At 69.3% G+C, this 65,675-nt stretch overlaps 2 protein-coding genes across 2 annotated transcripts in view; one reads left to right on the top strand and one right to left on the bottom strand.

The window, feature by feature from the left end:
- The window catches only part of LOC123018728 (collagen alpha-1(I) chain-like), a 14,351-nt gene extending 12,173 nt beyond the window's left edge, over positions 1-2,178 (bottom strand). Inside the window, exons 1-2 of the mRNA XM_044421063.1 lie at positions 1,784-2,178; positions 869-1,569 (exon numbers count right to left, since the gene is read on the bottom strand). Of these exons, the coding sequence (XP_044276998.1) occupies positions 869-1,569; positions 1,784-2,178 (1,096 nt within the window). The remainder of the gene's footprint in view (positions 1-868; positions 1,570-1,783) is intronic.
- Positions 2,179-9,112: 6,934 nt separating this feature from the next.
- Positions 9,113-57,822, top strand: DNMT3A (DNA methyltransferase 3 alpha). The gene is made up of 23 exons (XM_044421111.1): positions 9,113-9,319; positions 15,292-15,396; positions 21,752-22,010; positions 26,007-26,053; positions 26,672-26,818; positions 31,030-31,062; positions 48,618-48,830; positions 49,313-49,471; positions 50,015-50,122; positions 50,521-50,677; positions 50,859-51,008; positions 51,547-51,591; positions 52,024-52,103; positions 53,275-53,387; positions 53,688-53,871; positions 54,082-54,166; positions 54,261-54,406; positions 54,499-54,589; positions 55,201-55,349; positions 55,914-55,999; positions 56,642-56,711; positions 57,015-57,133; positions 57,332-57,822. Exons 1-23 carry the CDS (start codon positions 9,251-9,253, stop codon positions 57,471-57,473), a joined length of 2,757 nt encoding a protein of 918 aa, XP_044277046.1. The 5' UTR covers positions 9,113-9,250; the 3' UTR covers positions 57,474-57,822.
- The last annotated feature ends 7,853 nt before the right edge of the window (positions 57,823-65,675 follow it).

Below are 65,675 nucleotides of genomic sequence, written 5' to 3'. Positions count from 1 at the left end.
CCGTCCCGGCCGCGCCTCCCAAGCGACGCCCGGCAGCCTCGCCGGCCGGCCGGCCGGCCGGCCGGCCAACTGGCTGTCCGGCCCGTGGCCCCGGGACGTGGCGGCCCGGCAGCGGGCAGAGGGCGCTTCAGCCGCCGTGCCAGGCACGTGCCCCCCCGCGGGCCTGCCTTCGCGGCCCGGGAGAGGCCAGGGATGCCCTCTCGCAGGCGCCCTCCCGCTGCTCCCGCAGGCCTCGCGGCTTTGAAAGGCCCTGACAATGAGGGGACGGGGCTGACCTTTTGTGGACCGGGCGTTCAGGGGGGCCGCCTAACCCCTCGCATGCTGGGTCAGCTGGAAACAGCCTGGCGGGAGCCCTTTCTACCTCCAATTAGATGTCTAAAAACACTGGCGGGGATAATGGCCGGGCCGGTCCCTGGCGGCTCCGGGCAGCGCTGGGGGGCTTTCCGGCCCCTTCCCCCCTGCAGCAGGGCTGGATTCCGGGGCGAGGCGGCTGCCCTTGGGCTTGGATAATCTCCGCGCTCAGTGCCTTAGAAGGAGCCAAACTTGATTGTCATGAGAAATGGGGGTGGGGGCGAGGAAGCGACCGAACTGCCAAAGGAATGTTTGCGTTCAGGAAAGCTGGCGGGAGCCCATATTTTGGTTCTGCCTTGCGAAGTTCCTCCGGAGGGGAGTCCTCCCTTTGCCCCCTCCTCCCCGTGCTCGCAGTGCTTGCTGGTAGCGGCCTGAAGCCCCCTCCGTGCGGTCGCCCTGCCCGGCCTCTGCATGGCCGCACACGCAGGGGAGATGCTCCCCGAGACGGGGTGCGGCGGGACCCTTGGCCCCCCTCCTGCTGGCCGGCCGGTGTGGGGCAGTGCGCTGGCCTCCTCACCTGTGCAGAGGGTGGCCCCTCGCACCCGTGCGGCGGGCCGCCTGTGGTCATTCTGGCCCTGGTCAGGGTGGCCCGACGCCTCGCTGGGGGAGCTCCCGCCACCGAGCCGGGGGATTCGGGCAGGAGGCAGAGGCCGTGCCACGGCTCCGAGAGCGGGGAGTGGGCTGCACCCGGGCAGTGTGTGCGCAAGCGTGCCGGCGGCGGGCGCTGGAAAAGCCGTGTCACGCCGGCGCGGGGGCCCCTTCGCGCTCTGCCCTGCCCTGCCCCGCGAGGGAGTCCTGCTCAGTCGCGGCAACCGCGATGCGACGCTGCCTGCGGCTGTGGCCACGCGGAGGTGGCTGCGGCAGTGGACTTGGTGAGGAGGCTTTGACTTCCTTCCCGGTGAGGTCGGCGTGAGCGGCGGAGGGTGTTGGTCTGTGCCGCCTCTGGCGAATGGCCGCTGCGTTTGGGGAGGGGCGCCTCCGCTGCCGCCGGTGCCCAGCCCGGCTAGGCAGCCGCGTTGGGTGCCCCACAGGGCATCCCGCTGCGCAGCGCCCCCTCCCGCCTGGCACGGCTCCTCGCCCCGCTTGCCTCTCCAGACCTCGTGGTTCCTGGGATTTTCCTCCAAAGTTTTCTCGCCGCACGGCTGACAGTGCTCCACGTGTTTGGTGGCACAAATCGTGAGCCGGGGGCAAGCCGCGTGCTTGCTCTCCGGTGCGCTCCTGCAGTGGAGACGGCGCTCATGTCCCGCAGGAGGGCGGAACGGGCTGCGGCCCGTGTGAGCCTCAGCTGAGGGTGGCCGCGGGGCTGGCCAGTGGGGCGACCCGTCAGTCCGGCTCCCGGCCTGGCCGCTGGTCCCCACCCCGCTGCATGTGCGAGCGGGGATTCCCGGCTGGAGGAAGCAGCTCCCTGGCGTGGCGCCCCCAGCAGACGGGCCGGTGGAGAGCCAGCGTGGGCGGTGCTGGGGCGCGAGCTGGCCCGTTGCTCTGGAGGGGCCTGGCCCGCGCAGAGGCCTCAAGGCCCAAGCTTTCCTTTCTGGGGGCTGCTGTGCGGAAGCCCCTTTTTGTGCATGTGGTGAAGATGGTGAAGTGAGCTCCCGGAGTCACGTGACGGGGCAGCGGGTCCCCTTCCTGTGGGTGCTTGGGAGATGCCTCGTCGGCCTTCTGATGCTCCCAGGGGTGCTGCTGTCGGCTTGGCACCGGCGCCCAGGAGAATTTGGAGGGGGGCCTGGCGGGAGCAGCTCGGCCTGGAGAGTGGCGTGTGGGGCAGAGGTGGCTGCTGAGCTGAGCGCCTCGTGCGTCTCCTGCGGCCCCCTTCGTGTGCGGCGCCATCTCCTGTGCCCGGCCTGTGGAGCGGCCCCCCGTGTGAGCAGAGGCGGCCGGTGCCACCCACCACGTGCCCCGGTGGGAGCAGAGTGGACGCCTCCCCCCCCCCAGGATCCGTGCCTCTTTGGCGGCTTGGCTGGGGGATGACCGCAGGGGCCGTAATTGGCAGCTCCGTCTCAGGATGGAGCCAGTGTTGTTGTGGCTCATGGGTCAGAATTACAACAGCCGCGGATCAGGAGGGGTGGCACCTGAGTCCAGCCCTGCCCGGGAGCGCTGCCACGGACCACCTCCCCCCCGCCGCAGGTGGCCCTGCTTGGGCGAGCCTCATGTTCGCTTTGAAAGGGTGGCCTTGGGAAGCCTCCGGAGAGGAGGCCGGGCACAGAGGGCTCAGCTGGGGGCCACGCGGCTCAGCTTCCAGGGGGCCGGCCCAGCACCAGCCCTCTGCCTGCTGGAGGGGGAGGGCGCCTGGGGGAGGAGCCTCACTGCCGAGTGCTAGTCCCGGGGTGGGTGTGTGGCGGGGCTGCGTCTGTAGCTGCCTCTGGATCTCAGTCCCGAGGGGCAGGAGGCGGGAGTGGCTCTCGAGGGACCCTCCGTGGTCTGTGCAGGGTGCTGCACGAGCTGCATCACACGTGGCACACCACATGTGGCCTTGGAGTGTTCGGCAGCAGCGGCCCTGGCAGCCCTCCCCAGCCTGGTCCCCTTTGGAGACATTGGACTACAGTCCCCAGCATCCTGCCAGCCTCACAGACCGCAAGCAATGAATGGGGGCCGTGTTCTTTTTCCGAAGGCTTGCTGACGTCAGAATGGGTACTTGCTGGGTTCAGTCTGGCCTTTAGGAGCCCTGTGCTCCTGGCCCAGTTTCTCGGGCTTGCTTCCTCTCCCTCCTGTCCCGGAGCAGCCCTGTGAGGAGGCTGCCACGGGGCCGGAGTTGCTCCGGGGAGCTCCGTGCTGAGCCTTCAGTGCCGAGGGCCAAGTCTTGCGCTTGGGGCACAGGAATGGGTGTCGTAAGCACAGGTTAGGGGACAGGTGGCTGGAGAGCAGCCCTTGTGGAGGGGACCTCGGGGTGCTGGTTGACTGCAGGCCAAGCATGAGCCAGCCGTGTGGTGCGGCGGCCAAGAGGGCAAACGCCACCCGCGGACGCCTGGCCAGGAGCGTGGCTTCCAGGTCAAGGGGGTGTCAGGACTGCTCTGGGTGGCACTGGCGCACCCTCCCCTGGGGTACCATGGCCAGTGCTGGGCTCCCCGTCGTGGGAGAGACACTGCCAGGTCGGGGTCGGCCCAGCGCAGGGCACAGGAATGGGAGCCGGGCTGGGAGGGCTGGCCTGGGAGGAGAGTGGGGGGAGCGGGGTCTCTCCAGCTGGAGGAGGGGAGACCCCAAGGGGGCCTGTTAGCGGCTTCTGGGGGTGCGAGGGGGTGTCCTGTGGGGGAGGGCCCTGAGCTGTTCTCCCCTGCAGCAGAGGATGGGATGTATTCTGATGGGGCAAAGCCTGAGGAACCGGGCTTCAGCTTGGATGCCAGGAAGGACTTGCTGGCGGCTGGGACCCCTATGGTGAGGGTATTTAAGGACAGGCTGGACATGCACAGGTAGGAATGTCATGAGTGGAGCCGGCTGGAGCCGGGGGTCAGACTAGATGGCCCAGGTGGCTTCTGACTCGCCCTGTTTCTGTGATTCTACGTAAGATCTTGGCTCTTCTGAGAGCCCCAGGCCAGCGCTCCCACCACCGGCCTGCCAGCTGTCACGAGTGGTCCTGTCTTCTCGGCTTCTTTTGCCGCTCGACCCAGAAGGCCTGCCGGCCGGAGGCTAAGGCTGGTCTGCTCCCCCGACAGGCCGGCTTTACTGGCCTGGATAGTCCCCCCCGCGGGGGTGGGGCAGTGAAGGGCGCAACAGGCTGCGTTTCTTGGCCAAAGTCCTCTCCCTGGCCGGGTTCGTGGGGCTGTGGGGGGCGGGGGGCGCCGTGCCGGGGCGGATGCTGCTTCTGTTGCCAGTCCTCAGCCCTGCGGAGTTGCCGGCAGCCTCCCCCTCGATACCTCTCGGCTAGTCCGGCCGAGACTTGGGGGGCACTGGTGTGACTGAGTTGGGGCAGCGCCCCCCACAGGCAGGGCTTTGCTGTGTAAGCGGGCCCAGGTTGGCCTCGCCGGGCCAGGTTGGCCCTCCGCCTCTCCTTGACTTGCCCCGCCGCAGCTGCTGGGCACCCGTACCCCCAGGCCTCCCAGGAGGGCATCTGTCGCCCCCCACAGATTTTTCATGCATTTCCGTCTGGAGGGAGAGGCGCCAGAGCCTTCCTCGCTGACCAGGCCAGAGGGCTCCAAGCAGCCTCAGAGCGCCGTTGGGGAGGGGGTGTTCCCTCGTCCCACCCCGGAAACGCCCGCTTTGCTCCAGAACCCAAGCTGTCCCAGGCTGAGGGTGGCTCTCGACCCACACCTGGAGACAAGGCTGTGCAAGGCAGTGGGAAGGAAGAAAGCCCCCATTCCCTGCCCATCTGAGACCTGCCAGACAAGGGGGGCTTTTGCACCTGCGGTCCCAATCCCTGCTGCAGGATCCTGTCAGCCGCTTGGAGCTGGAGAAGCCCCCCCACACACCCACCCTGGGCCTGGCCTTGTGAGGTCCGGGGATGGGCCAGGTTGGGGCTGCGGACCCCAGGGGGTCCTTGCGGCCGTCTTGGGGGGGCTGCCATGACATGCGGGCAGGACAAGCGCCTGTCTTAGCGGCAAAGGCTCATATCTGGCCTTCCCCAGCCCGGTGCCCCCAGATGGCACTGGAGTGGGGAAGGGCCCCTTGGCCAGGCCCCCTACGGAGGCGCCCCCCCACCTCGGGGCTCAGAAGGCCCACTGCCATTCTCAGGCGGGGGCTCCCCTCCCTGCTGCCCGGGGCAGCCTGCCGTGGGCCGGTGTGGTCCGCCCTGCGGGGTGTGTGGGGGCAGCCGGGGAGGCAGCATCGCCCTCCCTCTGGTGCTGCCACCTGGTTGGTGCCGGGCTTGTTTTAACTGGGAGCCGCTTCACGTTCGCCTCGCGTTCTGCCGCTCCTGCTGCCCCACCTTCACTCCGCCTTCTGCTTCGTAGTTCTGCAGCGCTGTGGCTGTTTCTGTGCCAACAGACCCAGAATCCCAGTGAATAAATTTCTTGAAGGATGAATCAGTTTGGCCACTGCCAGGACAGGTGGGAAGTTGAAAGCTGGGCTGGGCGCCTAGGAAGACACACCCGTGGCTCGCTCGCTGTCCCTGGCACGGGCTCCCCGCCACCACACCACTGCCTCACGTGGGTTCTGCATGTGGGGAGGGTGGGCGCAGCCGGACGCGCTGGCCTTGCTGGGGTCTTGGGAGGCTGTGTGGCGCTGCAGGCCAGCGGCCGGAAGGAGGCCACCAAAGCAGGTCCGGCCGGACATGCTTCCCCCGCACTGGCTGCACCGCCCGGCCAGGGAGGCCCCTGCAGGGCTGGCGGTCGGTCCAGGCAGCGGCAGGGCAGGGGCTGTGCAGGCACAAACCTCCACCTCGGGGCGCATCCCTGCCGGAAAGTGGTTGCTTTCGTGGAATCGCGTAAGAGTCAGTCTGGAAGGGCCAGCCCCCTGCTAGTGCAGGACACCAGTTCACACCACCCCACTCAGGGCTGCCCAGTTTCCCCTTGAATGCCCCCAATGTGGGAGAGCCCCCCACCTCTCCAGGCAGCTGGTCCCACTGTCGTATTGCTCTGACCGTGAGGAAGCTCTGCCTGATGTCCAGCCTGAACCTGGATTGTCGCAACTTGAACTGGTTATTCTGTGTCCTGCACTCCGGCACCAGCAGGAAGAGATCTTGGCCTTCCTCTTTGAGGCAGCCTTGGAGGTCCTCCTAGAGGGAGGTCATGTCCCCGTCAGCCTTCTCTTCTCAAGGCTGGACATGCCCAGTTCTCCTAGTCACTCCTCACAGGGCAGTTTCCAAACCCTGGATCAGTTTTGTTGCCCTTCGCTGGACCCTCTAATCTGCCTGCATCTTTCTTCAGTCTTGGTGCCCAGAACTGGACACAGCCTTCCATGGATGCCCCTTCAATGCTGGTTGAGGATGGTTCTTGGATCCCGCTGGGTCACAGCCAGGCTGCCTCAGGGTCCCTGGCCCAGGGCCTGATGAGAGGGGCTGGCCCCCACTCTTGGGCTAGTCCAACTCAGCTGGGGCCATTACAGCCCCCCCCCCGCCATCTCCTTCCAGCTGGCACTCCAGAAGTGGCTGCATCCCCCCTGCGTCCTTCGCTGCCCCCGCGTTTCAGTGCTGCGAGAAGTGTGGGAGTCCCCCGCCACGGAGTGTGTAGCAGGACCACCACCCCTTTATCAGGGCCAGCAAGACACTTTCCAAGGCCCGCCTACCCTGGATCAGTGCCGTCTTCTTGCTGTCGAGGATCTGCTGATAAAACCACGCCGGGCTTGAAGGAAGGGCTTGAAAGTTCTCCAGGCAGCTGAAAGGCAATCTTTTGCTTCTGATTAAAAATGCAAATGCGCTGGCCGCGCGCCAGCGGAAGGTGGGGCTGAAGAAGAGGCAGAAAGCAGAACCCAGCCCGGCGCAGCTCCCGGAGTTTGCTGCCAGGAGTTCAGGTGTGGCCTTTTAGGAAAGGGGGCCCGCAGGAGAGGAGCACGAGTGAGCGGCAGCGGGGAGCGCACCGCCCGGAGGCCGCCGGCGGGCTGCGCCGGTCCCCGGCCGAGGCTTGCGGCGGAAAGGGGGCGCCCCGTCGCAGCGGGGGGCGCCCGGCCGCTGCCCGCCCCTTGCGCCGCACCGGTCGGCGCCTCGCGCTCTCGCGGGGGAAGGAAGGGCGCCAGCGCCCAGGTGCTGCCGCCCGGGCCCGGGCCGCGGATTCCGCCGGAGGGCAGCGCGGAGGGCCCGCGGGGCCCCCTGCCACGTCCCTCGCCGCGCCCGGAGCCCGCGAGGCGGCGGGGGCCCCTCCCGTCCCGCCGCCCGCGGGTCGTGCGCCCGAAGCGCCCCTTCTCCGCGCCCGGCAGCCCCACCAGGCCGAGCTGCTGGGGGGGGCGGCCCCTCGCCCCGCTCGCCTCTGGACGGGCCCCGGGAGCGAGCAGCCTGGGGGGGTGCGGGTGCCGAGCCGAGCCCTGGAGACTCGGCCCGGAGCCGGAGAGGAGCGGAGGACGGGGGGGCTCCCGCGGCTCCGGGCTCGGGCGGGCGCTGGCAGAGGCAGAGGCGGCAGCTGCGCGGGGAGAGCTTCGTGGGCGGAGGGACTCCTGCCGCCCCCCCCCCGCCCGGGCGATCCCCGGCCCGGCTATTTTTAGTGCCTGCTTCTGGAAGGGAGTCAGCTCGGGCCGCGCTGCTCTTTCCTGGGATGGGGGCGGGGGCGGCCGCCCCGCTGCTGCGGGGGGTGAGCCCGGCGCCCCGCCCTCCGCCCCGCCCTCTCCAGGCTCCCCTCCCCTCCCCGCGCAGCGGGCCAGGCGTGCCCGTGCGTGCGGGGGCTGCGGGGGAGCCAGTGGGACCTCGCCTCGTGCGGGGTTTGTTACGGGGGGCGGGCCCCCCCCCCCCCCCGCGGCGGGCCACTTGCTCGGCCAGGGCCAGACAGCTGGGAGGGCGCTTGCACATGGGGGGGGGGGCGGAGAGACCCGCCAGCCCGCGCCCCCTCGTGAGCCAGGCGCGGCTGCCTTCGGGCTGCCCTGAGGGCCAATTCCCGGCACCAGCTAGAAGTGGTGCAGGTGTCGGTGGTGGCCCAGGGCCCCCCCCTTCCTGCTGTCGCCGCAGAGAGGGCAAGTTCGACCCGGCCAGCCCCTCCTGGCCAGCCCCCCCCCACTTTCTCTCTCATTTGCGGTCTGGCGGGGGCCACACAGGTGGCTTGCAGGCCGCCTCGAGCAGCCTCGGGGTCCCCTGCCCGCCAGCCCCGGCCTGGCTCTCCGCCGGGACCCCCGTCTCCTCGCAGGCTGGTGTCAGGCCCACGTCTCCCCTCGGAAGCGTTTGCCCGCTCGAGGCCCGTGGCCCGTGGCGTGTGCCTCCCCGTTCTTCCCTGCGCTCGCAGTGCCCTTGGATCTTGGTGATGGCGGTGGCAGGAGGGGGCCTGGCGGCAGGTTTCGGCCCACCCGGCAGCGCTTCTGCCTGGTTCGCGTGTCGCTCGCACTCCGTTCCTGTTTGAGAGGACGTCCTGGGTTCAGTCGGTGGCAAGCGGCAGCGCGAACTGACCGCTCCAGACGGGGCTGTTGCTCGGGCGGGCCGGGCCGCGGCAGGCCTGGGGACACCCCGCCGGCCAGCGGTGGGAGCCCAGAGCCGATGCAGCGGCTCCTGTCCCCGGGGGCTGATGGGGGCCGGAGCCACTGCCCCGGCGCAGCCCGGCAGCCCAGAATCGCCAGCCAGAATCCTTGGGCTGCAGTGCCTGTGAGCTGGGCCTCCGGGCCCGGGGAAGCCGGGGGCTGGACTCCCAGGCGCAGTATCTTGTGCGGGCTTCGGAAGGGGTCGGGCAGGGCTCTGTCTGTGCAGTTGGCCAGGAAGGAGGCGGGGCCGGCAGAGCCCCGTGGCACCGGCGTGGGTCCTTCTCTGCTGGCGCCGTGGCTGGTGGCCGGCAGAGGTCAGCCCTTCCCCCCAGGCCCCTTCAGCCGGTGGAGCAGCAGCCCCGACATGCCTGGGGGGCTGTGCGTCGCAGGGGCGGGCCAGGTGGGGCCCCCTGGGGGTCCCATCTTCTCAGCCCCCCTGTGGCTGCAGCATGGGCCGGGAGCCTCGGGAGGGCCGATGCTTTGGGGGGCGCTGCGTGCTGGGTGCCCCCTTGGGTCTGGGTGGCTGCCTCCAGGAGGGGAGAGAGGGGCGGGGGGGTCTCCGGCTGCCGCTGGGCTCAGGCACGGCCGGCACGGCCCAGTCAAGGCTGCCGCTCGTTAATGATTGCCTGCCGCGGGTGGGGAAAGGCCTCGGAGGCCCCGGGCGTGGCAGTGGCGTGGGCCTCGCCCGCCTCCATCTCTCTCTCCTCCCGTTGCAGGTGGCGGGGGGGCCAGGACGGCGCCATCGGCAGAGAGGCCCGGATTGCCAGCCCAGGCGGCTCCCCGCGTCCGCCTATGTGCTGCGGGTGCCGGTCGGAGCCTCGCGTGACTTAAGCCGCGGAGGCCACGCTTAGCAGCCGCTGCCCGCCCTGCTTTTGCCGCGATGCCGTCCAACAGGCCCGTGGACGCCGGCAGCCCCGCCGCAGACCGGGAGGCAGCCGACGGTCGCAAGGTAAGGAGGCTCGCTGGGCCGGCCTCTCCGTCAGGCGGCAGCGGTGCTGCGGCGAGCGCATGCGGTTGTCCCACCTGCGCGAGGCGTGCCGTGTGTCCGTCCGGTGCCCCTGCGGCGTCCATCGGGCCAGGTTTGGCGGGCGGCCCTCTGCCGCGATCCATGGCCATGCCCGGGACCGAGCCGGGGGTCTGCAAGGCACAGCGGGCGGGAGGGGCTCTGGGTGCCGGGGACCGGCCGGCCCACGGTGGGCACTTCCCATGTGCTCTGGCTCCCCTGCCTGAAGCGGGCTTGGCCCAGGCGCGTCCAGCCCGCTTGCCTGCTCCGCAGGGGGGAGTGTCACCCGCCACCCTGGCGTTCGCCGCGGCACCGGGCGCGAGGCTGTCCCGCCCTTGCCGGAGCTCCCGGGAGGGTGCCAGTCGGCCAGGTTGGCTGCTGCCCCCCCCCCCCCCGGCAGAGGTGCTCCACTGGAGGGGCTGGAGGGCTGCTTTGCTGCCGCTGCAGAGACGGGCGTGGGGCGCAGGCTGCTTGTGCAAGTTGTGGGTGTGGTGTGTATGCGCGGACCTTGGGTGTGGGCCGCTGGGCCCGGCCGAGGCAAGAGCAGTGGCTGGGGGGGAGCAGGAGTGGCGGCTCGGAGACAGGCCGCTGCCCTGGCGTGGGAGCCGCGCCAGGCGCAGCGATCTCCAAGCCCCCCCCCCCCCCCCCCCCCCCGGATGGGGCTGAAGCAGAGAAAAGGGGTCTGGAGAAACCGCGACTCTTGGCCCAGAAGTGGCAACCGCATGGCGGGTCGACGTATCGGATGTGGATAAAACGTGGCTTCAACTTGCGAAGTAGAAACTGCAGTTTATAAAACAGTATAAACCGTCTATACAGAGCTATGCAGCAGCAAAGAGGTGCAGTTACAACCCAGTTCGCCTCCAAAGAATTTCAGGAGCCACCAAAGGGCTTCCACCAACATGCGAATAGCAAGCGGAAGGGGAGACAGGCAGTGGGGCCGCTGAATAAGGAGGAAGGGGATCCCGTGACTGACATGAGGGAACAGGCACAGGTGCTAAGTGACTATTTTGCCCCTGTGTTCTCCCCAAAGCAGGATGGGGGAGATCCGCATAGGAGATTGGATGAGGCCGGGGACTTAGGGGCACAGATTAGAGTCACCCCCCTTTAAGTCGAGGGGCTCCTCAGGGCATTGGACATTACAAAGGCGCCAGGCCCTGACGGGTTGCACCCGAGAGGACTTGGAGAGTTGGCAGGGGTTCTCTCACGCCCGCTGGCCTCCATTTTTGAGGCCTCATGGAGAATGGGTGAAGTTCCAGAGGACTGGAGGGTGGCATCAGTGGTCCCAATTTTCAAAAAGGGTAGTAGAAGGGACATGGGGAATTATAGACCAGTTAGCCTTGCGTCAATTGTAGGAAAAACAATGGAAAGGCTCATAAATAGAGAGAGATCTAGTGATGCTAGATAGGGAAGGGAGGCTGGCAGCCACACAACACGGCTTCCGCAAAAACAGGTCCTGCCAGACAAACCTTGTGGAATTCTATGACAAGGTTTCAAGGTGGCTAGAGGGCGGGGATGCAGTGGATGATGGTTTACCTGGATTTCAGCAAAGCCTTTGACAAAGTGCCCCATGATATCCTGGTGGAGAAACTGAGGAGTTTTGGGATACGCCAAAGCACTGTCCGGTGGATTAGGGCATGGTTGACTGACCGAAAGCAGAAGGTAGCCATTAGCGGGGAATCGTCGGGATGGCAGCCAGTGACAAGCGGGGTCCCCCAGGGCTCTGTCCTGGGGCCGATCCTGTTTAATCTTTTCATTAACGACACGGAAGAAGGGGTGAACATTCTGCTGATCAAATTCGCAGACGACACTAAAACTGGAGCAGTGGCCACGACTGAGGAGCAGGTACTCCAGATCCAAAAGGATCTGGACAGACTGTGGAAGTGGGCAGGAGACAACAGGATGGCGTTCAGTGTGGGTAAGTGCAAGGTCTCACACTTGGGGCACAGGAATAGCTGTCATAAGTACAGGATAGGGGAGAAGTGGCTGAGGAGTTTCCTGCAGCGCCGTCGTGGAAACTGCTCCCAAGACCCGAGACGGGCAGCAGAGGCAGAACTCCCGGCTTTGGATACTGTGCCATTTATTCACTCAATTTATTTACTACCCTCACGGCCGCACCCCTGAGCCAAAAGGCTCCCCGGGCAGCTTCCGTGGTATGATGAGGTTGCCCACCCTGGCTCCATTTTCATGCTAGCCTGATCTGAGAGAGTGGCATGCGATTTGCTCCTTGGCTCCTTGTACCCCCGTGATACATTTCGCCGTGCGCCTGGTGTGGAGGGGACAGTCTGTATCGTCGTGCAGTAAGCAGTGGGTTAGCCAGGCCGGGTCCTCCAGCCCCTGCCAGGCCTTCCGGCTCCGTCCCGCACGGCTCCTCGGCCCCGGCTGTGTCCTTCCCCTGCATCGCCCGGCGTTCCCCACAGTCACGTGTGTGGTTCTGTTCCGCCGCGGCTCTCGCTGGGCCGTCGATGCGCCTCCCAAGAAGAGTCCGGCGGCTGGCTGGCGTGTGCAGCCACCGGGCTGTGCCGGTCAAGCGGCTCTGTGGCCGGGAATCCCGCTCGTGGCCAGCGCCTCCTGTGCCGGGAGCCTCCGGCCGGCGTTCCAAGCGCCTGGGGAAAGGCGCAGCACGGCGGGCCGGTCTGAGCCCCTGGCGGCCCTGGGGCAAGCATGGTGCTGGCTGCTGGGGGGGTCTTTGCCGGGCTCCCCGACAGGCTGACTGGTCTCGGCGCTTCACCAGAACCTGCTGTGGGTCACGCAGCGGAAGCCCAGGTGGCGAGGGGCTGCGCGGGGCCTGGGCGAGGGGGGGCCTCCCGGGGGCATCGGCGGCACAGACCCGGGCTTGCGTTGGGCAGCCAGGCCCGGCCCCGGGCAGAGCGGGGGGCTGCCCTCCCTGAGAGGCGGGAGGGAGGGCCGTGGCCAGCGCTTCAGCGCTTGGTGGACGGGGTGCCGGCCCCTCCTGGTCTTCCGCCTCGGTGCTCAAAGCTTTGCCTAAACAAGACACTGAAACGCCTCATCCAGAAAGACGGAATCGTGCGGTGCGTGTTGGTGGCGGCAGTCTGCCTGGGGAGCTGCCTTGCGTGAAGGAAAGTGGGCCGGGGAGGGCCCTTCGCCCTCCCTGGGCATCGTGCGCCCTCGCATTGGTGCCCCCACTGCTCCCCACGCGCCTGTGTCGGCCTCCCGCCGCGCAGCTGCGTCGGCCCGCGGACGGATCTTGCGAGTGCCGCGCCACACGGCCCTTCTGAGCGCCTCTCGGGTGAAAAAGACGGCCACGCCGAAACTGGTTGCAGACCTTGGGCCGGGCAGGGCTGGGTTTGGGGCAGCCTGTCGGCCTTCCGCTTCGCTGGGAGGCCGGCCGTGATCGGACGGGCTCCTCTTGCTGCGTCCCCGCTCGACCCGGCTCTCCCGCAGCCCCTCTGAACGCAAGGAGCCGCCTCGCAGCAGCGTGTTCCTCCCGGTCCTTCCGTCCCTGCTCCTTCCCGGCCAGCGTCTCCCACCCTGGCACGAAATGGGCGGCCACGGATGCGTGGGACTGTTCCCGCCTCCCGCCAGCCTGCCCTGCTGTCAGCGTATGCGCCATGCACAAGCGATGCAAGGGACGTGCGTGCGGAGTCTCTCCTGACCTGGGCAGCCCCGGGCCAGAGGCTCTGAAAGCAATGGGGAGGGGGGGCGAGCGAGCTACGAGAGAAAGGGGGGTTGTGCCGCCAGTGTCTCCCACCCACCATCAGAGGGCCCCCTTCCCCCTCTGAGGCCCCCTTTCCCGACGTCTCCTGGCACAGGGCTTCCTTCCTTCTCCAGCAGAGCGGGGAGGGGGGTTCGGGCCCGGGTCCCAAGCCCGCCGTCGTGAGCAGAGCGCAGTCCACGGCCCTGTGTTTGGGGTGCGGACGGCCCGTTGCCCTCGTGGGCTGCACCCGGACACTCACTGTCCCACAGCGGAGTGGTCGTGCTGCGCAGGGGCCGGACCTTGGCCCGTCCTGGCGTGCGAGGCGCGTGGCGTGGCTGAAAGGCCCCCCGACCTGGGCCGAAAGTCCTGGCTAGGCGTGTGGGACGGGGGCTCTCGTGGCTGCTCTTGGGAAGGGCTGCCGCAGGCTGGCTGGCTCCCGCTGTGGGGACCCTGGAGCGGCTCCCGCGCCACCAGCCCCTTCCAAGCAGAGGTAGCTAGCGGCTTCCCGGCTTCTGTGCAGTTTGCCTCGCCTTCCGCCAAGGATCCAGAGGCGGGCACGTGAGCCCGTGTTTTGCCTCACAACGGGCTCAGCCGAGAGCCAGCCCCCGGCAGGTGCCACGGGGGCCCCAGCCCTGGCTCCCCTGCCCCAGCTCCCCTGCACGCCCCACTGCACGCCCCACCCAACGGGCTGAGCATCTGGGGGGGGTGTCGGGCGGCCCCGGACGAGTGGTGTGGGCAGGCTGGGTGGCTGTTGGGAGCAGCCGCCCTGCCTTCCCTGCAGGGCTGGCCCGCTGCCCGTCTGTGGTCGGAGAGCCCAGCGCGGCACTGAAGGACGTGAGCGCCTGCCATGCTGCGGCCACCGTGTGGCACTGCTTGCCCCCGTCTGGCGTCCCTGCTGGGAAGGGCGATGCCGCCTGCCTGGCCGGGTGGCCTTGCTAGCGAGGGCCTCTGTTCCAGCCGCCGGTTCCTCGGGGCTCCTCTTTGCCGAACCGTTCGCTCAGGTGTGTGGCTCCTGGCCAGCCAGGCCTCACTCCTCGTGCGCCAAGCAAACCGGCACGTGCAGGGATCCGAGTGCAAGTTCTCGGGAGAGCCTGGCAGGCAATTTCGCCGGCTGCTGGCAGCTGATTTTTGTACTAGCGTGACCGAGCAGCCCACTTCGCTCCGTGGCCGCGTTGCCTCCTGTCAGCGGAGAGGCTGCCCTCTTTCCTCGAGCGAGCTGGCACATTTCGCAGCCCCTTGCTTGAAAATCATGTGCCGCAGCCCCTGGAATGCAATTCACCCGAAGGGGAGTTTTCCCAAACACCCGCAGCACATCTTCTGTGCCTCCGCTGGATCCTCACAGCTCCGCTCAAGGGCTTCCGGGGGGGGGGGGGGGGACCCACACGGAAGGGCACCGGCCATCAAGCGCAGCAAAATGCTTTGGCAGAATGATCCACGGCCGCTCCGAGAGGCCCCAGTAAGTTCTCCCAAGGGCCAAAGAAGGAGCAGGGCCAAAGAAACCCATTTTTTACTGCTGCCTGTAAGTTCAGCGAGTGGGTGCCATTGCCAGGGCGGGTGGCCATGGAGGGTCCGGGTGGCCCTCTGTCAGCACCTGTGTAAGCTCAGGATGACCTGCCCGAGTGGCTTCAAGCTAGGCCTCCCTGAGCTGGGCCTTCTGGATGGGTCGGACTGCCACTCCCATCATCCCCAAGCCAGCAGAAGGCCCAGGTTGGGGGCACTGCCCGGGCAGTGGCCAGGGTGCCCCGGGCAGGCTGCTCGGCATCTGCTCTGAAGCCACCCGAGGCTTGGTGACCCCCACCGCTGTTCTGAAGGGCACCCGTGGCCCCCAGGGACGGGGGCTGCAGCCGATGACGGCTCCCCCAGGAGACCCCTGCCAGGAGTCCTCCGGCCGGCTTCCAAGGTGGCCCACAGCAGAGGGGTGACGGGAGGCGGCCACCGCAACGGCCGTGAGCCAGGGAAAGGAGGGTCTGGAGGGCGCTGCTTGGGGGTGCGGCAGGGGCATCAGGCCCCCTGCTGGTCCCTGCAGCGGGGGCTAGTGAGGCCCTCGCCTCTGCAGCAAGGCATTCGGTGTGCTCTCCCACGGACAGCAGAGCGGGCCCCTTGCAGGCCCCTCGCAGCGGGCGGCCCCGTGAGGGCCAGGGGGGCTCGTGCGCCTCCCAGAGGCCCCCTGCCCCGCCGGGGCTGGTGTGGGGGGTCTCTGCGCATGCCTAGCCCCTCACGTGCACGCGCAGCTGACCTGGGCCGCTCTTTCCCCGCACGGCAGGGCGAAGACGACCTCGATGAGAATCGCAACAAGGACGACAAGCCAGATCCAGGGATACCCACGCGGAAAGCCGGGCGGCCCGGCCGGAAGCGCAAGCAGCTTGCGGTGAGTGGGTGCCGGCGGAGCAGCCGTGGGCAGCAGGGGGTGGGCGGCAGCGCCTGGCTCTGGGGCAGGAACGGGGGAGGGCGGCTGGTTCCCCTGCGGGGTTCCTTGGGACGCTGTGCTGCACAGACCAAAGCAAACGGGTGTTTGGCGGGTGATGCAGCAATCTGGAACTCTGGGCTTCCCGTCTTTGCATATGTGCGGGGGCTGAAACCAAGGTGCTAGTCCCTTTGGCCAGCTAGAGCAGCTTGAGAACAGCTGGAGAAGGTTTGGCGGAGAAGTGACTCCCGGTGACTGGGACTTGGAGTGTCACGGGGGGGGGGGGGCTGGCCACCCCCAGTTTGTGCTTTGCCCTGCTTTTCCCTCTCGGTTCCTCCTCCAGATCTGCCCTGCTTTGAAAACTCTGCCTTGGAGCCAGAACAAATAGTGCAAAGTCGAACCCCAGCGCCCCCTGCTCCGTCCGCACAACCGTCCGGCTGGCAGGGCTCCTGCCCGTACTTGTGGCGAGCGAGGCGCTTGGCTGTTGGTGTGCAGACGTGCCCCCTCCCCGCCCCCTCCCCTAAATCTTCATCAGGGTGGCAGGAATTGCTGCAGGCGGAATTGGATGGGGGCCTCCTTGGGGGGGGTGCGGGAGGGGACTCTGCAGTGCATGTGGACAGGTCTGCCCCCCCCCCCGAGGAGGCGCCGTGCAGACCCCGCTGGAGGGGCCGGCTGCCGCGAGGCGGTGCCCGCTGTGTCCGGCCGCGGGGCAGCCCTGCCTTCCCCCTTCTCCGGGCCCTCGGCAACCCCACCCGTGGGGAAGCCGAGGCGGGGCGAGGCACCGAGCGAGCCCGCGGCCGCGTCTGGACCCGGGACGGCTGTGGCCAGGCCAGCAGAGGCCAGGCCCGGGCCCCCACAGCAGCTAGTGAGGCGGGGAGGGGGGGCACTGCTCCATTCTGCCCTGGGGCAACGGGGAGATGAGCTCGGCGGCCCACTCGGCACGTTCCCCCCACGAGTGGGGCGGCCAGGCCACAGGGGAGCAAAGGGCCCCCGTGACTCGCACGTGGATCGCCAGGGGCGGTGAACGGTGTTCCTGCCAGAGCAGAGGAGGGAACGCTCCCCGACTTCCCAGCTGGACCCTCTGCATGCCGCCGAACCCCTCCGCCGCGCTCCGAGGGCCCTTTCGCCCCGGTGGGGCTGCTCTCTGGGGCGCCCTTCCGGAGGCGAAGGCCCTCCGAGCTGTGGAAGGCTTGGCCGCCGGTGCCACGCACCCTGATCCCGCCAGGAACGGCACGGGCTTCTTTCCCGGCAGCTGCTTGGCCCTGTGGGCCGTGGGAACGGCGCGCCCTCCAGCCGGGGCTCCGGGTGGCTGCCACCTCGCGGCCGCTCTGCTCTGCCCCGCCACGCCACGCACAGCTGCAGCCGGGCCTCTGGCACCACGGCCCGGCCCGGCCCAGGCAGGGAGGGAGGCAGGCTGGCCGGCCGGCGGCCACAGCCCAGGTGCCTGGGGAGGGGCGGCGGCTGCATGCGGCCGGCTGCCCCTGTGGCCGGACTGTGCCGGGCCGGCAGACTGCGGTGCCCGCGGCAGGGAGGGGAGGGAGCTGCGTGGAAGCCCGCCGTCCTGTGGCCTCTCCAGGGTCCCGAGGGGCCAGGCACGGGCAGGCAGCCCTTGCTTCAGGCCCCCTGGGGCAGCCGGGGTGGGCCTTCCCTGCCCCGGGAAGGCGGGCGACCGCAAAGGGGTGCCTCGCTCAGGCGCTGGGGCCGAGCACTCGGCCCCCTGCAGCTCCTGCATCGAAAGAGAGGCGCTTGGGTGCGGGAGCCCCTCTCCTTGCATGAGGCCCGGTGGGGAGGGGACGAGCGTCAGTGCTGCGTCAAGGCCCGGAGGGTCCGGCCCTGCCGCCTCCGTGCGGGGCGAGGACTCGGGCGGCCCTTGCCGCCGGGCCGGCTCTGCCACCGGGCGATCGGGGGCCGCGAGGGGCTGCTCACGTCCGCTGCCACCCAAGCATCTCCTGCCCGGCCTCAGCAGGCGGGCAGATGGCCGGTCGCGGGACGAAAGCGCCCGTGGACGGGCACGTCGGAAGGCTTCGTCCCTCCCGGTGGTGCTGCCAGTGCCCCGAAGGGGGGCAGGAACCCGCGGGGGGGGCGAGGCGAGAGGTGGCTGTGGGTGGGAGAGGAATTAAATAAACCAGTGAAAGGAAGGCATCACTAGAATTCATCGGCCATGTCGGCAGCGGCTGGGATCGGGATTTACATCGTGCGGCATATGCTGGCGGCTTCCCCGTGAACGTGTGTTTGCCGTCCTCCCTCGCACAGCTGCTGTGGAAAGGCAGGCGCCACGCCAGGCATAATTAGGCGAGGCGCTGAAAACACGCCCCCCTCACACCCTGTTGGCCCCCCCGCACGGAGAGTCTCGCGGGCCGGGCCGAGCCGAGCCGAGCCGTGCCGAGCCGTGCACCTGGGAAAGGGCGCTGGGGGCCCGGGAAAGCGCAGTGCAGAGGGGGGCGCTGGAAGTGGCGGCGGGGCCAGAGCAGCTTCCCCAGAGGGGCAGCCGGCACTGTTTGGCTTAGAGAAAGGGCGAGGACGGGGAGCCGTGATGGAGGCGAACGGAATGGCGCCCAGGGTGGAGAAAGCGGGGAGCGGGCATTTTCTGCCTCTCTTGGGAGCAGAGCCTGGGGGGCAGCCCTGGAGCTGACGGGCGGGAGACTCAGGAGAGGCCCCCCCCCAGGGGAGGGCCTGGGGAGGGGGAGGGGGCCCGGCCCCCCTGGCGTGGAGGCAGCGCCCATCTGCTTGGCACGGCCCGTCCTCCCTCTGGGCCTCTGCCCCCTCCCCCCACGTGGCAGGCTGAGCGTGGCCAGGCCCCCTGTGCCTTTGGGGGGGCTGTCAGCAGGCAGCCCCAGCTCTGCCACGGGAGTCCGGCACAGCTGGGGTGTGAGGCCGGCGCAGCCGCCTGCGAGCGTGAGGGCTCCCCCCGCCTGGCACGGGTGCTCCTCCCGCTCGGCCTGGCGTGGCTTCTCCCCCTCCTCCTCCTCGGCCGGCACGGCCAGGCGGGCAGCCTGCGTGGCGCTCGATCCGGGGGCCACGCGAGCCCCCGTGCCCTCCGTCCGCCACCGTGCCCCGAGTGGGGCAGGCCCGGCTGGGGCCGCCCGTGCCCCCGAGGCCGCTCCCCGCCCCGCCCCGCCTTCGGAGCCGCCCGCGAGGGGCTAGCGTGGCACCGGCCCCACGTGGGCTCCCGGGGAGGAGGGGCCGGGGCCGTGGGGCGGCGAGGTGCGCGGCACACGTGTGTCGCTTTCGCTTTTGGAGGAAGTCCCTCCGCGGGGGGGCCGCTTCTCCACAGAGCCGGCAGGAAACCCCCTTCGCTCGGAGCCGGCGCGGAGGCCGGGACGGAGGGAGGCGCTTGGCCGCAGCAGGGTGAGACGGGGGGCCGGGGAGGCCTGCCGCCGGGGGGCTCGGCAGCGGAGTGTGCGAGGGGCCCCCGGAAGCGCTGTGGGATGCGGCGTCACACCGGCCTGCGGCACACGCGGCCCCTTCCCTGCCCCGTGTGGCCGGACGGGCCGGGGGGCCGCCCCAGGGCTGTGGGTGCGCGGGGGGGGGGGCGCAGGGAGGGCTGCGTGCTGCTCGAGGCGGTTGGGTCAGCAGAGGCCCCTCCAGCGCTGCTTGCCCGGCCTTCATGTCTGCAGCTGCCCCCGGGCCTGACCTCTGCCCCCACCCCCGGGGCAGGTGGCTCTGTGCTCCTAAAAGCTTGAGGGCACCGGGCGGGCGGGGGCTGCGCAAGCACGTGCCCTCCCCTCGCCAGTCCGGCAGACCTGAGGCGTGTTGCCCGCCCTGGGGGGGGCAGCTCTCGGGGGGGGTGCCTACGCCATCTGGGCCACCTGAGCTCCTCAGAGCTGGCCCAGGTGCCACGGGAGCTTCTGCCCCTGCCAGGCCCCATCGCCCACCTGCGTGCTTTCCGGGGATTCCCGCAGAGGGCAGCCGGGGCAGTTGCTGTGCCCCCCGGCCAGGCGGGTCCAGGGGCCGAGGGGGAGGCCGTCTTCCAGGCCCCCCCCCCGCTGCAGAGGGAGGGGCTCCTCTGGCCCGCCCAGCACGGGGCTGTGTGGTCCGCCCGAGCCCCTTTCCCCCTGCCCTGCCCTGCCCTGCCCTGCCCTGCCCTGCCCTGCCCTGCCCACGAATCGCGGGGCACAAAGCTGCTCCACTGGCTGGCCTGGAGGGGCGGCTCTTGCCAGCCGCCTGGCACCCTCCTGCCCCAGAGCCCCTGGCCCCGTTTGGGCGCCCCGGCGTCCCTCCGCCTCCTTCCCGCTGCTCCGGGCCGGCCTCTCCCCGCGCCTGGCCTTGGCCTTGGCTGCCCGGCAACGGAGGGTCCACGCTCCCCCCGCCTCTTCTACCCCCCCCCGCACTGCCCCAGGCAGGAAGATGAGGCAACCACCGGGCTGGCCCTGGAGCACTGGAAGGGGAGGCGAGGTGCCCAGCCGCCCGGAGGAGCTTACAGCTGGGGCTGATGGGAGTGGGGATGCTGCCAAAGCCACTCTGGCGGGGCTCCATGGTATTGCGCTGCGGGGGGGCGGCTGCCCAGTCGCCAGGTGGCCCAATTTGGGGCCCGTCTGCGGGCTGCCCCACACAGGTGCTCGGGGGATGGCTTGCCCCGCTGCCGGCATCGGGCAGGAGGCCCTGTCCCGGGTTCCCAGTGGCTGAGAGCCCCGAGGAGCAGCCCCCAGGGGAGCCCCAAGGCTCGCCGGTGCAGCCCCCCTTTTGCCCAGACACGGGGGCAGGGGCCCCCCTCCCCACCCCTTCTGCCGATCCCTGGCCTCCCAAGGCTGCCCCGGCCCATTCTCCAATCTTTCCAGCCGCCTGGCAGGGCAGGCCAGAGGGCACGTGGCTGGGCCCGCATCGCCCGAGGCTTTTGGCCGGCCGCACGGGGGCTCGGGCTCAGCTCCCCTCTCGTCTGCTCACAAGGAGAGCCTCTTGTGGGGCCTGAGCGGTGCTGGGCGCGGTGTGGAGCGTGGCCCCGAGCATGGCTGGCCCCCTGCCCAAGCCGGTTCTGTCGCCCGCTGCTTCTGCCCCTTTCCCAGGCGGCCTGCTGGCCCCGAGTGGGACCGGAGTGGCCCCGGCAGCTCGCTCACTCGCTCGCTCTCCACGGCCCCGGCTTCAAACAGGCCTGTTTTCCCGGGCACTGCTGGGAGGTCCCTCCGGTGGTGTGTTCGGCGGCTGCGGGGGGGTCTGCTTCACCTCAGGGTGATGGCTGGATGCTGCGATAGGGCTTGCTTACGGTCCCTGGGGCCAGCTAGGCGGGCGAGGGGCAGCCCAGAGGATGCTGAAGCCAAGAACCCCCCGCTGGTGGCAGGAGAGCCCCGCTGTCTCTCTCACACTCACACTCACCCCCCCCACACACACACACACGTGTGGGCCAGCCACCGCCTTCCACGCACAGCTCTGGGCCTGGCCGGGGCCGCCCCTGCAGGGCACCCTTGGCCGGCACGCTAGGCCCGGGCGCTCCCAGAGAGGCCGGCCGGCCGGTGTGGGCCGCGTGCGCAGCCCCCATGGGTGCCGGGGCGCCGAATGGGCCTGTCCTCAGCAGGACGTGGCCACAGTTCAAAGGGAAGCCGATTTAGGAACAGGATGCAAACCCTCCGCTGGAGGAGGCGCCCCAAGGACAGTGCTCGGCCTCACGTCCTTTTCCTGTCTCGCTCCGGCAGTGCCCAGCTGGGGGGGCAGCGTGGCCCCCAGGGCCGGTGAGGCATTGCTGTGCTTCCCCTCCTCTGCCCCACAGCCTCTCCCCTGCCCCACTGGCCCAGCAGCGCCACGCTCCAGCTTGATTCTCCTTCCGGTACAGATTCTGGGCTCTGTTTCCCGGAAAGGGGCTTAAAAGGGAGATACGCATTCATCCAGTTGTTCATTATGTTTCTATCCTGCCGTTTTCCCCAGAGCAGCCTTCCTTGCGCGCCACATCTTACCCTCACAACAACCTCCCTGGGAGGTAGGCAGGGTGGGGAGCCTGTGACGGGCCCAGTGCCGCCCGGCGTGCTCCGTGGCTGCGTGGGGCCTGGGCTCCCCCCCGGCTGCAGGGTCTCTCCCCGCGCACTTGCCCTGTCGCTGTGCCGGCACCCAAACCCGGGCAGCCGTGCCAGAGGATCAGGCAGCCCCCCAAGCCTTCAGACGAGCCGGGCGGCCTGCATCCGCACAGCTGGCAAGCTGCAACCGGCCGGCCGGCTCTGGCCCCTCTGGAAGGTGGCCGGCACAGCTGCCCAGTGCCTCTGGCTCCCTTCCGGCCTGCCTGCCCCCCACGCCCCTCGGCCCGTGCCTCTGCCTCGCCCGGATGACTTTCCCCGTCTCTGGGGCTGCCTGGATCCGTCGACGGGCTCTCACCCCCCCTCTGGCCCCTCTGCAGGTGGAGAGCGGCGAGGCCCCCAAAGACACCGCCTCAGCACCGAAGTGCCCCCAGCCCGCCCACAGCGCCAGCCCCGCCGAGCCGGTGCCCAACGGCGACGCGGACATGGGCAGCCCCGAGAACAGCAGCACAGCGGACGGGAAGGGCCGGCAGCGTGGCGAGAGCGAGCCCGGCGGCCTCCTGGAGGGGGCAAGGGGGCGGGCCCTGGAGAACGGGCGCTGCCCCCCCAAGGACAGCCCGGACCCCCCTGCGAGCGAAGGTGAGCTCCGTGGCAGGGCCGGTCGGGCCGGGGGAGCTGGCGCGGCTGAGGCCGGGTGCCCCGGCGAGTCCCAGGCGTGCCGCGTGGGGGGCCCCAAGGGTGCTGGGTCAGGGTGCGGGGGGTCGGGCGCCGGAGGGACGAGATCCGCTTCGGCGCTGCAGCATGGCAGGTGCCGGGCCGGGCCGGGCCGGGCTGGCGGGCGTCCCTGGGCCTCCGACGGCCCCCGCCTCTCTCGATCCAGCCGTCCCATCACTAGGCCTCCCGGCAGCCGGAGCGACTCTCAGAGCTGGGGCTCGGGGCGGACACCACGCCGCACGCTCCTCCCAGACGGGGCGCTGGGGGACGCAGAGCCTGGTCCGCTGGCTCTGAGCAGCGCAGGGGGGCAGCACGGGGCCCGGGGCCTGAGGAGCCGCTGCCGTGCCCCGGGGTGGCGCCCGTGTGTGGCAGTGGCTGACCGGCTCTGGCTCTCGGGGCACCCGGAGGTTCGGGGGTTCAGCCACGGCTGCTCCCGCTGGATCCTGCAGCCATCTCTGGGCCTCCCCCTGAAAGGGCTGCGGGAGTGTTCTGCCCGGCCCCACATGTCTCCCGGGGCGGCCTGCCTGGGGCAGAGCTCTGTGGGCTGAGGGACCCGTGCGGGTCCTGGCCTGCCGCGTGGACTGGGCCGCCACGGGTCCTCCGGGGCTGCTCGAGAGTGGGCGACACTGGGAAGCGTGTGCGGAGACCTCTGCTGGCACCGTGCCCCCCGCCTCGCCAGGGTGGGGGTCCTGTCCGTGCCGGCGCTGGCGGAGGTCGTCCATGAGAGCTTCAGGTGCCCCAGGGGGCTTGCAGTGGGCGGAGGTGTTTAGGGGCCAGCCCACTCCTCACTTGGGGGCCTGGAGGCTGGGGCCACACGCAGGCACCTTGCCCCAGGCCCCGTGGCTCTGGCGCTGCCCCTGCCAGCTCCCTTTTGGCGAGGGCCAGGCCCGGGACCCGGGGGAGAGAAGTCACAAGCTGGCCCGCACGAGACCCCGGTGGCTGGGCGAGGGGGGCTGCCCCAGCCAGCGAGCGGCTGGCCGGGGAGGCGGGGGCTGGCTTCGTCCACGGGGGCCTTCCTGGGCCCCGTGCCGGCCGGCTGGGGGCGCTGCCCGCTGCTGAGTGGGGCCGGTGCGGGAGGAAGGCCCGTGGGTCGATGCTCCCTGCTCCCCGCCACGGCCTCCAGCGCAAGCACGTGGGCAAGAAGCCGCAGCACCTGCCCCGGGGCGGGGGGGCTCTTCCCATGGGGAGGCAGGAGCGCCCTGTGGCCGGCCGGTCCCGGCGCCTTGCCAAGCGGCTGGGCCCTCCCCCCGCCGGGCGCCCCCTCCCCTGCTCCTCCTGGGTGGGGCTTGGAGGAATCCTGCCCTGCCCAGGAATCCGGGGGGGGGGGAGGCGAGGAGAGGGGAGGGAAAGGCCGGCCCGGCCCTGTTCCCAGGGAGCTTCGGTTTCCTGTTGGCAGGGCGCCCGCGAGGGGAGGGTCCGTCTCGGGGGCTGCTGCCGTGCTGGGGCCGGTCCTTGGGAAGGGGCCAAGGCTCTGCCAGAAGGAAATTCCGAAAGCCGGAGGGGGGCGGGCGGCCGGCCGGGCGGGCGGCATGGCCCCGGGGAGCCTGGCTCCGGGAGAGGAGGCTCAGCAGCAGGGGAAGGGGCCTGTTCGGGGGGGGGCGCCTGCCGGAGAGGGAGGGGGAGGCACGTGGGTGCTTTCCAGGGATCCGACCGTGTGGGGCGGAGGGCAGCAGGGCCGGTGGGCCCACAGAAAGGGGGCGAGCAGCTGCCCCACGGGGAAGTTGAGGCGCGCGGAGGGAGCAGGGGGCAGTGTGCGGGGTCGTCTTTGGTGGCGCTTCGTGAAGGAGATGGGGCAGCATCCCGCGGCCTTGGGCCTCTCGCCCCCTTACCTGCAGCTGTGGGCTGCCTTGCCGTGGCCCTGCTCGGTCTGGGCGCCTGGGCTGTCCTGCGGGGGCCGCCAGTGGCCGGGGGCGGGCAAGGCGCTTCCGTGGCAGCGTCCAAGGGCCGGGGGCCAAGAATGGCTCTGGCCAGCAGGCGGGGTCTGCAGCCCCCCCACAGCCTCTCCCACTGATTTCGATGGGCTCTTGCCCCATGCGAGCGGCCGGGACCCGAGGCGTCCACACCGGCTTCCCGGCCGGCTTCTCCCCCCCTCGCCTCCTTCACGGAGCCGCAGCCGTGGGCAGGGCCGGGCTCTGTCTGTGCGGGGGGCCGGCACGGGGGGCGTCAGCTGGTCTCTGCCGCCCCTGCCACACCTGTCCGGGCAGCCTGCACATCCTCTCCCGTGGCAAGCCCCCTCCAGCTCCGGGGCCCCCGGGGGGCGCTCCCGGGCTCCGCTGCCCTGCCCTGCCCAAAGATGGTGCGTCATGCTCTTTTGTGCCGAGATGCGCGCTCTGTGGACCTGTGGGGGGCACGGGGGGGAGCAGGGGCGCCTGAGTCGGCTTGCCGCTTGTGCTTGGAGGTGCGGAGTGGCCGCCCCCCCCCCGCTCCCCAGCCTCCCTGGCGTGTCCCCTCTCTGGCACTGTGCAGGGGGTGGGCCTGGAATGGGGCCTGGCGCACAGGTGGAAGTGCAGCGGGGGGGGGGGGAGCGAGGCAGGGCAGCCCCTGGCCCTCCCGCCAGCCCTGCCCCGGTCAGCTCCAGCCCCGATTTGCATCATGTGCGACCCCCGTGGTCAGTCACACCATCGCCGCTGCCGAGCCCCTTCTCTGGCTGCTGGGACCTGTCCAGGCACGATCGGGGGGGGGGGGGCAGTGGCTTTGTGGGCTCCCTGTCCAGTTTGGCTCTGGAGTCCCCGATGGAGCATGTGCTTCCACCCCCGCTTGGGAGCTGATGGAGGTCTGGCGCGGCTGGGGAGGGGCCCTTGCAGCTGTCATGGGGGTGCTCCCCTCGGAGGTGTGGGGACCTCCCTGCTGCCTCCGTGAGGACCGCCAGGCACGCCGGTCCAGGCCTCAGGGCACCGGGCAGAGGCCCCTCCTCTCCCCTCCTGGAAGGGCGGCTGAGTTGGGCGGGGGCGGAGGGCTCGGCGGCCCCCGCTGTGTGCCTGCCCCGCTGTGGGCGCCCTCCGAGTCCGTCGTGCGTGCCGTCGGAGCGTCCCGCTTGTCCGCGCTCCTGCGAGCGGCCCCGGAAGCTGCTGCTGGCGGGGGGGGGGCAGACAGTTAGACAAGGAGCTCAACTACCCCTCCCACGGGGCGGGGGCAGGAACAGGTCCTGTGCAAGCGGCCAGAGGGAGAGCCACCGACCCGCCTTGCAGGCCCTGCCCCAGGGGAGCCGGTGGAGGCCCCTCCCGGCCTGCAGCTCTCCTCGGCCCTCCTGGCTTGCAGGGCAGTCCCTGCGGGGGAAGGGGGTGCCTGGGACCCAGGCCGGCCCGAAGCGAGTGGCCACCCCAGGGGCTCCTGCCGTGCCCGGGCTGGAGGAGGAAGGGGCGGTTCGGCGATGCGGAGGCTGCTCACCCCCCCCCCCCCGGGGCGCAGGCTGGACCCGGAGCAGGCAGCCCTCCTGTTCCCCTGCCTGGGAGCCTCGCCGCACGGACCTGGGCAGGATATGTGCTCTGGGCGCCACCGGGTCCTCCTGCCTCCACCGTGCGGTTCGGAACCCGGCTGCCCCAGAGCCTTCGAAAGGCAGATTCGGCTCAGCTCGGCCCGCTGGACGCCCGGTCTTGCTGCTGCCGGGCGTGTGGGACAGGCGGCCGGCGGAGGCCAGTGAGCGGCTTGCCTCCCCCGCCGTTCCAGAATACCCTTGGCCATGGGGAATGGCGGCGCATGGCGGCGCAGCACTCCCTGAGGGGGCTAGGAAGGCCCCCGCTTCGCTTTCTCTGTTGAAGAAATGGAAAGGCTGCTTCTGTGCGGTGCCCACGGGCCGCTCGGGTGGGAAAGCCCCGCTGGCTGGATGCCTCTTCCAGCTGCTGGCGCTGCGCTGGGCGGGCGGGACGCGGCCTGGCCGAAGACGCCTTGGCCCCCAGCACTCACCCTCCCCCCTCTCCCCAGGCAAAGAAGAGAAGGAGGAGAACCACTTCGGATCCCTGAACTTGGAGGCAAGTGCCTGGCAGATCTGCAGGGGGTGGGTTGGGGGAGCCGCAAAAGCCCCCGGAGCCCCCCGGGCCGCCCTCAGCTTCGACCGCGGGGACCGGGAGCCTTCGCCGCTTGTTGCCACCCGCTGCCTGGCCGATCGGAGCAGGGTGGGTGGGCCGGCCCCACAGCCCCACGTGCCCGGCCGGCCAGTGCCCCCCCCCGCCATCCTGGAGGGAGTTGGGGCACGAACGGCCGTCCTCGTGGGCCGGGCCCGGGCCGAGCGTCGGGTCGAGGCATCTGTGGCCGGGTCCCTGCGGGCGGCTCGCTCTCCCGAGGCCTCGGCCACCCGCCCCCCAGGGCGGCGCCTGGAGCCGGACGGGAGCTGCGCGCCCAGCGCCGGTGGGAGGGGACCGGGCTTCCCTGTCTGCGAAGCCGAAGCCGCTGGGCAGCGGCCAGAGCCCCATGAGCTGCGCCGGTTCCTCAGGCGTGCCGCCGCCCCGGCCCCCGGGGGCGAGTGGGTGTGGGCAGCCCGGCGGCTCGGGCCGTGCCGCTGCTCCCCGCGTGGCTGCGGGGCAGCGCGCCCCCGCTGGCTCCTCCGCAGCCCCTCACGCCCCTCTCTCTCCCATGCTCTGCCCACACAGGGGTCGCGGGGCCGCCTGCGCGGGGGCCGAGGCTGCGAGCCGAGCCTGCGTCCCCGGCCGATGCCACGGCTGACGTTCCAGGCCGGGGACCCGTACTACATCAGCAAGAGGAAGCGCGACGAGTGGCTGGCCCGATGGAAGAGGGAGGTGAGGCAGCGCCCGGCCCCGCGGGAGGGGGGGACGTGGCCAGCGAGTCCCCGGAGCCAGCGCCTGCCCAGCCCTCCCTGGCCTCCCCTCGGGAGAGGGCTGCCATCGCTGTCACTGCCCTCCGCTGGGGCGCGCGTGCATGCGCCAGTCGCCGTGGCGTGCCACCGAGAGGGGCCCTGCCCTGCCCACGCCCTGGCGCCCAGGGGACCGGGTGCTGGCCCTCTGTGGCCGCGACCTGCCGAGGGTCCTCTCCGAGCCCCGGGCCTCCCGTGGCAGGCAGTGGGGACTCCGGACCAAACTGGGGGGAGAACCCCCACAGCCGGGCCTCCCGAAAGGAGGGCCCGGGACTCTCCCCAGGGCCAGCGCTGGCTGCCCATCGGTCATGCCGAAGGTCCCTTCGCTGCCCTGGCGGTGCCTCCTGTGGCGCAGCCTGGAAGCCCGGCCTGGCACCGCTTTCCAGCCCGGAAGGGCCTCTGCTGCGTTGGCTCTGCCCAGGGGCCTGCCAGGAGGTGAGTGTGTGGCGGAGGGTTGCGCACTGGGGGTACCGAGGGGTGGAGAGGTGGTCTGGGGGTCCTGACCCACCCCAGCCAGGCCTGCTCTGGAGCGTAAGAGGGGAGCAGTCCAGCCCTCAAAATGAGGCCCCTGCCCAGGCCACGAGAGGAAGCCAGAGAGCCGGAGAGCGCTCTCTGTGCCCCGGGCCTTTGCCAGAGACGCTGTGCGAGAGCAGAACCGGACATGAGTGTAGAAGCACTGCCGCCGACTAGCGTCCACTTCCGTTACATCTGGAGGCAAGTTTCTAGCCCTTGAGGTGGCAGGGACTGACTTGTGGGCGCATGGATCCAGGCCTGCCAAAATCTCAGGAGGATTTCTGGTGCTTGGTGAGGCATCCGGCACAATAGCAGAAGGAATCGCGGAACGGGAGTGAATACGTGCAGATTGTCATCGCGGTGCGGCGCTTGCAAGGACCTGTTTCTTGCCGCGGAACTGGGCCGCTGTCGACGTCCCCCGCCAGCCGCGCTTCGGCGGGCTGGGGTGGGCACCGCAAAGTGGGCATCTGTATCGCTGCATTACTTGGGCTGCTCGGAGCGGGAGCAGCGTGCGCAGGGTTTTCGGCCCTGGGTGTCCCGCTCGCTGGCGCTCATCCTGGGGTCCTGCCTTTTCCCCACAAGGACCTGCAGTGTCCCCCACCCACCCGTCACACACCTGTCAGGCCGCCGGCTCGCGCGCTCGCTGGCAATGAGAGTCCTTCTCCCCGGCAGCCTGAGGAGGGCATCCCTCCATCCCCCTGTCGCACCCCAGCTCTGCGCCCTCTCTCTTGGGTACCCCCTTTCTCCCACCCGCCCGGAATCCCCTTCCCCACGGCAGCCCCAGAAGCGAAGGAAAGCCTTCCCAAGCAAGTGCTGCCGAGGGTGACCCGGGGGGGTCTGCCATGCCCCCGCCAGGAGGCCGTGGCTTACCGCTGCGCTGCGTGTGCTCTCTTGCTCCCTCGCAGACGGGGGACGGGGTCTTTCCACACCCCAGGGTGCTGCTTGGCCTTGGAAGTGGCTGGGGGACCTTGGCTCAGGCAGGAGCCCCCACACCCCAGAGGAGTGGCGCGACCCAAGGGGCTTGTGTGGCGCCCTGGCTGCAGCTGCTCGAGCTGCGGGGAGGATGCGGCAGGAAGTGTGTGCTTCTGAGAGAGGAAGTGCTCGGGTGGTGGCGGAGCCCCTGCAGCCCCGGCTGCCCCGCGTCCCTCTGAGCCCCCCCCCCAAAGTATGCTGCTGTTTCGGAAACTGCTCCTGCGGGAGGTTCGCCCTGAGGGGTTTGTGGTTCCCTACTGAAGCCCCTGAGCGCGGCTTCTACCCCGTGGGCTGGACCTGGGCTAAGATGCCTTCCGCCACAGTTTGCGTCCGAGTGTGGACCCGTGGGCCCTCCCTGTGAGCCAAGCTCCCCTTCGCTTCCTTCCCGGGCATCACCCACCGTCCCTCGCTCTTCTCGGGCTTGGTTCTGGCAAAGTCTGCTGTTCGCCGTTGTCTGGGCAGGAGCCGCACCCTTGCGGCGCTGAGACCGGGGCTTCCCGGACGAGGCCCCTCCTGGCAGCACGGGGCTCCCTTTGGGCCACTGTCGCAGACCTCCTGTCCGCCCCCTGCGGCGCCGGCATTCTGCCCTGCCTTCCTCTGGCCGTGTGCCTTTCTCCGTACTCACCGCCGGCACGAGCGCATCCCCGGACATGTGTGGCACGCGCACCATCCGCTGGTGCCGGGTCAAAGCAGGGCGCCCAGAGCGAGTGCCGGTGCGGGGAGGTGGGATGGACACGCACGGTTCGGGAGGCGCAGAGCCCGGGAGTGATGGGCGTCCCGGCCAGGCCTGTACTGCCGCGTGAGCCTCCGGATCCCGCCTGCCGGCCCCTTCCCGCGCAACACACTTGGGCTCCCCAAGAGCTCCGCTGGAGCTGCCACTCGCTCGCCAAAGCGACCGCGGCATTTCTGGCATGAAGCTGCGAGGAGGTGGGGGGCCTGGCCAGCCTCTCGCCTCACAGCGGAGTCCGTCACATGCCCCCCCTCCTCCCAGCATGCCCTGGGGTGCCCCAAAGCGGCTGCAGGGCATGCCGGGGCCGGAGGGCATTCCGCAGGCTGTTGGCGATTGCTGGACCAGACTGTGGGGCGAATTCCGGCCTGGAGCTGGCAGCCGCGTCCCGAGCTCACCTGCGGCAGGTGCCCATGGCTACCTCTGCCGGGCGGACGGCGGTGAGCGATCGCGTCCATCCTGCCCCGCAGGGCTTCTGCGCTCGGGTTTAGCGTGGAGCTGCCCCGCTTGCTAGACGGGGCTTCCGTGATGTGGCCGTCCGGTCCGTGCCAGCCTGCTTTCCCGGAGGTGCTTCCGCCTTTTCCTCGCCTCAGGGAGTCCGGCATCCTCCGTCCGGACGAGGGGGGAGCGCAGGTGCCCCTCTTCCGCCTGTGCTGGGCGGGGGACAGGCTGTAATCTAACAGGAACGGACTCTCTTCCAACCCGCGGCGCACGTCTCTGGGAACCCTTGACTCGGGCTTAAAAACGTGATCTTTAACCCTCACTAAAACTCTTGCCAGCCGCGTTGCCCCTTCCTGCAGCTCGGTCCGTCTGCGATGGAGGTGGGCCGTGGGGCTGGGACTGTGCTGCGCCTGCAGATGACGCTGCGACCTCTGAAGCGACCTCTGAGTCATGGCCAACAAGTCTAAAGTGGCTTAACCTCATTTGCGATCACTCCTTTATTTCTTATTGTGGATACTATGGTAACACCATTAACACAAAAACACCAGTATAACTTGTAGGATTATACCCATATTTTCGGGAAAGAAGGGAGGTTAAGGGAATGCTGTCAGGCTCCGATGCCAATTGTTGCGCGAGGACAATGACGTGCGTTTTGGTCACCAGTATTGTGCAGGCCAAAGAGAAGAGGCCGGTGAACTCCGGGAAGGCCACCTGCAGATCACGACGGCTGGTGTGTCGGCCACGCCTGTTCCTGGCACGGGCGCTTGGCCACGCTGGTCCGTGTGCCGGCCGCTGCGAGGGTCGGCCAGCCTGGAGCCCGGTGCATGGCCCGGGAGGCCCTCACCGGCTCCGGGCCCCCAGCCGTGCCGGCTCCGGGCCAGGCGACGCAGGAACAGCTGCCCGCAAGACCCTCCCCGCGTGGGCCCGCTGGGCCGGCGATCTCCGGGGAGGCCTGGCTGTGGGTGCCGCTTCTGCAGAGGCCACCTGGCAGCCACAGCACGGGGCCTTCCCCGTGGGGCCCAGGAACAACCCGCTCCTGCGCCCGGCACCGACCTCCTTGCGTGTTGCCCTCGCTTCAGCAGCTCTGTCTGAGTCACTGTTCCCCACTGGCACTGGACCCGGAGGCCGTGGCGCTCGCGGCGCTGCACCGTCCCGCAATGTGTGGTGGACCCTTTGGGGGTTCGGAAATGGAAAGCGGCACGTAAATACCCTAAAACGAGTGGAAGTGGCCCCCCGCGGAGCGTCGCCGGAGCGCCTTTCCGTGCCCCCCGGACCCACCAGAAAGGCACGGCCGCCCTGGGAGGGTCCCCGCTGCCCCGGCGGAGCCTGCAGCCTGCACGGGCCTGCTGGCGGCGATGCCCGGGGGAGGCCGTGCCACCCGCCCCGCCCCGCCGCGCCCGGGACCGGCGGCGGACGGCGCCTGCGGAGCGCGTCCCCGGCTCACGTGTGCTAACTGCCTCCTCTCCTTTGCCTCTCTCCCACAGGCCGATAACCCAGCGGCCGCTCGGCTGGACAAGGTTCGTGGCGCACCTTTGGGGTTTTCGGGGGGCGGCTTGTCTCTCATGTGGCCTTCATGCCAGGCTTTGCGCTGGGCGTGTGGATGCTCGCGCACGCGACACACATCCACACCCTCCCATGTTTGTGCTGCTGCCGTGGGGTCGTGCCCGCTCTCACACCCCCCAGGCACGTGGGCGGGCGAGGCCATCGCTGTGCTTTGCTGCTATGATGTGGGCTTGGAGCCGTGGGGCGACCGTCGCTGCCGGCCCCCGACTGGGCGTGCATGACCCTTCCGGGACTAGCCCCCTCCCCCTCTGTGTCACGCACACACGCACGCACGCACGCGCCCTCCCCGGCCCCCCCTGCCCCTCCCCCAAGGCGGTGTTCTGGCGCCCATCGGGTGCCCTTCCCGCTCTGCCAGTGCCGGCAATTTGGGGGTGGGGGCAAACGGTTTCCCATATTTTGCAGGATGACGTGGGAAAAGGGCGGAGGGTGCGCCGTCATGTAGTGGATTTCAAAGCTGCTTCTCAGGCTTCAGCACATCAAAACGTGCCCCGCAGTAGCCCAAATAGGTGGAACTCTGAGGGGGCCGTGCAGGGAGCCACGGAGGGGGCACTCGTGGACTGGCCCTCCAGCCTGGAAGGGGAGGTCCAGCTCCGGTGACTTCACAAACCTATGCCCGCTTGCATCAGGGAGAATTATCTAGGCCATCCTGAGGACTAGAAGCTTCATTGTATTCATTTTTAGAGGTATTTTAATCAGAAGAGGCAATGTTGCAGCCGTTTGGCCTAGATTCAGCCGGGCTCTTCTCCCCGTAACTGTTACCCGGAGCCCAGAATGGGCGAGCTGGCGTGCCTGAGCAGCTGATGCATTTGCCGCGAGGTCCCTTCCGTCCCGGGAATCCCCGCGTCGGGCAGCCAGCAGGGAGGTGACCACGTTCTTCTGGGGGGCACGAGCCCCAGCACGCTTTGCGCCCCGGCCTGGTGGGAGGGAGAGGAATCTTGGCAGCAACTCCCCATTTGCATGCTCCGCCAGCCGAGGGGAGCGTGGTGCCCGGGGGGGAGAGCCCCCGGCCGCTGGGCCACACGGCGCTAAGCGCAGCCCCGCAGTGCCCAGTAGTGACCTGACCGGTTGCAGCCGCCAGATGGAAAACGAGATCCCCGTGAAAAGAGTGAAAGGGTTGGGCTGGACGCCGTTCAGCGCATGGCAGGGCGAGGGGTCGGTCAGTGGACGCGCCTGCGCTCCCGGGGAAACGGCCTGCCGGGCAGCGGGGCTCCGGGGGGCTGGACGGACCCCCGTGAGTGCACAGCCGGGCCCCTCGGGTGTCAGGGAACCGTCCCCTGGCCGCGAGGGAAGCAGAACCCGAGAAGGGTAGCGCTGGAAGGGGCCGGGAGGCCGCTGGGTCCAACGGCCTGCGTTGCAGGGCAGCAAGCGGCTCCGGGCCATGCGGGGGCTGCCCGGTCCTTCCGGAACGTCTCCGGTGGGGGGGGGCAGTGCATGCAGGCCCGCCTTGGGAGCGCTTCAGGCCCGCCTTGGGAGCAGACCGGGCTGCTGGCTGAGCGGAACGTCACCCAGAGGCCCCTTGTGGCCCAGCTCTGCGGGGGGGGGGGGGAGCACACGGGGGACTGTGGCCCCCTCGCCAAATCCCAGACTTTATTTGATTCTGGGATCCGGAGGGAGGGAATATTCCGTATTTCAGAATTGGAAGACAGCAGCCCTGTTGCCGTGTGTGAGGCCCTCGGAAATGCTCCTTCACAGAGGCCTCCTAATTTCTGAATGCTTTTGAATGGATTGATGAATCAATTAAATTGGACTGATAAATCGGTAGAAGTCAGAAAGTCTATCGATTGGTTACGAAATGGAATAGCACAGAAATCCATGAATAGTTGGTAGCCAGGCCTCCCCAAACGCCTCTGTAGTTTGAGTTCGGTAAACTCAGCAAGAAAAGGCGCAGGGGCTGCCGCCTAGCATGTGCTTTAGAAACATGGAAACGGGGTGAGCCAGAAGGGGCCTCCTGGGCCATCTAGTCTGACCCCAGTTCCAGCCGGCTCCGCTCACGACACGCCGGCCACGTGCACCCCCTGCCTTGCTCTGGCGCTTGGTGTGGCGCTTCGGTGGCTTCACCGCCGTCCGGCCTGGGCGGCTGCTGCAGCAAGACCCACACGGCGAGTGGGGCCGCTTCCCTGCCTGTGCCCCCCCGTGCAGAAGTGGCCACCGGAGCCCACGCCTTGGCGTCGTGCGCCACTCGCCTGCAGCCCAGATGCGCCTCGTCGCAACAGGCCCCGTCTGGAAGGGAGCAGGGCGTGCCGGGGCCGCATGGCGCAGAGGGGGCTGCGGCGTCCCAGCGGGAGAAGGGAGCCCAGGGGGATGCCGGCGTGGCAGAGGGGTGGGGCGCGAGGCGGAGGCAGGGGCCGGGAGCCGCCGGATGGAGTGGCGAGCCTTCCTGGGCGGGCGGTGGGGTGCCTCGGGCCCGCAGTTCTGGGGCTCTGCACCGCCCCCTGCCCCCCGGCAGCCTGTGCTCCTTGAACCGGTGGAGGCGCAGGCTGGGGTGGGGCGGAGTGAGCAGAGGAGCTGCTTGGGCCGGCCTGGGGGGGCAGGCTGCGTCAGACCCTCGAGGGGCCAGTGCTGCGGGGTGGCAGGAAGATCTAGTTGCCCAGTGGTGCTTTGTCTAGCTGCCCCCCCACCCCCGCCCACCCCCTTCTCTTTTACTCCCCAAGGCCAGTGCCCCCCTTGCCAGGTCGCTGACCCAGCCGGTAGAGCCAGGGGGAGGCCGGTGCCAGAGGGGCAGCAAGCAAGCAGCATGCTGGGCACCTATGGGCAGGCCTCCCTTGCCCCCCGTGCTCAGGGTGCCGCCTGGCTGGCTCGCCCTCTGGAGCCCGGGGCCAGGTGCGGTGGGGCCCCAGCGTGGTGGCCCCGGCAGGGCAGGGCAGGGGCAGGCAGCCGCTCCCCCCCGCAGCGGCCGTGGGGGCAGCCAAGCCTGCGGGGCGAGGAGCCGCCGGCAGCAATGGCTCTCCCCCTCCACGCACTGCCCCTTCCGTGGCATCTCGCTGACTCGCGTTCCGCCCCCATGCATGATTCCATGTGCCCACCCCGCTTCCAGGCTGAAGTGCCTCCGGCCTGGCCTCCTTTCCTCCAAACTCCTAGGTCGTGCAGTTGCCCCTTTTCGCGCTTTTCTCAGCTGAGGCCCTGCCGTCCAGCGCGCACTCAGGCGGCCACAACTGCGCTCAGCGTGGCGACCGAGTTGGCGCTGCAGCCTTGCACAGAGGCAAGGGGGTCTTGGAGGCGTCGTTTTCTGTCCCCCCCCCCCCCGGTTCGGTTCAGCGTGCGCTTGCTGCTCCCCCGCAGTCGAGTGCCGGGGTGCCCCCACCGTCCAGCCGCCCACCGCAACCCCCAGCTCCCCTCCTTGCTCAGCCGGCACTGGCTCAGGCGCCCTCTGCATGGACGCGAGGTTGGGACCCCGGCCTGGGCGTGCATCACTCGGCACTCGCTTCCACGAAGGCCATGTGCCGGTTTGCCTGTCCCCCACCTTGGCGAGATCCATCTGGCGCGCCAGGCAGTCAGCGCTGCCGTGCTGAACACCAGCGCCCCCATCCCCGGTCCAGAGAATCCCTTCCTGCGCACGTCGGCCGCATCTCTGAGCGGCTCCCGGTGGCCCCGGTCGCTGTTCTGGCTGCAGAGGGGCAGGGCGGGTGCCGGGCAGCGGGGCTTGGGCGCGCCCGTGCGCAGACGCCGGCCAGCCCGGCCGCCCCCTGCGCAGGCTTCCTCCGCCCCACTTGGCCCGGCCGTCTCGCCACGGTGTCTCCCTAGCAACAGGTCCCCCCTTGCTCAGCCTGGCCTATTTATAGCTGCGCCTGGCAGCCTCCTGCCACTGGCACGGATGAGCCGTCCCTCGGCTCCAGACGCGACCAGGCCTGCTCCCGTGCGTGCAGCGGGGGGGCTTGTGTGTGCCACAGGCCCTGTCCCGAGGCAGGGAGGGGGCCCGTCTGCCCCAGGACTGAGTGTGGTGCTGCAGGCTCCGAGGGCCGGAGGCGGTTGGGAGAGGTCTGGCTGCCTGTGGGCAAGCAGGGGGTGACCTCGTGCCCCCCACATGGCCAGGGTGGCAGTGACAGAGCTGGGGCTGCCCCCTAGCCAGAGCCGGCCTTCGGGCCCAGAAATGTCCCCTTCCCAGCCCAGCAGGGACCGAACCCGAGTTTTCGGGATGCCAAGCAAGCCGTCACCCGGCCGGGCCTAAGCACGGGTGACCAGGCGTTAGTGCCAGGCGCGGCCCTCGCGGGGAGGGCCCCAACGGGCCCCGCGGCAGCTGCTGCACGCGGCCTTCCGGCTGGAGCGCCCACAGATGAAGCAGCAGCCAGGAGTGAACGGCAGGCTTGGGGAATGGGGACCCGGGAGCTCGGCGTGGGCGACCGCGGCGCGTTATGCAATTGCTCTGCATCTTGCGCTGCTTCAGGCTGACCCGGCGGAAACCGTGCAGGTGCTTGCTACCCTGCACTGGACGACTCCAGTGGGGACCCCCCCCCCCAGTGGCTGGCCTGCAGAGCCAGTCCCCGTGCACGGGGAGGCGCCCGGTGGGGGCTGCCCGAGCCCGAGCCCGAGCCCACGCCTGCCTGGCCCGGCAGAGGCCGGCGGGGCTGCGGCACGTGGCAGCGTTCTCTCGTGGCCTGTGTTGGCTTCCAGCTGTCACTGAGCGGTAAGATGGCTCCGCTTACAGGCAGGGCCTGAATGGAGAGGGAGCGGAAGTTTGGAGGGGGTGGCAGGTTTAGGAGGGTGGGTGGGATTCCGCCCGGGCCTCGCCAGAGGAACGAGGCGCCAAACCTGCTGGATTTGCTCTGCGGTGCGGCCTGCGGAGGCTCGGCTTTGCTGTGGCGCGTGCGCCGGCCTCAGAGGGGATGCGGCCCTTGGAGCAGGGGCCCGGGGCTGCACCAGTCGGACTTGTGGGTGGAGGCAGGGGCCAGAGCGAGCGGCCCTTTCCCTGCAGGTGGGGGCCACACTGGCCTGAGGAATTGGAGCTTCGGGGGGGGGGGGCTGGCTCTCCGGGTCCGGTCCTGCGGGCTTCAGTAGGAGCCAGAGGGGGCTGGAGGAGGAGAGGAGGGGGTGGCTCTGCGTGGGCCAGTCCTGCAGCCACAGGGCTCTGGCGCCAGGCTTCCACCTTGCGCTGGAGCCAGGTGGCATCCCCGGAAGGGGAAGGGGGGCTCAGAGCCCCCTTTCCTGCCGCCGACTGGGCAACGCCTCCGAGGCCAGCGCCCAGTGGAGCAGACGACATGGGGGCCAGTGGCGGCTGGGGGGGCCCGGCAGTCCCGTCACTGGAACAGGGGCGGCTTTTCGGCGCTCCCGGACTGGCCACCGGCCTTGGCCGGCGCGGGGGGGCTGCTACGGAGGCGCTTCCCCCGCCTCCCGGGGGACGGTGTGAGGATCGCGCGCGGGCTGCCGGTGGTCGCATGGTGGCGCCCGCGCCGAGGACCGGGGCGCCTTCCCAGGGCAGAGGGGGCGGCGAGGGGGCGGCCGCGCCTGAAGCAGCTTCCCGGCCCAGACGCAGGAGGGACGCGCTGGCCGGCGCCGCGCAGGCACACCGGGGGCTGCGCCCCCTCCGAGGCCGGCGGGGGGGCGTGGGCGACCCCTGCGCCGAGGCCACGCGGCCGGAGCAAGGCGGGCGGCCCTGTCCGCGTCCTGGGGGAGAGGCGGCGCCGCGTGGCCTCCGGGAGCGCCCGAGCCCGGGCGTCCCGGGGGATGCGTGCTCTCCACCCGACCACGGGCCGGCCCGGGATGCCCCGCGCTGCGGGGCTCGAGGTTCCGCGGGTGCGGAGCGGGGCCCCTGAAGCCGCTGCGGCGCTGAGCCCCGGTTCCGGCCGCCCTTCGGGTCCGCGGGCTGCTGCGCCGCCGGTGCAGCCGGGCGGCCCCCGCGCAAGGGCCGCGCGCCCCGGGCCCGGCGTCGGTGGGAACGTGACGGCCCGCGGTCCGGCTGTGGGCGCGGGGGCGGCCAGGCGGGCTCCTCGCGGCGCCGGGGAGCAGGGGGCGCGGAGCAGCCTCGCGGGCTCTCTCGCCCCCCGCAGTCACCTTTCCCTCGCCCCCCCCCGCTCCGTCCCCAGCCAACCAGGAGAGCTGTCCGGTGTCACGTGCCCCGGAGTTTCCCAGACAAAGAACATTGGCGGCGCGGCCCCCCTCCCCGCCCCCTCCGGCCCCCTCCCTCCCTCCCTCCCTGCAGCCCCCTCGGCGCGGCCGCGGCAGCAGCAGCAGCGGCGGCGGCGGCGGCAGCAGCGCCGGACCATGCGCGCAGGTACGGGGGGCGCGGGCCGCGCGGGGCCGGGGTGCTCCGGACGCCCCGGCTCCCGGTGCGGGTCGCGTACGGTACGTGCCGGAGCTCGGGACCCCCTGGAAGTGCGTCCCCGGCCGCGCGGGGGGCGGGCGGGGGCGCCGAGCGTGCGGGGGCTCCGGCCCGGCGTCCTGCGCCCGGATGGGCGGCGGGGGCGCCCCGTTCTTGCGCGCGGGCTGCCCGCTCCGGAGGGCGTTGCGGGCGGCGGCGGCACTGGGTCCCGCCGCAAAGTTTGATTCCTTGCGCTCGTGCGGAGGAAGGAGGAAGCGGAGGGGCGGGAAGTCTCCTGCCCCCGCCCCCTCCCTCTCCCTCTCCCTCTCCCTCCGCTGCGCGCTGCCCGGCCGTGCGCGGCTCTGCCCCGAGCAGAAGTTCTCCGGGGCGGGGCGCCCCTCCAGCCCCGCTTGCCCCGGCGGGGGGCGCGGGCCGGGGGCTGTCCGGGGCCCGCCCCCGAAGCGGTCAGCCCGCCTCCATTTTGTCGGGGGCGGGGAGAGCTCCCCCCGCCTCCTTCGGGTCCGGCCCGGCGGGGCTTGCGCGCTCGCTGCCCGAGTCCCGGCGGGGAGGCGGAGGGCCCCCGAAGCGGGGAACAAAGCCCCCTCCGGGGCCGCAGGAGAGGGAAAAGGGGGCAGCCGCTGCCCCCTCTTTCCTGGGCTTTTCTCAGGCCGCCGAAGGAAGTTTGGCTGCCGCGTTTCCGTGCAGGCCTGGACGGGGCGGGGGCCGCAGCAGGCCTGGGCCGAAGGTGGGCCCGGTGCGACCTTTCCGCCATCCCCGGAAGCGCGCCTTCGCCCTCCGTGTTCGGGCAGCTGTGCCCCCCCGCCCGAGAGGTGGCCGGGGTGCAGGGGGCCTGGAGCAAGGGAGCCGGGTGTGGGCTCGCCGGTCCCGCCGGCCGGGGTCAGAGGGGGTCAGAGGCGAGGGCAGCGGAACGCCCCCCAGCGCTGCCGCTCGGCCAGAGCGGTGGTCTGCGCACAGGGCAGGGGGCTCCTCGGCGCCGCCCCCCGGCGCTCGACCTCTCCTCTCCTCGCCTGCAGCACCTCTTGGGTTGGCGTGGTGGGCCAGCCTAGGACTGGGACCGCCGGGCGGGGGGGCATGACCGCGCCGGCCGGCCGGCCGCCTCTTGCCCGCGTCCCTGCGCCGGGGGCCGGCTCCTCCGGGCGGGTGTTCGCTTGTCCCGGCTGTGGAGCAGGGCCTGGGCTTGGCCGCCCCTTGGAGCCTGCCGGACCCTCCGGGCCGGCGCCGCGCGGCTCCCTTGCTCGGCAGGGGGTTCCCGGCTGCCTGCGTGAGGCGAGCAGGTGCGGCCCCGGGGCGAGGCAGGTGTGCTGCTGGGCCGGGCTGCGCGGCCTCCCTCGCCCGGAGCAGCTCCCGCACGGGGTGGTCCTGCCCCGTCCCCCAGCCTCTGGGGCTCCCAGCCGCACGCAGTCCGTGGATACAGTGGTGTGGAAGTTTCGGTGTCTGTATTTTGGAGGAAGCCGTGCGCAGTTGGAGAGGCTCTGGACAGAAATAGCGAGCTCTGAAGACCAGGCTGGGAGAGCTGCATGTGCTGAGCTCGTGGAGCAGCGCGTGGCCGCGACCCAGATCCCAAAGCCCGCCACCCCGCGCTGTCCCTTGGGCATCCTCCACGCTGGGCCAAACCCACAGCGGCTTTCTGCGGATTAGTCAGTAATGTGGGTTGGCGGCCGCTTGGCCAGCTCAGGCAGCCAGCGAGTGGTGCCTGCGCGAGCCGGTGAGTCAGTGCTCGTGCGAAACCCGTCCAGATCGCTGAGCCACAAGCTGGTGGGGAGGGAAGCCACCCACGTGCAAACCGCTGCAGCTGTCCGGGGCACTCCGTTCGAACCCCCAGAGTGACAATCACGCATGCCGTGGGAGTGAAGCCCCTCCACGCAGTCCTCCCACGAAGGGGAAGTCTCTGGGGCCCTTTCCAGCTGCTTAGGATATTTATGTGGAAAGTGTTGCCCCTGCCGGGGGCCATTGCTCTGCCCCCAGACAATGGCTGCTTTTTGTGGAATTGGAGGGGAAGCCGCAGGTGGGAGAGCAGGAACTTGGCGTCTATGGCCCCACAGTCCCCCGGGCTGCCTGCCTTGGCACCAGGCATACAGTCGGTTGCAGGAGGGCGGCTTTTTCGGAGCACTGCAGCTGGCCTCGCAAAGGGCCGCCACCGCTTGTGGCATGAGCTTTCCGCCCGTGCCATCTCCTGCCAGAGGCTGTGAGGGCTTGTGGTGGGAAGGCAGCAGGGCAGGCATGTCTCCTCGCTCCGGGTGCAACTCCAGCATGCCCAGGAAGCCCCCAAGCTCCCAGCATCCCCCAGCCAGAACTCCGGGCTGCCCGGATGTGTGCAGGACTGCATCTTGGGGGCTGTTCTCCGGGTCTGCCCCGGGGGGCCCATCCGTGCGTCCCCCCTCGCTTGGCCTGCTGGGCTCCCCCGCCCTCTTCAGCAGTGCCGGGCCACCCTTGGGCTTGCAGGACCGCCCCGGCACGAGCCGCTATGGCCCCCCGGGCAGGCGCAGATGGGTGGCATGGAGCTGGCACCTGGGGAGGATGGGGCGGGCTCGTGGGCACGGGCGCCTGGCCGGAATGCTGAGACGGACAGGTGGCCCGGCTCGTGCCGCAGCCCAGCCACCTAATTCACCCTGGACGTGCATTTGAGCCGGCACCGCTGCTCGGCTAAGGGGGCGGTGGCTGCTGGGCCGCAGAGCCCACGGAGGGCTGCCGGCTGCTGGGCTGGACGGGAGGGCTCACTGGCTCGGCACTGGCCAGGAGTGCGGCCGCCTGTGCTTCCGCCTCTGCCTGCCCGAGTGGGCCTTGCATGCCGCCCCCATTTGCTCGCAGAATCCTCGGTGCCAGTGCTTGCGGGGGGGGGGGGGCCCCCTCTGGGGGTGCTTCTTTCCCCCCCCCCCGGAGGCTCCCCGGTGGCATGTGCCGGGGGTTGCAGCTGTGTCGGGGGCTCCGAAGACGGTTTCAGTACTGCCCAGTTCCTGCTGGAGGCCTTCCGCAGGGCAGGGGCGGCCCTCCTCTGGCGGGCTCAGCAGAGCCCCCCCCCCCCGCCTTTCAGTGCGCTTTTCATCGGTCGTGTCAGGGAGCCGTGGGACTTGTGGTGGGACCGTGCCACGCGAGCCGCGGCTGCAGAGCTTGCAAGCGCGGGCTGCCCGGTCGCGTTCTTGAATGGGCTCCCAAGGGGCTGTTCGCGTCCTGCCTCCAAGAGGAGCAGCAGCGTCTGAACCTCTCCTGCGCCCGCCCTCCCCGTGAAGGGGGCTGGGGGAGGGGCACCAGCGTTTGAACCGGGGCATCCGCCTTCCGAGTCCGGTGCCCTGGCCTCCGTTCCAGCCTGTCCTGGCAAGACCAAGACTCGTCGCCACAACCAGAAGAGGCTTCCCGCGTGCCGCGGTTAACCGGGCCTTTTAGCCGGATGGCAGAATCTAGCTGTGAGCAGGAAAGATGTGGTCCATGAAAAGAAGGCAGGAAAAGTCGCGCCTCTTTATTTAAGGGATTTGCCCTCCAGCCATAAGAACATAGAAGAACCCACAGGCCACAAGCCCGTCCAGTCCAGCATTCCTTTCCCACAGTGGCTGACCAGTGACTGAGCCACCCATGCTCCCCAGCAACAGGCACACTGTCCTGATGCTGGAGGAGGCCTGGGAGCGATCGCTACATCCCACGAATCTGAATGCCACCGTTTCACTCTGTACTGTGTGAGGGGCATGCTTTTACCTACCCTGAACTCCCCCCCAGTGAGCTCTGTGCGATGGCTCCTTTGGGTTGTGGGCGAAGGAGAAAGGCGCCTCCCTTTCCGTGCTCCCCATGCCATGCACTCCTCCCCGTCTCCTCTTCCTCTTTGCAAGGCTTCGCGATCACGGTTGCCGGAACCTTTCCTTGCATCAGGTGCCCTTCCTTGGCCTTCTTCCCGCTCTACCGTGCAGCAGCCGGAACCATACGCAGCATGGTTTTAAGGGTGGCTGCACCGGAAACATGTACAACGGCAGCACTTTTGCTTTCGGATCCTTTTCTTTCTAGTAAACGCAACAAGGAGCTTGCCTTTTTCAGAGCAGCTCATGCTGGGTTGACGTCTCCTTCGCGTTGCCCACCACGAACCCAGGATCCCTTTCTTGATCGGTCGCTGCGAGCTCAGCTCCCCTCAGCGTCGCTTTGAAGTTGGGATTTCTTTGCCCCAACATACATGGCTTTGCACTTGCTTGCCCTGAGCTCAGGAGTCTTTGCTGAGGGACTTCCAAAGGGTCAAAAGCCTTTTGGAAGTCTAAATAAACCTTGTCTGCTGGGTCACCCAGTAGTTTGCTGACTCTCTCAAAGAACTCTAGAAGGTTAAAGAGATAAGACTTACCGTTGTAAAAGCCATGCTGATTCCTGCTCAGCAGGGCTTCTCCTTCCATGTGTTGATAAATTTAATCTTTAATCAAGCTTTCAGCTAATTTTCCCAGACCAGTTACATATTTCTGTAGGAAAGTCAGCAAGTTCATATTTGAGTTCTTTCAGAATTCTGGAATGACTAGATCGTGGTCTGGTGATTAATTTTCATCTTCTCAGAACGTTCTCTTAGGGACAAATGCCAAGTTCTGCACCTGGGAAAAAGAAACCAAATGCACCCCTACCAGATGGGGAACACTTGGCTCCCCAATACTGCAGATGAGCAGGACCCTGGGGTCATTGTGGGTCATCCGCTAAATATGAGCCAACAATGTGATGCAGCGGCAAAAAGGGCAAATGCTCGTTTGGGCTGCATGACAGAAGCGTCACCACCAAAACATGTGAAATGCAAGTTGCTCAGCACTCGTCAGGCCTCACCTGGAGTCCCGCGTCCAGTTCTGGGCACCTAAGTTTGAAACAGGTGCAGAAAAGCGAGAAAGGGCCCAGAGGAGGGCGGCAAGGGAGATCCGGGGCCTGGAGAAAGAGCTCCGGGAGGAGAGGCTGAGGGAACGGGGCATGTTCGGCCTCGAGAAGAGAAGGCGGAGGGGGGACAGGGTGGCAAGTACCTGAAGGGCTCACAAAGCAGGGAGCGGGGGGCACAATCTCATCCATTCCAGAGCGCAGGACACGGAATCATGGGCTTAAGGGAAAGGAACCAGATTTAGACTGGACACCAGGAGGAGCGTCCTGAGTGTCAGAGCGGCACGACAGAGGAACCTCCTACCCGGGCAGTTGGGGGCTCTCGCTGGAGACATTCAAAACGTCTGGGCAGCCCCCCGAGTGGGAGGGTGCAGCGTGGTGTCCTGCAACAGCAGGGCTTGGACCCGAGGGCCTTCGGGCCCCTTCCAGCTCTGCTATCCTGCGATTCTTTTGCTGTCCTTCCCCACACGCTGTTCCTGAATACATTCTCTCGCGGACCCTCCTCTGCAGTGTCGGCAGATGAGAGGCATTCATTCCGCTTCTCTGCGGTCCCCTTGCCCGCCCTTAGGACGCCTTGATCTCTGTCACCGTCTGATGGTCCCGCTGCCTGGTCCCCGGCTTCTGTTGCGCTTGCGGTGTTCTGGTTATGCCTTTTATTTTTCTTACTGTCTGCCTGCCCTTTCCTTGTGCTCCCTTTTGTTGTCCTGGTTTGGGCATTTCTGAACAGCCTTCTTTTCACTGATGGTTCCTTGGCCTTGCTGGTGATTCCCTTCCCTTGACTCGCAGAAGACATTTGAGCAAAACTTCTAGTTTGCTTCTAGTTTGGTTGACGTACAAGCGCCGTGAGGGGGTGTCATCCACCTGGTTCCCTCTGTCAGCTTCCTCTGACCAATTCCTTATCGATGGCTCTTCTTCTGACATCAGACGTGACTGTGATTGACCTCTTTCGTGCCGTTTAACTATACATCATTGGAATGGTGTGGTGGTCACTGTTTCCAATATGGTCAACAGCAGCCCCTTTTCCAGTTGGCCCTGGGCAACCCCCCCCCCCTTTCTGGCCTGTCCCACGACCAGCTTTTCCAGGGCAGCTGGAAACCAAGGAATTGTTCTTCTTTGTCCGATTTGGACTGTGCGTTGTCCAGCCAGGGTGGAGGATGCGGCCAGGGTGGCTTGCAAAGACTGCAAGGGGGAAAATGAAAAGAAAAACCATTCGAAGCGAGGGGCGGTCCGCACGGGTGAAGCGGGTTGGATTCACGGACTTGGCTGGGTGAGAGCCCTTCTCAGCGTTGCTTCAGCGTAGGGGCAGCCCATCCCTGGCCTTTGTGGAGGCTCTCGGAGGGTGGGAAGGTCCTGCGGAGGCGGCAGCCCTTGCATTTCCCGGCCTGACGCCTGCGGGGCCGGGAAGCTTGGCTCGTGTGCACTGAGCCCAGACACTGTCCCGGAGGACGGGATGGTGGAAGGAGCCCGAGACCGACGGCGACCGCGGAAGGCACCGTGGCTGCAAAGGCCGTGGTTGCTGGTGAGAGATCGCCGAGTGCCCAGCCGGGTCCCGCGTCGCACCTCTTGCCCGCTGGGGAGTGGCCCCCGGCGTCCGGCTGGGTCCTCGGCCGGGTCTCCGTGCTTCCTGGCCTCCTGTCAGCGAGGGGGTGGGAGCGGACGTGCTCCGGCTTGCCCCAGCCCCGAGAGCTGTAGACAGCGGGCAGGGCACCCCAGGCGCGCTGTGCGTCGCTCGCCGAGGGGCCGCAAGCCCAGCGTGAGCGACCCACCTCCCGCCGCTCAGCGCCCGGGGCACACGGCAGAGCGGGAAGGCCCGGCATGCCGTGAGGAGCCTCCCGTGCCCCCTTCCGGCTTGCCCCTGCCATCTTGGCTGCTTCCCCCGGAAGCGGGAGAAGCGGCCTGCACCGGCGGTCGAGCGCAGTGGCTTCTGTCCTCGGGGCCCATTGTGGTCCTTTGCTGGGGGGGCTGCCTGCCTGATGAGCACCCCCGAGCCTGTGCCATGCGAGGAGCGGGCAGCTGCCTGGGGGCTGCCCGGTCCCCCGGGGTCTGCAGGCTCCCGCTCCCCTAGCACTGTGGCCTTTGTGGCCGCCTCAGCCGAGCTGACCCGGCACGTGGCCATCTCCCCGTGGCCGAGATCTGCGTGCCGCGGCAGTGGGACGTGGCGCTGCTTTCCCACTGACGTGCCTCTGCCCCGGGGACAGGGCGCCTGCCGAGCGCCGCGGGCCACGGGGCGGGCAGGGCGCAGCGCCCCCGGGAGGAGGCGCCACTCAGGCCCACTGGTGGGACACCCGGTGTGGATTTGCGGGCTCCCCCCTGTGGCCTGCCCCGACACGCATGTTGGGGGTGAAGAGGGAGCCCCGGGGCCGAATCCCGAAGCGCTGCAGGCAGGGCGCGCACGGCAGTGGCTCTGCTTTGCTGCGGGTTTTGGTGCCGTCAACAGAAGGGCTGCCGAGGGGTCCCGTCTCTCGTGGAGATGTCGATCCAGGGCTCCGCAGCTGCAGTGCAATCCATAGGGGATTTCTGCACCGGGCAGTAGGCTGGCATTTTGGGGCCTCTCCCCCCGGTTGCCCCAAGTTGGCGGGTTGTCTGGGGTGCCCACTGTGGCAGTCGTAGGATTGGGGCCCCCATTCATATCCGGCTTCAAGGTAGTTCCCAGTGCAAAGAGGGTGAAGCTCATCTCTGGGCACCCGCCCACGTGCCCACTCTATGCACCCCTCGGCCCAGGTCAGGACCCTCCCCCAACCCCATTTCTCTCAGCTGGGGCTCCCTCCTGCGGGATCGTGGTCCTTCTGGGTTGTGTTGGCCAGTGTGCTTCCCAGGAGCCTCGGTCCAAAAGGGAACCCTGCCCCCGCCTCCCTCAAGGGCCGGCTGCTGGCTGGCGACGGAGGTGTGTCCAGGGGTCTGCCTTCCCCAGGCCCCACACTCCTCAGAGGCTCCTGGAGGGGGAACTGCCTGGCCCCAGGCCAGGCTGGACCAGGGGGGCTCCGGCAGGCTGCCGGCCAGGTGTGCCTTGGGCGCTTGTGAGCCAGGCACACTGCCCGGGAGGCCGATGGGCTGCCCCTCAGGCATCGAAATAGAAGCAGAGGGGTCCTCCCAGGCCATCTAGCCTGACCCCCGGTTCTGCGCAGGGCATGCCTGCCCGGTGCATGTCCAGCCTGCCTTCAAACAGCGGACCGCCGCTCCGGAGCGGTGCTTCCCCGGAACCCATCCCGGCTGCTGCAGAAGGTCCAGCCTCACGTTCGGCGTCCTGCCGGGAGCTGCAGAAGTGGTTGTGCCGGTCGTGTTGGGAGTGTTTGTCCCGTGTGCCGCTCTTCCCGGCCCTCCGATCCGCGCAGCATATTGAAATGCAAGGAGGAAAAGGCGCAGTGAAGTGCGGCACGTCCGCCTGTGCAGGAACAAACCGGCGGCGCTGGAGGAGCCGCGGCAGCAGGGCGCGTTACCGTGCTACGAGGCAGGGCAGGCGGGGCAGGGAAGGGTGGGCAGGCAGGGGGGGGCAGGTGGGGGAGGGCAGGGCAGGGCAGGGCAGGCGGGGCAGGGAAGGGTGGGCAGGCGGGGTGGGGCAGGTGGGGTAGGGCAGGGCAGGGCAGGCGGGGCAGGGCAGGGCGGGGCAGGCAGGCGAGCGCCCACGGAGCCTTCAGAGGAAGGCAGTGGGAGGGAGCAGCCCGCCAGGGGCCCGCGGGGGAGCGCCTGGGGAGGCATGTGGGCGCTGTGGCCCAGAGGGCAACCAGCGGGGCGCAGGCAGGGCTTCCTGAGCGGGGAAAGCCCTGGCTAGGCACGGCTGCTGGAAGGGCACCCCCTTCCTCTTCCGGGGGGGCAAGGGTGTTCCTGGAGTGCTGGCGGTCTGGGCCGGCCTGAGCGGAAGCCGCTGCCCCGTCTCGCCCTCCCCGCCTTTGCTCCAGGCTGAGCAGCCCCTGCCCTGGCCACACCTCCTGGGGCGGCTGCTGCAGCCCCTGGCCGTTCTTGCGCTCCTCCGCGCCTTTTCCAGCTCAACCAGTCACCTTTTCCAGGTGAGGTGACCAGAACATGAGTGCGCACGTGGGGATTGATGGAACCCCAGCTTCAGGAATAGGCGGATGGGATCCGCGGTAGGGCGCCTGATCGGGAAAGGGTTCTGGGTGCTGGTGGGCGAGCGGACGGGAGCGCCCGCCCGCCCGCCCAGTGCTCGGCTGCCGCGGACGGGCAGGGCCCCGCGGGGAGAATGGAAGGCCCTGTGCGCCGCGGCCGTGCTCCGCCGGGGGGCAGCCGGCGGCTCAGCCCCCGTGCCCTGGCGGCCCTGCCTGCGCTGCGTCATGCTGGGGCGGCTGCCGCATCCCCTTCCGGCCCGGGGCGGCTGGGCGGCAGCATCGGGGGCTTGCTTTGGCACCTGAGAGCTCGGCAAGCGGCACGTGGCTGGGCTCGCGCTCCAGCTGTTTCGTCAGTGAGCGAGGCCGCTCTGCAGCGCCGGCGGGGCAGGCGGCTATGCGTGAGGAGCTGCCCGTGCGGGTCCCGTGCCTCACGTTGGCGGGAGGAAGGGCCGTACCAAGAGGGCAGGAGGCGCGGGCCTCTCGGCGGGGCGGGGGTCCCCCGCGCCCTCTGGCAGCCTCGCCGCTCACGGACGCGTGTGCCTGCAGGGGGGCGGGCGTTCACGGCACGTCCATGGCTGGACGTCGTGCCGGATCCTGCGCCCCTGTGGAACGCCGCTCGCATACACACATGCTCCTTGCTGTCGCAGAGCTTGGCGCGCGGCTCCCGTCTCGGAGCTGAAGCCGGTTTGCCTGCGGGCCCACCCGGGGCATCAAGCGCTGCTGCAGCCCCACGGGAGCAGGGGCAGCTGGGCTGAAGCCGGGCGGGGGAGCACTCGGAGGGGCCCCTCGGGCTCGGCTGGCTCCGGCTTCTCTGCGGAAGCGTGGCCCCACTGCCTGACTACCCCTGCCCACTGGTGCTGCCCCCTCCCAGCCCCCAGGGCACTGCTGGCCCTTGTGAGGGGCTGCCGTGCCATGGGGAGAAGCGGCGTGCCTGCGCCCCCCGGCCACCCTCGCCGGTCTCGGGCCCGCGGGGAGCCCCGTGGCTTCCCCCGGCTTCGTCCTGCTGCTGCCTGCGGAAACGCGGGCGCTCCGGGCGGCAGGGCCAGGGCCGGGGCCAGTGTGGGGGCCTGTCCGCAACGTGGGCCCTCGTGAGAGAGCGCATGGCCGGGCCCGGGGGCTGAGGGCCCCTCCCTGCTGCCTCGGCCCCCTGGGAGCGGCAGGAGGCGGGCGGCCTTCCGGGAGCGCCCCTCGGTGTCTCTGCAGGCCCCTGGCGTGGCCCCGTCAGCCTGCGGGGAGCTGAGGCCGCGTCGCGGACGGAGCCGCTCCTCGTCTGGGGAAGATCTCATTCTCTGGCGAGCGGCTTGGTCTCGCGGAGGGAGAGCGGGGTGGAAATCAGGCCGGACGGTTCCGGGTTCTGCTGCCGGGCACACGTTGCCGGGCACACGTTGTCCAGAACGAGCGCCTCGCATTTGCCGGGTGGGACAGTCCAGCCCGCAAGCTGTGCGTTGTCCCCCCACATCCCGGGGGGTTTGCGAGCCGCCCTGGGCAGCTGCTCCTGCCTGCCTCGTGCCCAGGACGGGTCTGCCACAGCCCTCCTGAGCCACCCAGCCGCCCAGAGGGAGCCCGGGGGCCTGCGCCGGCGGCCCTGGGTCACGGGCTTCCTGCCTACGTACCCCTGCGCACCTCCAGGCCGGGGCCGGCTCCATTGCCCTCCCTCGTACCGGGGCTCGGGGGGCACCCGCCTGGGCAGAGGCCCCCTCCTGGGGTCGGTCGGGGCCTTCGTGCGGCCAGCGCGCCTTCGCTCCTCAGCAGAGTTTTTTCTGAATTGGAGAAGGGGAAGCCCCGCAAGCCCCATAAAGGGGAGGTGGCCCCGTGGGGGGCGGGCGCCGTGGAGCAAGAGGGCCGCCCGGAAGCGCTGTCCGGGGGGCGTGGGCATGGTGGCTCTCGGCTGTCCCATCCGTGGGGCCAGGCTGCCGACAAGGGTCAGGCGGCTGAGCCGGCGCCGTGCTTGGCACGCGGGGACGCAGCGCAGTACGGGAGTGTTCGGTGGGCCAGGCGTCCGCCCTGCTCTTTTCTGGCGGCTTTTCGGGGGAACCCTGGGCTCGGCTTGCGCGTCCGCATGGCAAACGGGGCAAGTGCCGTCCGGGGCTGGCGGCTTCCAAGCGCCTCAGCAGTTGGGCGACGCAGGAGCGTGGCGAAGGAGGCCCAGGCCATGCCGCGGATGGAAGGGCTCGCTGGCCGGGCCGGTCGCCCGCGGGAGGGCCGGGCCGCTTGGGCGAGAGGCCCCTCTGCCGTCGGTGGGCCCGCCGCCCGAGGCTGTCGGCCACCCCGGCACGCTGCCGAGGCGCACCCCATGGGATCTGCCCCCGGGCAGGCTCTAGGACACCGCCCGGGGCTTCTGCCGGCGGCCACTCCAACTCCCCGGCTCTCTCCACAGGCTGAGAAGAAAGCCAAGGTCATCGCGGGGATGAATGCCGTGGAGGAGGCGCCGCGGAGCGAGCCCCAGAAGGAGGAGGAGGCCAGCCCCCCAGCCTCGCAGCAGCCCACGGACCCGGCCTCGCCCACCGTGGCCACCACGCCGGAGCCCGTGGGGCCCGATGCCGTGGACAAGGGCATGTCCAAGTCGGCCGACGACGAGCCCGAATATGAGGTGAGCCCCATGCCCGTCCCGCGGCCGACCGAGGAGGGGAGGGTCTCCGGGAGCCCACCTGCACCGCAGAGGCAGGGGAAACGGCCCTGCTCCGGTGCCGCTTCTGGCGTGGAGCAGCCCCCTCCGGAAGGGCCCGCCGTGCCGTCGGCCAGAGACGCCGGACGGCGATGGACCGTGGTTTGGGGCGGAGCAGCGAGCGAGGAAGGGCTGCGTGGTGGCAGGCACAAGTGGGGGTCAGGAAAGGGGTTGCCGATAGCGGGGAGCCCGGGGGGGGGAGGCCTGGAACTGGGCGAGCACTGGGGGGCACTGGGAAGGTAGACCGGTGGGGGGCTAGGCGGGCAGAGGCGAGAGGAAGCTGCCCCTTCAGCCGAGCGGGAGCGGAGCGCTTTCAGCTGAGGACTAGGCACTTGTGGAGCCCAGCAGGGGCGCCCCTGCCGCCTGGCGTGCTCTTCTCCCGAAGGCGGCCCCCTTTTCACCCGCAGGATGGCCGGGGCTTCGGGATCGGCGAGCTGGTCTGGGGGAAGCTGCGCGGATTCTCCTGGTGGCCAGGCCGGATCGTTTCCTGGTGGATGACGGGCCGCAGCCGGGCGGCCGAGGGCACCCGCTGGGTCATGTGGTTCGGGGACGGGAAGTTCTCTGTGGTGAGTGGCGGCAGGAGGCGGGCCTGGCGGTGGGGCGGGGGGAAGCGCCCCTCTTCCGTCACCCCAGCACAATGCAGGAGTCGCAGCTTGCGCCAGCTGACACCGAGGGGTCGCACGCAGCCCCCCGCCCCAGCGCAGGAGGGAGGAGGCTGGCGGCCCACTGGGGCCGGGGGCTGGGTGCCCAAGCCGGAGGCCTCCCCCGCAGGACGCCCCAGGGCCGGGGGCTGCCGCAGGAGAGACCCCGGCCCTGGGCGCCTCCGGCCCGGTCTTCCGGTGATTCCGCCTGGTCTGGGCCCGGCCCCGTTGGGCCTCCGAGGCGGAAGTGCGGGGAGGGGGGATCCCGGGCGGGGGCCTTCCAGGTGGCCCGGCGTGTGGCTCAGGTGTCCTGGCCGCTGCCCCCCCATCGCCCCACGAGGAAGCGGGGCAGGGAGGCTTCTGTTGTGTCCCCCGTCCAGGGCACTGAGGGTGCCCTCGCACCGTGGGGCTGCGCCCGAGCCCCTCCTGACACCCCCGGCCTCAGCGCCCCCCCGCCTGTCTCGGCAGGTCTGCGTGGAGAAGCTGCTCCCGCTCAGCTCCTTCTCCAGCGCCTTCCACCAGGCCACGTACAACAAGCAGCCCATGTACCGCAAGGCCATCTACGAGGTGCTGCAGGTAGGCACGGCCCCGGCCCCCCTCTCCCGCCCCCGCCTGGCTGGCTCCTGTGGCGGGGGGAGGCCTCCCTCGGCCCCCATCCCAGGCCCCCTCGGCGCAGAGCGTGCGAGCGCCCCGGCCCCACTGTGCTGCGCATGCAGAGGAGCGGGTCGTGCCGAGACTGCGCGCACGCGAGTCCTGGCGTGTGCCGGGTCCGGGGGTGCTCCCAGCATGCCCTGCGCGGGACCGGCCCGGCCCGGCCCGGCCCGGCGGGGGGCTCCTTCCCCCGCAGACAGACTTCCCTCCCGGCCCTCCACGCCACCCGCCCTGCTTGCACGGCCCCCAACCCCCAGCGGCACTGAGCCCCCCACGGCCGCCCTCGAGGAACCCGGCCCTCCCGCCCTCTGTCCGCACCGCAGGTGGCCAGCAGCCGGTCCGGAAAGATCTTCCTCTCCTGCCCAGAGAACGATGAGACGGATACGTCCAAACTGGTGGAGATCCAGAACAAGCAGATGATCGAGTGGGCCCTGGGGGGGTTCCAGCCCTCCGGCCCCAAGGGCCTGGAGCCCCCGGAAGGTAAGGAGCAGCCGGCGGGCCGGGGCTGCGGGACTCGAGCCCCACGGGTGGCCTGGGCCTTCTGCAGCGCTCCGTGGCCCTTTGGGGGTCCGGCTTCGGAGATGCGCCCGTGCTCGGCCTCCGCCGGGCAGACGAGGCATGGAGGGCCGCCCCACCGACGCGCCTCTCCCTGCGGCCCCAGAGGAACGCAACCCCTACAAGGAAGTTTACACGGAGATGTGGGTCGAGCCCGAAGCTGCGGCCTACGCCCCTCCCCCGCCCGCCAAAAAGCCGAGGAAGAGCACGGCCGAGAAGCCGAAGGTCAAGGAGATCATTGACGAGCGCACCAGAGGTACTCCGGGGCGGGGGCACGCTCAGCTGCCTTGCGGGACACAGTGGGGTGGGGGGCTACTGAAGCCAGCCCCCTGCACACACGCTCTGGCCCTCCAGCACCCCATCCATGGCTCTGGGGACCCCCGGGGTGCCTGCCTGCCCGGTTCCTGGGATGACAGGAGGTGAGAAAGGCCAGAGCAGATCTTGGCTGGGGTGAGGCTGGGAGCGGGCACATAGGGGGCGCCCCACCCACAGCTTGGGCCCTGCCTGCCAGCTCAGCTCCCGCGCCCTCCCCTCGTTCCCACTGAGTCCCAGTGAACGGTGCAGGTTGATTTCGGGGCGGGGGGGCATCCCGGTGCAGCGAAAGGCGCTGCTGGAGCGGGGCTGCCCGTTGGCCCCACCAGCCTCTGGCCAGCCGCTCTGCAGGGCCCCCCGCAAGACATTCCTGGGGGGCCCCCGCTGGAGGGCCTTTCCTGGCCCCGGCCCCAGGTTCCCCCGTGGGCCTGAGGGGCCTCCCAGGCCCACCCGACTCACCCGCCCCGTCCTCTGCCTTTCAGAGCGTCTTGTGTATGAGGTTCGGCAGAAGTGTCGGAACATCGAAGGTGAGCGAACGGGCGAGCGGCCCTCAGAGGCCTGCGTGTGGCCAGACGGCCTGGTGGCTCCCCCGTCCCCAGTCCAGGCCGCCCCCAGGCTGTGGGGGGCGGCCCTCAGCACAGCCCCGGCGGGAGTACTTCTGCAGGTGCCCGCACGGCCGGCTGCCAGCAGGTTGGGGGGCCATGCTCCAGCCGCGGCAGCACATGAGGTCGGGGCAAGAGCTGGCCTGGCCCCCTGCCTGTTTGCAGGCAGCAGCTGGGAGGGGGTGGGCCCCCTCCTCCTCCCTCTGGTGAAGGGGGGCAGCCGTGTCCAGGGAGCCTGTTTCGCAAGGGGGGGCATTTCCAGTGGGAGCTGCCGCGGGAGAGGATTGGCAGGGCTGCTCAAGGGCAGCCCCCGTTCCTCCTGCCCCCCCCTGACGTCGCTTGCCCCCCCCCCCCCAGATATCTGCATCTCCTGCGGGAGCCTCAATGTCACCCTGGAACACCCTCTCTTCATCGGAGGAATGTGCCAAAACTGCAAGGTAGGGGCCAGCCCCCCTGGGGCAGCCGGGCCGAGCCTTTGCGGCGCACGCGAGGAGCGACGGCGAGCGCATGCACGGTTGCCCCGCGGGGCCCTCGCTCGCTCTGCCCGGGCAGCCGGAAGGGGCCGTGACTTGCGCTGCGGTGACCCGGGGCCATGGAGCGGGGCGCCCGGGGTCTGCCAGAGCCGCGCTTTGGGCCCCTCGCAGCTGGCGCCCAGCCGGCTGTGGGGATTGTGTCGCAGGGGGGCCCGGCGCAAGACCCAGGCAAATCGCTGCACTCCGGAGCGGCCTCTGGGTTGCCCTTTTGGTGGAGTGGGGCAGGCTGCTTCTGCCCCCTCTGTGGGCCCGAGACGGGTGCCACGGCCAAGCCCCGCACCGCCAGGCCTGCCCGGCAGCGCCGCCTCCCTTCCGCACCCCGGCTGGCCACGTCCGTGGCCTGACCGCTGGATGGACGAGCGGCCGCTTTTGGAAGCCGGCACACGGCCCGCAGCAGCCTGGCCGGTTTTCCTCCGCAAGCCATCCCGGCGGTCCCATGCGCTTGGGGAGACCCCAGCCCCTCTTCGGCGTGGCTTCCCGGCCGTGCCCGGATCCCGCCTACCGCGCCTTCTCAGCCCGAGGAGGGCGCCTGGCCCGGCTCCCCTGTGCAGCCAAAGTAGCAGGCGGCAGCAGTGCGGCGCCGGAGCACAACTCAGAACAAAACCGGAGGACGAAAAAGCCCTGGCGATCGGGACTCTTTCCGTCACGGTGCCAGGCACGCCTCTGCGGAGGCCGTCGCGCCCCCCGGTCCCCCACCCAAAAGGCCCCCAACACAAGGGTCGCCTTTGGGGACAAGGCCTTGCGTGGCTTGTCCAGACGGGCTCCCTCGGCCAGGACGGCAGTGCGCTTGGCCCGGGGGGGTTGAGTGGCTGAGTCGGGGGGCAAGCGAGGCCCGGCCTGCTGCGCACAGTGGCCCCCAAGCTGCTCCTGAGAGCAGCGCCGGCGTGTCTGGCCCCCGGGGTGCTGCTGGGGGGCCGCTGCCACGGCGCCGCACAGCGGTGCGTGAGGGGCCGGCTCCAGGCTGGCCCTGCGCTGCCGCCCGGTTCGGCCCCCGGGCGTGGGCTCCGTCTTGGCAGGGACGACGGGGCCGGCTGTGGCGGGGCCAGGAAGGCCGCTCACGCCTGTGTCCCCCCAGAACTGCTTCCTGGAGTGCGCCTACCAGTACGACGACGACGGGTACCAGTCCTACTGCACCATCTGCTGCGGGGGCCGCGAGGTCCTCATGTGCGGCAACAACAACTGTTGCAGGTGAGCTGCGGGGGGAGCTTCTCGGGCTCCGGTCCCACCGGGCGCCGCCACCTGGCCATTCGGCCTTCGGGCAGGGCCCCCGCAGTGGGGCCTCCCCTCCTGTCCTGCTGGGCGAGGCGGCCCTTTGGGAGGAGACGCCGGATCCCGGCAATGGTGGGCCTGGGGGACGTGGCCGGCAGTGGGGGCCTGCGCGGGAGGCCCGGCAGCCGCCAGCCGTGCCCGGGGCCCTGCAGCGTCCGGCCGTGGTGGGCCGGGCCCTCGCACTGCTGCTCCGGGGCCTTGAACGCCTGCTGCCCGCAGGTGCTTCTGCGTGGAGTGCGTGGACCTGCTGGTGGGGCCCGGGGCTGCCCAGGCGGCCATCAAGGAGGATCCCTGGAACTGCTACATGTGCGGCCACAAGGGCACCTACGGCCTGCTGCGGCGGCGGGAGGACTGGCCCTCGCGCCTCCAGATGTTCTTCGCCAACAACCACGACCAGGAGTTTGTGAGTTGCGGGGGGGGGGGGGGGGGGTGTGGGGGGAGGTGGGAGGCCCGGAGCAGGCAGGCTGCAGGGAGGGCGGTCGGGGGTCGCCGGAGGCCCTGCCGCTCCTGCCCCACTGGGCCCCGCTGGGGGCGGAGGGGCGCCATGGGTCCACGCGCTCCTGCCCGCCCGGCCCGGCCTGCGTCCCAGCGGCTGCCGCTGCTTTGCCTCCAGGACCCACCCAAGGTCTACCCGCCGGTCCCCGCCGAGAAGAGGAAGCCCATCCGCGTGCTCTCACTCTTCGACGGCATCGCCACAGGTGAGCGCGGCCCCCTCCCCAGGGCTGCCCCAGGAGCGCTGCGGCCAGCAGGCGGCCGGCACGCAGGCGGCTCCTTGGCGTTTCCGCTCGGCAGGTCTGCTGGTGCTGAAGGACCTGGGCATCCAGGTGGACCGCTACATCGCGTCGGAGGTGTGCGAGGACTCCATCACGGTGGGCATGGTGCGGCACCAGGGCAAGATCATGTATGTGGGGGACGTCCGCAACGTCACCCAGAAACACGTACGTGGAGCGCTGTGGGGGCTGCCCCTGCCCTTGCGCCCCGGGGCCGCGGCCGCCAACCCCCGCCAACGTCGCGTCTCCTCGCGTTGCAGATACAGGAATGGGGGCCGTTCGACCTGGTGATCGGCGGGAGCCCGTGCAACGACCTGTCCATCGTCAACCCGGCCAGGAAGGGCCTCTACGGTAGGTGCTCTCCCGCCCCGGCGTGCTTTGGTGGGAAAGAAATGCCCCCCGCTGCATGGCCACCTCCCCGGCACCCTCAAGGGAGGCGAGGGCTGCGAGCGCCATGGAGCCGGTGTGTCGGCCGCCCTTCTCTGGGCGGCTCGATGCCCGGACAGACTTCCAGAGCCCTGGAAGATGAAAAAGGATTAAAAGTTGAAGCTGTATTACAACGAAACACCAGCACGAGCCTGTGGCTGGCGCACGAGGATCAGGCCTCCCGCAGGAAGGTGTCCTGGGAGGCTCCCGCAGCGGCAGTGAGGCGTCCCCGAGGCCAAGGGGGCGTGGGAACCGAGAGGGCCGGCTGGGAGGGGCTGCCCCACCAGTCCGTCGGGGGTCTGGAGGGAACACCCGGTCTCCGTCGCGTCTCTTGGGCGCTGCCGCCTGCGCCCTCGTTCTCGCGCGCTTGCCACAGCCGCTGGGGACGGCCCCGCAGCACTTCTCCGACCCAAGAGGAGCAAAGTTGGCCGCGCTGCGCAGTATCTGTCTGGCCACAGGCCTTCAGGGCCGCCAGGGGGGCAGCCCACAGCCAGGCCCCCGTCACAGGCCTGTTCCCCGGCTCTGCTTCCCCCCAGAGGGCACGGGGCGCCTCTTCTTCGAGTTCTACCGCCTGCTGCACGAGGCCCGGCCCAAGGAGGGGGACGACCGGCCCTTCTTCTGGCTCTTCGAGAACGTGGTGGCCATGGGCGTCAGCGACAAGAGGGACATCTCTCGCTTCCTAGAGGTGAGGTGAGGCGAGGCGAGGCGAGGCGAGGCGAGGGGCCCTCCCCACCCAGCCAGCCCTGGCGACACTTCGGGGCTGGGCCGGCGGTGCGGAAGGGGCTGCGTGGCCGGGAGCAAGAGCTGGCTGCCCTGCCCTGCCCTGCCCTGCCCTGCCCATCGGTTGGCTCTGCCGGTGCTCTGGGGGCACGGGAACCCATGCGGAGCCCGGCGTGGCCTCCCGGGAGGCCTGGCTCGGGAGCGCTGCCCTCCGAGGTTCAGTGGCGCGTGTTTTTCTGTTCCGCAGTGCTGGCCCGCCCCCTCCCTGGGTCTTGGGCGCATGGAGAGCATGGCCGGGGGGCCAGCAGGGGCTCCATTCTGCCGTGAAGCGGGGAGGGGAAGGGCTGCCGTCCGCCCTCCCTCCCGCGGTGATGCGTGGGGTGGGAGAGCCGGGTGGTCGGGGCCGATGCTGCAGCTGTGGGGCAGGGCCGGGGGCTTGGGCGGCAGCGGCCCCCACGCGGGGACAGGCGTGGCGCCGTTTTCCGGCCTGCCACGTCACGCTTCCTGCCACCGCCTCTCCTGCCCGCAGTCCAACCCGGTGATGATCGATGCCAAAGAGGTCTCCGCCGCACACAGAGCCCGGTACTTCTGGGGGAACCTGCCCGGCATGAACAGGTGGGTCAGACGCGGCTGCCGGCCGAGGGGGCGCCCCATGGCTGCAGGGGCTCCTCGCCACGTGCGGCCGTGCGCCTTCGGTTCTGCCCCACGACAGGGCCGCTTGGCTCCGCTGCGGGTGGCCGGGGCCTCCACGGAGAAGGGCCACAGTCCGGGTCCCTGGTCGGGTTGTCCTCCACTTGCCCCCCCCCCCCCGCCGCCACCGTACTTTCCCGGAGCTGCTTCTGCCTTTTTTGTGGCAGGAAAGGTGCATTAAGGAAGTGAGGAGGGGCAGGTGGCGCAGGGGCTTTGGGCCGGTTGTGCCAGGAGCCGTCTGCCTCTGTCGCCTGCGCGGCTGCTCCGCTTGGGATTGCTGGGCAGCTTTTGAGCCGCCTCCGGCTGAAGGTGGGAGGGGTGTTCTAGCTGCTGTTCCCTGGGTGTGCGGAGCGATTGCGGCGCTCCAGTGCCCCCCGCCCCCCCGGTCAGCTTTTCTCTGCCTGCCAGAGGCGTCAGGGAAGACCTCGCAAGAAAGTGGTTCAGAGTGAGCTCTGTTGCTGGCCGCCTGCACCCAAAGTGGGCTTGCGGGGGGGTCTGTGTGGACGGGGGCTCTCGAGCGCGGCCCTGAGGTCCTGGCAGCCCCAGCTGACCCCACCTGCCCCACAGGCCGCTGGCGTCGACGGTGAACGACAAGCTGGAACTGCAGGAGTGCCTGGAGCACGGCCGGATAGCCAAGGTGAGTGCCGGGGGCCCGGCCGTTCCGCAGGAGGCACCCCCGGGAGACTGTTTCGGGGGGTGGGCGTGCTCTGGAGCTGGGCACACTCAAGCAAGCAGAAGATCCGCTTCGGGCTGCCTCGAGGGCGCCCCCTTCCCCCACATGCGGCCCGACGTGAGACGGCGAAGGTGGTCTTCCACTGTCAGAGAAGCCCCATGCCCAGAAGAGTGGTAGAAACCGTTCCGGGGGGGGGGTGCCCGGAAAGGGGGGGGCGTTCCGGCACCCACTGATCCAGCCTTTTCTCCGGCCCCGTCCCCTGCCCAGTTCAGCAAAGTCCGGACCATCACCACGCGCTCCAACTCCATCAAGCAGGGCAAAGACCAGCATTTCCCCGTCTTCATGAATGAGAAAGAGGACATCCTGTGGTGCACCGAGATGGAGAGGTGGGGCCGGGGGGCTCGGGCAGGTGGGCGCTCCCAGCCGCTGCGGGGGGCCTAGTTCTGGCTGGGCGAGGGGATGGCGCTGGGCCTCTGCCCGGCCTCCCCCGAGGCCCCGCGCCTCGCCCATTGCCCTGGCATCCTCCGCCCCGTGTGAAGGCGCCAGTGTGGGCAGGGTCCCCTGACGCCCCCCTCCCGCCGCAGGGTCTTCGGCTTCCCGGTCCACTACACGGACGTCTCCAACATGAGCCGCCTGGCCCGGCAGAGACTGCTGGGGCGCTCCTGGAGCGTGCCAGTCATCCGCCACCTCTTCGCCCCGCTGAAGGAGTACTTTGCCTGTGTTTAAGGAGACGCGCCCCCGGCGGGACTGGCAGCGCGAGGACGAGTCCCACGCCACCCCGGGAACAGGAGAGGAGCGGCACCGGCGCGGAGGAGGCGGCTGGCGGGTGGGGGGAGCAGGCCGCCGCGGGAGCGAGCCGGCCCCACCGCCCGAGCCTCCGCCCGTCTGCCCCCCGCCCGGCCGCCCCGGTCAGGCCCACCGGCCCCAGTCCGTCGGTCTCCTCTTGATTTCCTGCTCTTTCTGGATGGGTTTGTCCGTTAGCTCGGTTGCTTTCTGCCTCTCCTCGGCCGAGCCCCGGTGGGGGGCGCCCACGGGCACCGCCGCGACCGAGGACGCACCAGCCGAGCCCGAAGCCGAGCGGGCCGTGGGTCCGCTGCCCCCGCTCAGCCCAGGAGCCCCGAGCCGGGGCGCAGTGGGGCCTGCCCACGCCGTCACCAGCGCCCTGTGGGCGAGCCGAGCCGGGGGCCTCCGCCGCCCCCGCCCGCCTGCCCCCAGCCACACACTTTTCTATCGCACTCGGGTGCCTACCACGCCGGAGAGCCCGGGAAGCCACTCTTACCTCCTGTTTACAGTTCAAAGACACGTGAGAGTTCGCGTGGGAAACGTCTCCGTAGCAAAGGTACTGCTACTACTGTATAACTGACTTTCAAAATGGTGCTTCTTACCGCGTGGGGCGCGGCCCGGGGGGCTTTCCGAGGCGGCGGCGGCGGCCCCTCCCGAGGGGGCGGAGGGCGAGCGGCGGGCGGCAGCGGTGCGCACCACCGCTCCGCCCCGGGTGTCCTGCAATAATGCTTTCCTCTCCGAAAAGGCCCACCCCCCGCCGGGCCGGGGCTCTGCGAGGCAGAGCGGCAGGTGGGGGCCGGGCCAGTGGTGCTTTCCTGCGGCCGGTGTCTGTCCCCGAGCCCCCCCCCCCCCCCGCCCGGCACCTGAGCCAGTGTGCGGCGTCCTTCGTGCAGGTCTCCTGTCTGCCCGGTCCCCTCCCCGCCTCTGCCCGCGAGCTACAGGCACAGGATTCCAGCTGCAGGGTCGCTGTGGGGCGGCCGGGGGGCGAGGGAGGGGGCCCTCCGCCCCGCAGTAGCGCCCCGTCATTCCTCTGTGACCCCGTGGGGCGTCCCAGGTCAGCACCGGCTGCCTCCCGCATTCTTGGCTGATGTGAATCGTGGACTTCCTGTTGTGCTTGACCAGACTCTGGCCGGGCAGCCCGCCGGCAATGCCCACACGCACGCACGCACACGCACGCGCACACGCACGCACGTGCACACCTGTGGAGGGGTTGGCAGGGGAGGGCCGTGGCGGGGTGGGCGGCGCCCACGGGGGGCGCCCGTGCGAGGCCTGCGTTTCCCGGAGGAAGGCTCGGCGATCGTGTGCACTTTACGCCCCGGGCGGCAGCGCAGCCGGCCACGGCCCGCGACTGTGAGGCGTGGGGGGGACGGCCGTGGGACGCGGGTCCCGGGCGGCTGCCCCCCGCTCGTGGGGACCGCTCCCAACAGGGCCCAGGCCCTTGGTGCTAATGGGGAAACGGGCAGGTCCCCCGAAACCAGCTCTGTGCCTCGGCCGTCTCCCGCCTTGCCCCCGGCGGCTGCGCCCCCTGCTCCGTCTTCCCTGCGTCCATGGTGCTCTCGGAGGCAGCGGGGCGGGTGCCGGGGGGGCCCGGGCGCGGGCGGTGGGTGGAAGCCCGGGCCGCCCCTGCCGCCCCACCACACTCCCCCGGCACCCCCCGCGGAAGGCTGCCGGCCTCGGTGCTAACATTTCGGGGAGTGGGGCCAGGCAGGCGGGCGCCGCCTCCCACTCCCCGCCTAACTGTGAAGGGTCTCGCTGGGGGCTTGCTCAGGGCCGGATGGGGAAGTGAGAGCAGTGGAGGACCGGGATGGGGCCGCCGCACGCCCCCTCGCCCCCCGGCGGGCAGCTCCCTCGTGTTCCATTCTTCCTTTGCCCCCGCGGTGGCTGCCCCGGAGATGGCCGCTCGGGTCGCAAGCTTCCCCGGCGGGAGCGTCCTGCACACGGCGGGATCCCCAACCCAGGTCACAAAGGTGCCGGCCGGGCCCTCCGGGCTGCTTCTAGTCTAGTTCACTGGTGCTAAACGGGGAGGGGCCGGCCCTCGGCATCAGCCTGCAGTCGCCATCCTTCTGGGGGCTCCCCTGGGGCAGTTTGAGCCGAGGGGCCGGCTGGGGCTGCTCTAAGTGCCCCCGCCGTTGCTCAGCTGCGGAGAAGACCGTCTCCTCTCCCGGAGCCTTCCTTGGGTGCCCGGCGCCCGGCGGCAGGGCCGGCTCCAGCAGCCCAGAGCCGAGCGGGCCCCCCGTCCCCACCCCCCCAACTTCTGAGAACCCACAGCAGGTCCTTCTCGCCCATCTCCCTCCCCAAACTGGAAGTGGCCTCGGGAAAGCCGCCTGTCCGTCTCGTCTCTCGACTCTCCCCAGTGTGTTCGTCCCAGGCCGCTCGTTCCCCGGGGTGGGAGCAGGGCGTCCGGCCGCACCTGGCCCGGCCTGACCCTGCGGCCTGCGGGGGGGCCCTGGCCCAGCCCTGCGGCCTGCGGCCTGCGGGGGGGCCCCGGCCCGGCCCGGCCTCCTGGCATGTGCGGAGGGAGGAGGTGACACCAAGGTGCTAAACCCCTTTTATTACAGATCTCTATTGTTAACTTAAGTCTGCTGTCTGGACAATGACTGTTTTGTTTCCTTGTAGTGGAGTTTAAAAGAGCTCTATTATTTTACTCTTCTATATTATTATTAAAGAAAGGCATTTTAACTTTGTACTTGAAACTTAAAGATTTCATGTGTTTTAGCTTAGACATTGAAGTAGCTGAGACGCTTTACTGTTCGTGGGAAGTCACGTACTCATGCTGAAGAACAAGCGCTGTCAAGACTGGGGGGAGCCCGGCTCTCCCCGCGCTCCAGCGGCCCCCCGACATTCCACGCAGCTCACCCAGGCGCCCCTCCCCTCCCCCCCCCCCCCCATGCCACCCGCCCGGCTTTTCTTTTGCTTTTCTAGGATGATTTTGGGATGCCCCACCTTTTCAGCCGCTGTTTTTTTAGGGTTGCTTCTATATTTATTGACAAATAAATACTGTACATTTCAGAGTATGGTTCCGCCCTGCCGGGGGGAGGGGGCACCCCAGCCCCCATCCTGGCCAGCAGGGCTGTTGTATCTCCGTGTAAGTATTGCTTGTGACATTAGCTGTTTTATAAACTAATTAAAGGGTCAGTGGTTCAGCAGATGCTAGAAAGTCTGTCCGTTCCGCCTCCATCCCACCCCTCGCATTTTTCTTTTGTGCCCAGAACACCTGACTAAGGAAGGCTCCTTGCTGATGTATTCGTGCTGGAGAACACTTGAATAAATGTTCTGTTTTGTGCAAAAACAGGAGGAGCAGGGACTTCCTGCCGTCGTGCGTTTTGTACCCCTCCCCTCTCGTGCCGAGCGTCTGCAAGGCGGTGCTGCCGGGGGCCGCCTTGGCCGGGGGGCCGGGCTGCGCTCAGGCCAGGCTTTGTCTTGCCCTCCGCACACGAGTGTGCCGTGCGCTTGCACTTGGGCACCGGTCCTCTTGAGGCACGGCTGCATGGAGCTTTCTGAGGGCTGTGCAGGGTCCAGACACCCACGGGGGCCCCCAGAATCCGAGGAAGGGCGGCCCGGTGCCCGCACTTGGATTGCGCTCGGGAAAGGCTGTGGCACGGACACTCGGCGTGCCAGGCGCTCACATGTCCTCTGCCATGCTCCGTTTTTGGTGGAAACCGAGGCTGCTCCTGCTGCTGAGAATTCCCCATCCAGAGAAGGCCGACTTGGTCTCGCCCTGAGCGTGCGAGCGGCCTTCCTCATGTGCGATCTAACGGCTATTGAAGCAGCGTCTCAAAAAGGTTCTGCCCGTGAGAACATAATTGTGAGCATAATTTGAAGTGTTGGTTTCGGAAGGACATATAATTAACGATGCACAAAAATTATGTGGCGGGTTTTTTTCTGCAGAAAACAGCTCTGGGGCTGCATGGAAATGAAAGTAGGAATAATGGAAGTACAAACTGCACCGAGAAGGAGATTTGGGCTGCCTTTTCAGGCATGTTCTTACTCAAACTGGAAGTAAATGGTGCTAAACCGAAAGCCCTAAATCTGCTGCTGGCAACAGGCAATCCCGGTGTATTTTATGTTTATTGTTGCAGAAAAAGTCATTTTCCCCCAGAGAGGTTGAGTCGGGGGAAGCCGCGCAGTCACACCTCTGTGGTTGGCTAGGAGGTTGCTTTCCTTCCACCCAAAACCAAGCTGTTGGTTTCTCCTTTATACTTTTCAAACCTTCAAAATGGGCCAGGATGAGGAATTCCACCAGTTACACCTCGTGGCGTGTGCACCATGGGTTGCAAAGTGCCGGTTTATGCGGCAGGGCGCAAGAGGGGCCTCAGGGCCATGCCTGGACTCTGGCGCTTTGGGGCACGGGGCCTGCCAGCAGCTGAGCACCTCATTCGCCCACCCGTGGCCCTGCTTCCATGTCCCGGGAGCCTTGCCTCTGTTCCCGGCGGCGCTTGCCGTCTGCGGAAGGCCCATGTTCCCGGAGGGACGTTCCCGCGGCACACCCTGCTGGGCTTCCCTGCACAGCCTGCTGGGCTTTTCCGCCCCGCAAGGAAGCCACGGGGCGTGTGGGAGGAGGAACCCGAAAAGTGGCCGGCCGCCCTGCGTGGGACCTGGGGCTGCTCCGTCCACTGTGACCGAGGGCTGGCACTGGCGCATGGAAGCCGCCCAGTGCCGCTGAAGGATCCGCAGCACGGTGGCATCCCGGGAAAGTATCCGTCCCGCTGCAGCCTGCCTCTGGGAAAGGGGGCCTGGGCGCCCAAGCGGGCCACAGGGGCCCCACACAGTGCTTCACCCCCCCCCCCCACTAGGCAGACACAGCCAGGGGTTGCGAGCCGGATCCCGAAGCACCAGCAGATCCTTTGGCGACCTTGGAGACGTGCCTGCTTTCTGAAAAAGCGAGCGGCTTCTCCTTTTGAACCACCTTTGGAACAGGCAAGGTACAAATACCACCCATGGCGGCCACCCCGGCGTTTCCGGCTCTTCGCGCTGCGTATTTGGGGGCAGGCTTTGGAAGTGCCGCTGGGGTGACCCAGCGCTCTGAGACGCCTGTGAGGACGGCTTGCGGCCTCCCGCTGCAGCTTCATCACGCAGACGTGGCGGCCATGTCTGGGGTGAGGCCTGTGGGGGCATCCCTCGAGGGGGGCTGATTTTTGGAAATTCAGGGCCGGTGAAAGGGAGACTTCACACGTCGCTAGCCTAGGAATTGTTGCCTTGAGAGGCCGGGATGCCCCTAGTTTGGGTGGCTTTGAAAAGATTCCTGGAGAGGCGGCCACCCAGGCTTCTGGTCTTTTGGTTCTGGGCCATCTCCAGGAGCAGCGCCGTGTGCCTACCTGTGCCAGATGCTGGGGAACGTGGGCGGGAGGGTGCTGCTGCCCCCCAGCCCTGCTTGGGGCCTTCCTGAGGACAACTGGTTGGCCAGTGTGGGCAGAAGCCAGGCTAGCTGGGTCCTCGCCCAGGGCAACCAGCTTCGGGGCACTTCAGTTCGTTCGCCCCCGCCGAGCACCGGGGCAGGGGCCCCTCTCCGCCTGATGATGTCCTTGTGGTCTCCCTCCATCGGCCCCCAGAGGTTCCCATCCCAGAGATCCTGGCTGAGCCACTGGGGATCTCTTGGGAGCGTTGTCTCCTTGGCCCCTCCCAACTCAACCAGCCTGTGAGGCCCATGTCAGCGGCTGTGAGGAGGGGCAGGGGCTCACCACCGAGCGCGCTGACCGTACGGGCCATGAGGTCGTGGACGGGGCCGAGGCACAGCGCCACCCCGGCCTCCGGGCTCACGGCGTTCCTGGCCAGCAGACGGCTCCGAGTTGCAGCTGAAATGTGGGGACTAGCAGGTGGCCCTGGTTGCACGACAAACAGATTTGATTTGCGTTCTGGCTTCTTAGAATAGGAGCACTCAAGGGAGCTTGCAGAAAGAAGGCGGATTAAAGCTACCATACGTGACAAGACCCGTTACTTTCGAAGACGCAAGCCATGCCTGCAGGCTGGAGGCCGCTTTGCTGAAGTGGCCCCTCTGCAGGAGGGCGGGCAGCAGAGGGTGTGAGCAGTCCTCGTGTGAGGGCCCTCTGCAGCCCCCGAGCAGCAGCCCAGAAGGCCCTCCTGTCCCCGAGCGCCCCCTGAATGCCGTGCCCCCAAAGGAGGGCATCTCCCGGTTGTCTTATGCATGGCCTGGCTTTACTTTGGTTTTTTCTTTCTAAGCATCAGCTAAATCTCTGAAATAGTGGCTCTTAAAATAACCTGGTTTGACATGATACCTGCTTCGTACAGATATTAAAATTATTCCCATAATTTATTAAAACTGAAACCATATTAAACACATTGAATTAAGGTCTCCTTTTCTATATAAGGAGTGATCCTTTTAAAGTTCCATACTCTACAGACGACAAAGCGAGTTGGATTTTGCATTTCTCCGCCAGTTAGCCCTCGGCACCATCCCTCTTCACGCGCACGTGTGTCCCTACGGGTGTGTAGAGACGGCCGGGCAGAAGGCCTTCTTGAGGACTGGCTGCCAACTTCATGGATCTGCCCTGGAATCCCCCGTGAGGCGGGCCAGCTGCTCTGCCTCGGCCTCCCACGCCGGGCCTCCTGGCTCGAGGTCGCTGCGGCTGCCTCGCGGGCTGGGGGGCTTCCAGAGGGCCACAGTGCCTGGGACAGAGATGAAGCACGGCGTGTTCTTTAGCGGGGGCGAACAGCAAGTGGGCACGCTCTGCGATTCGCAGCGCAAGGCCACGGTCACAGGAAGGGAAGGGACCGAACCGCTCGAGGGCGCCGCAGCCGAAGCCCAGGGACATCTTGGTGCAAAACGCTTCATGGCCAAATAAGGCAGTGGAAGAGTCGCCACATCTATAAAAGACAGACGGTCCGAGGCCAGCATGTCCAGAGCAGCAGCAACCCGCCAGACGCCTCCCCACAAGAAATACTCAGAAGGGTCTGGCCACGTGCGCCAGCTGGGAGAGGCCCTGCCCAGCCCCTCTTGCACGACGTCGGCCGGTTGCCCCGAGCGCCCCCACCCGGATTGTGCGCCCTCCTGGCTGCCCTCCTGGCTGCCGAGGCACCGTGCGACGCTTCCTGCAGCCCCCACACCCTCCCTGCCGGCTTCCTGTGCGCACTCCGGGCCACTCCGGGCGGGCCTTTGGGCTCGGCTCCCCCACCGGCTCCACGCAGACCTGGGCTGCTTCTTGGGGAAGGAAGGGATGGCAGATCCCTTTATTTGAAATACTCATGCCCTGCTTCTCTTCTCCAACCATGTGTGCGCGCACATGTGCTGGAGAGGCCAAGAGGAAAAGTATAGAGAAGCAGCCATCGCGGCCAGGGACTGGAGACTGTCTCGAGGAGTGGGCGGGCAGCTCTCACGCCCTCGCAGCGTGCCGGACTCGGGGAGAGGAGCCGCGGAGAAGCGCATGTGGGGCTGCGGGAGTGGGAGGCACAGCGTGGGCCGCCGTGGGGGCCCGAATAGCCCAGGGAGGCAGGAGCAGCCGCGACGCAGCAGGCCGAGCCACTCTGCACCTGGGCTGGGGCCTGGCGGGGTGCTGGCCTCCGTCCAGGTGCCTGCACAGGGCACGCAGGGGACGGCTGCCTGCACCCGGCTGCGAGGCCGGCTCCTCCTGAGCGAGCAGCTTCCTGGGCCGGTCCTCCGGTTCTTCCAACTGCATTCAAGCTGAGAAGGTGCCAGGGGAGAGCGAGCTCTGGGGCTGTGGGGCAGCCCCCCGAGGGAGCCTGGGAGCCCATGGCACTCCGCTGGGGTGGCCGAGGGGCCTCCTGGGCCAAGGGCCGCCCCACGGGCTGCCGGGCTTGGGCTGCATCTCCCCGCGGGAACCTGCCTGCGGAGCGGCAGCCCCAGAGCCGTGCCGGGTGAGCCCCGAGCCCGACCCGAGGCACGGTCCCTCGCTGAAAGGCCCCGGGACGGGCAGGGGGACAGCCGTCCCGCTCGCTCCCCGGCGCTGCCGCGGGGGCTCTCGCCCGACACCGGCCGGCGCGCCTCCCCCGGGCAGCTTCCGCGCAGAGCGGGCGGGAACGCGCGGACAGCAGCGCGCCGAGGCCCGCGGGCCGGAGCCACCTGCCGGGGCGCCGCTTCCAGGACGGACCGGCGCCTTCCCCGGGCGGCCGGGCGGCTGCGCACAGGCGGGGCTGGACAGCGGCTCGGCGGCCGGGGCGCGAGCACGGCCC

The sequence above is a fragment of the Varanus komodoensis genome, unplaced genomic scaffold, assembly GCF_004798865.1.
Source record: "Varanus komodoensis strain SLA01 unplaced genomic scaffold, ASM479886v1 scaffold114, whole genome shotgun sequence".
NCBI classification, from domain to species: Eukaryota; Metazoa; Chordata; class Lepidosauria; order Squamata; family Varanidae; genus Varanus; species Varanus komodoensis.
Note: the sequence above shows the minus strand (reverse complement) of the source record. Positions and strands in the feature narration are given on the sequence as shown.

Excerpts from the sequence above, each read along its gene's own strand:
- DNMT3A (XM_044421111.1), top strand. The coding sequence starts at position 9,251 with ATGCCGTCCAACAGGCCCGTGGACGCCGGCAGCCCCGCCGCAGACCGG. Across the intron at positions 51,592-52,023 it reads GAAGTGTCGGAACATCGAAG|ATATCTGCATCTCCTGCGGG; the intron begins GTGAGCGAACGG and ends CCCCCCCCCCAG. Across the intron at positions 56,000-56,641 it reads AACCTGCCCGGCATGAACAG|GCCGCTGGCGTCGACGGTGA; the intron begins GTGGGTCAGACG and ends CCTGCCCCACAG.